The sequence below is a fragment of the Lytechinus pictus genome, chromosome 7 (genome assembly GCF_037042905.1).
Source record: "Lytechinus pictus isolate F3 Inbred chromosome 7, Lp3.0, whole genome shotgun sequence".
In the NCBI taxonomy this organism is placed as follows: domain Eukaryota; kingdom Metazoa; phylum Echinodermata; class Echinoidea; order Temnopleuroida; family Toxopneustidae; genus Lytechinus; species Lytechinus pictus.
In genome coordinates, this window is record NC_087251.1 from 33376774 (window position 1) to 33429962 (window position 53189).

Here is a 53189-nt window from a genome sequence, read left to right on the forward strand (position 1 = left end):
TCCTCTTTGTTTACAAAGGACATTGTGCAAAGTTACTGGAGAGAAAATTATGGCAATGATGGATTTCCATAGTTGCGGTTGATTGGATCAATCTTAACTCTTTGTCACATGGTACCCTGAACACTCAACTCCATTTCGCGGGTTACGATAAAAGGTATATTGCCACTCGGTCTACACCCACTTCGTCTACTTCCCGCTTGTCTCATCCCACATGGTATAATCCTCTCCCACTAGTTGACATTTAGTCTAATTGCTTTTTAGCCCATCTACCATTTCGTCTGAAGATTTCCAGAATAACATGGTAAGCCAACCAGAACCAGGGGTGGGTCCGGGACCGAAAAGAGAAGCCATTAACCAATTTTTTTAAATTTATTTGCTTGTCAATTCATTGGTCCGCAACTATGCACACAATTCGATTACATTAGCTCAAGGGTCTACAGTGCGTCCCAAAAAAAACTATACACTTTTGAAATGGCTGCCAAATAAAAAATATAGCAGTTTGGGGAAAAAGACTTACATATATGGAAAGCCAATAAAGTCAACTTTCAAATGACACCAAAAAGTTGGAAAATTGTTCATGCTTGAGCGAGCACTGCCCACTGAAACAATGGGTATGAAAATTAGGGTGGGCTGGAATTAGCCTTCCAATTTATGTCAGTTTTTAAGAGGCAAATCCTTACGAACTTGCAAAGTTAAGGGCGTTGTGATGAATTAATGATCAACCGTGACCAGTTTTGGTTGCTTATGCAAATTTTCTAAATTATTAAATTGAACTTTAATGCATGAGTCAACACAAATTACACTTTTTGGGCAGCATTTCAACTTTATCATTTGGATCTCTTTTTGGGCAGCATTTCAACTTTATCATGTGGATCTCAGCAGTGTGTTCATGGGAGTCGGGAGAATAGGGGGTGAGATAGGCCTTAAGTGGGAGAAGTAGGTTGATCGAATAAGGGTCAACAGAACATTCAGCCCCCGCCCCCTCCCTCTTTCCTGCCCTCCCCTCCTGTTGAGAGACTGATGGCTATTGTCATGTACGCGTGAAGTCCAGAGCGGAATGTTGATTTAATGATTAATTCTGAATTGGGGCATCAACTTTTTCCTATCAATCATTTCATCAACAATTTATCAGTAAATCAACTCATTCAATGTGCAATGTGATCAATCAAACATTCAGGTTTTTTTCTTCTATAAATTATTTCATTAATCATCATAATCATTAAATTTCTTGGTAATAATTCAATAAAAAATGACCATCAGCCACCGGTCACTTGGCAGCTAAGTTTTGAATAGGCTACAATCCAGGAAGGGAGACAGAGAGGGGGGCTGGGAAATGGAGGTGGAGAGGGGAGGGTACATATGACTTTTAATTTGTAAAAGGACAAAAAGAAGAGGAATGCCCTTTTAACCAAGTCTTAGCATATCTCGCCCTCTTGCTTGTAACAGGTACCATCACATTACTCTGACTCTCACGAACACATTTCTGAGGTCAACAAGATGAATATGCTACACTAAAATTACAATTCCTGTTCACTCATGCATTAAATTTCAATTTAGTAACTCATGAAATTTGCCTAAGAAACCAAAACTTATCTCACTCATTAATTTAGCTTAGCAAGTTCCAAAGGACTAACCACTCAAAAAATTGTAAGGCTAATTCCTGCCCAGCCTAGCCGAGCTTAGTGTCTGAGGAGGAGAGAAGCGGGGGGGGGGGGTTGAGATGGAGGGAGGGGTTGCTAAATGTTCTGTTGACCTTTCTCCCATCAACGTTCTTCACCTACCTAAGTCATATTACCCCCTTTTCTCCTGACTTTCATAAACACATTGTTGAGATCCACATGAAAAAAGACAAAATGCTGCACTAAAAATTGCAATTCACGATCACTCATGCATTAAAGTTCAATGTAATAAATTCAATTTAATAACGCATTAAATTTTCACAAACAACAAACTGATCACAACTGATCTTTAATTCACCAAATAACCCTCAACTTTGCAAGTACCAAACAAAAAACCTGAAAGAAATTGGAAGGCTAATTCCGGCCCACCCTAATTTTCATACCCTTTGTTTCAGTGGGCAGTGCTCGCTCAAGCATGAATAGTTTTCCAACTTTTTGGTGTCACTTGAAAGTTGACTTTATTGGCTTTTCATATCTATAAGTTATTTCCCCCAAAGTGCTATATTTTTTGTTTGGCAGCCATTTCAAAAGTGTATAGTTTTTTTTGGGACGCACTGTATACGAATGTAAACCCTAATTGAAATATGATATTCGAATGGGAGAAATTAAAGGAAATATTTGCTAACAGACACTGCCTCAAATATGAAAAATGAGGTTATAAGTGTAACGAAAAGATCAGAATGATTGAAGGAAACAAAATGACTATTCTTATTAGCAAAGGGAATGAGGGAGTAGACGTGAGAGGTACACCAGCGTCATGAATAATACAACAGAAGACTGAGAAGAGTGAAGAAGGCGGGATCTGAAAAATAATTGTGAACTGAATTCTTAAGAGCCCAGGAAGAGTTAATAGACGGAGCGTGAGCGAAGCATGGAGGCAGAATCCGTCTTAAATCCTTAAAGTTAAAAGTAAATTAAACCATCAATATTCATACTGGCGCGTGGCGGGCTGTCTACCCCGTCTCTGAAAACAACCGTGTCCATATTAGATTGCGAGACTACCATGCTGGTGTGTGTTTGGGAGGATCGTTGTGCAGGGGTATTCGGGACAACCCAAAATAATTATCATTTCTGTAAAGTATCAAAACAATGTTCTTCTTTTTATTATAATTATGTTGTAAATCTGCAAAAAAGAGATTTGGAGAAAGGGAAAGACAGAGAGAGGATGGGGTGGGAAAAAAAAGAAAAGGAGGGTGTAGAGCCAGAGAGGGAGGCGATGGGGGCTGCAGTCATCATTTTTTAATGGTACATATGGAGGGTGGCTTGGGGGCACCCCAGCTCCACGATCTCGAAAAATATAAATAAAAATGAAGGGGAAAATGAATCTGTCTCAAAACTCAATTTTCATTTTAAAATTGTGATCTTAATTTGCTCGCTTCGCTGGCTCGTGACAATTTATGAATTTACATCCGAACGCCATTTTCTGCCCATTAAGTGTTTACACATTACGCCACTGAATATTATTGTGCAAACAGCAATTCACATGATTGGGAGTACTTCATTTATGGGGCGTTGCAAGAAACTTGCGATCAATTGCAAGTCTATTTTCGGTGTCTAAATCAATCATATGTCTTGTAATTAATTGTAAATTTGATTGCAGGTCTGCTTCTTGCAAGAAGGAGTGTAATCTGATTTGCTTCAGCTAAAATTGATGTATCAATTGGAAAATTGCAACAGAATATTTGCGATTGATTGCAAATATTTTCTTGCAACACCCCCTTAGTCTGCTGCTTCCACTGTGGCGAAATCCATTTTAATCCATTTTCGACCCACTTGTCAAAAAAGGCCTATAATATTTGCTCAACCGAAATCAATGATATGTCTTTTGGGCATCTTTTAGCACAGGAAAATTTTGATCGTCTAAAATCATTGCAAACTCTCTATCAATTTAGAAAAAAATAATTTCTAAACTTTTCATTTTATTTTTATATGCACTATACACTTGTAAGGACTATACTCCTATCATAACCTTCCTGATGACGCCCCAAAGTATGAGAGATCCTCATTGTTCTGAACTGTGAAGACTCTTTACAAACCAAGTTAATATCAATCACATCAAAAGAGAACATCTCCATGTACATTCTGATCACGAAATAGATTCAGAGGATACCGATTTGTTTTCCTTGTCGAAAATATATTCCAATTCTAAAATATGTGGTCCGTGTCTGTCTCGAAGATTGTGTGGTGGTGGATTCTTCAATTGAAGCACGTAGAGTAAAATTATTCTGGTCATGTACAGAAATAAAATATCCATCTAATTATGATTTCATTACCTTTTTAGAAACCTTTTTGTCACAAACGATGCGTACCAACATCATTTGATAAAACTCGCTTAGCGGGGTATAAAAAAAACTTCCTCATTTTCTAAGAAATTGGGGATGTAAAATAAAAATAGCTTTTTTTCATTTTACACCTGCAGATCACCTTAATCGATACTGATAGCTATATAGCAAAAGGCCGGGAGCATTATGAAGCCGAGCCTTATTTTGCACAATATTGTTGGGAACCTTGAAATATGACTCTCAAATTCAATCATTGTCACTTTTAATGCACTTATTGAATCAAATCCCCATTGTGTTGCCCCTGTCTTCATGCAGGAGATTGATCACTTAAAAGCAGAGATTTTTGTTTTGATACCTTGCCCTGCAGAATGAAGATCAGAGGCCCGTCTTACAAAGAGTTGCGATTGATCCGATCAATCGCAACTATGGAAAGCCAGCAAAGTCAACTTATGCAATGCATGTTTATTCAATTTTTTTCTAGAATATGAACGTATATCCATACGTTCATTGATTTCTTGACAGTTTGGTGTGTTCTCCTTAGTTTGCATACACACACACACACACCCACACGCGCACACACCCTCTCGCCTGTGTGAATGTATACCACTCACTCTCTAATATTCACAAGACCACGGCAGAACTGTGCCATCATTGGATTTGTCAGCGCAATGATTATCATTGACAACGAACATGATCAGAGCTTATCAAGCTATTGGGGGCAACCGTGCCAAAAATACCGGCAAAGGAAACAAGTTTTCCGGCAACACGTCATTCGATAATTGAAACACCTTCCAAATATGGCGACTAGCGAAACGAGCAAATTGAATGTTATTTGTATACTCGGATGCTTTGCAGCGATACAATCGGTACTGAAACCGTATATCGATCCAAAATCTAATTACAATCTCTGGGCAGCATTTCATTACCGCCCAACTATCTGAAAAACGCTTGCAGATAATGCGATATTGGTCCGAAAAGTAAACGCAGTCGCTTGATTATCCTTATTTGAGTGATGGTTGTTGACTCGAAACCATCATCATTTTGATATTTATGTTTTAATTGAAATGTATGTGAAATGTTCATAGTTATGTTAACATAAATTCACTCTAAATTCATTGAATGTTGATGTCACTACCAATGAAAGGGAAAAGCGAATGAAACTCACTCATTAATAAGTAACCCTAATTATTTTTCACACATTATAGACTTTGCATTCTTGTCAACAACAGAGATTGGATTTCACATCAAAATGATTGAAAACGTGATCTTTCAGACAGCTTTATGAAACATAATGTAACCATTTGTGAAATACTGGCATTTATTTCACACATTATAGACTTTGCATTCTTGTCAAAAACAGAGATTAATAAGTAACCTTAATTATTTTTCACACATTATAGACTTTGCATTATTGTCAACAACAGAGATTGGATTTCACATCAAAATGATTGAAAACGTGATCTTTCAGACAGCTTTATGAAACATAATGTAACCATTTGTGAAATACTGGCATTTTTTTCACACATTATAGACTTTGCATTCTTGTCAAAAACAGAGATTAATAAGTAACCTTAATTATTTTTCACACATTATAGACTTTGCATTCTTGTCAACAACAGAGATTGGATTTCACATCAAAATGATTGAAAACGTGATCTTTCAGACAGCTTTATGAAACATAATGTAACCATTTGTGAAATACTGGCATTTTTTTCACACATTATAGACTTTGCATTCTTGTCAACAACAGAGATTAATAAGTAACCCTAATTATTTTTCACACAATATAGACTTTGCATTCTTGTCAACAACAAAGATTGGATTTCACATCAAAATGATTGAAAACGTGATCTTCCAGACAGCTTTATGAAACATAATGTAACCAGAAGTAATAACAACAGACTAGTTGTAACACTTGGTAACTCATATATAAAGTAATAAACGTATTTGGATACATAACAAACATTTAAAATTATGGTTTAGTTATCAGTATATGGATAGCACTATAGTGCACCTTTATTATTGAAAAGACAAGACCTATTAGTGATGCCAGTATTTCACAAATGATTATTAGGTATATCATAGAGTTAATCGGGTACACCTCTCCATGCGCGCATCTTTTTTTTCTTTCCCTTTCTTTCCCTTTCCCTTTTTCTCTATTTTTTTCATCACCTAAAGGGTATCATAGAAAGGGCGGTTGCCCTCTCCCATGCAGGTCGCCGCCCCTTATCTGGACTATCACAAAACTATCACGCATAAATTATTCAGTAACCTATCACGTCATTCCAAATAAGCGTAAAAAATATATTATGTCTTATGATATCTCTCAATATCTTAGTAAACTCTCTCTTTATGAAATGCTGTTTATTTTTTTTTTCATTTATGCATGATTTCATACTATTCGTACTTTAATGTTTACTATGTTTGAATGTATAATGAATTTATATTGAATCATTGTTGAATTGTTGTTGATTTGTTAGGCGCCTTGGGAATTCCTTGGAATCATGTATTCATGTATGATTTGGTTATTATTATAATTATCATCATTATTGTCATTATCATTATTATTATCATTATTATAATTGTTATTATTATTATTATTGTTATTATTATTATCATCATTATTATTATCATTATTATCATCATCATCCTCATCATTATTATAAATACAGTAACACTGACCGCCCCCCCCCCCTTCATCCTATCAGAGAACCCTATGTCCGCCACTAATTGGTTTATTCATTACTTTAATTGTTGAACGCTCGCTGCATTCTCTAAGGAGAAAAATGAACCGATTCATTCCCTCTCCTCGACTTCTCGAGTTCACGCAAGACGTTTCACGAAGGGTATTGTAGACGGGTTTTCTCCGACAAATTTGTTGTCAGCCAATCAGCTCAATGCATTTCAGTGGCTTATAACAGTTAGTGGAAAATCACTAACAGACAGTTTCATGAAACGATCCCGATTTACCAGGGAGCATCAGCATGAACCTAGAGCAACTGAATAGTAATGTAAATAACGAGTCTCTCTTAAAACCTGCAAGTATTGACGTCACAATGGTTTAAAGATTTACATGCAGTAGTGACGTCATGATACTACCCTGGCAGCTATGAAGAGGAAAGGCTAAGTAATTAACGAATTGCAGATATTACAAACATTTAGAATATTACATGTAGAAGTGACGCCATAAAATGAGCTGCTAATAAAAAGAAGCATTGTACAAAAAGTCATAGTAATTTTATTAGTTTGATGAAAAATAATTTTGTAAGTAAAATTGAAAAAAAAGTGCGTCTAACAATAAAGGCGCGTTTAAATAATAGACCTTTTTTATCCTTCTTCATTATCATCTTCCTCTTCTTCTTCTTCTTCTTCTTCCTCCTCCTCCTTCTCCTCCTCCACCCCCTCTTCCTCCTCTTCTTCCTCCTCCTCCACCTCCTCCTCCCATTCCTCTTCTTCTTCTTGTTCCTCCTCATCATCCCCTTCCTCTTCTTCTTCTTCTTGTTCCTCCTCCTCCTCCTCTTTTTCTTCTTTTTGTTGAAGGCATCATTGTGCAGCGTATCCTATTCTGATAGTATCCGCTCACATATTGTGGTACAGCAGAATGAATGTTTTTATTGAAAGTGTTGAATACTCGAGGGGAGATATCTGTAATTAACTCTGTCCTCTATGAAGAAATATAGCCATGTGCATGCTTTTGCTGACAGACTATTAGATTTTTCAACGATTAAAATGAACCCGGTTTTCTTGATTTTAAATGTTATTGCCGAAAGCGTTGCTAAACCGCCATCTTTTCGCGATCTTATTTCTCTGTAATTACTCTTCGCCTCTCTATTCCTCTTCCTTTATCTTTCTGTCGGTAAACTGATTAAATCGTTGTGCATATATGCCTGAAAGCAATCGAATTATTATTCGCAATTTCAATATTGCTGGAGGCACATATATACCGGCACTATATTTTTATAAAACATTTCGTTTTCTGTAGAATCCACTCATGATACCTAGGCTTAATAAACAAACGGCACGAAGCCTTCCTGTAAATGATCAAAATTTAACTATAAAATGTTTTAGAAAGCCTATATCGGTATCCATTTGATGAAAATTATATTTTCTTACCAGGGGCGGTGCCAGGGTAATTTGTTTTAATGGGTGGGGGAGACAAGATAAACCAAGGGTGACGTCACTTTCCACATTTGAACAATAGGGTATACCATGAAGTTAAACACCCAAACGTCACTATTTTATTCTTCTGTTTCTGTTTTCTTAATTTTTCGTCTTTTTTTGGTCTCATCTTTCTCCTCTTTTTTCCCCACTACGTGAGGGGTCACACAGGCCGTTCTTTCCTTGCCCCCCCCCCCCCTCTCCCCTGGTTCCACCCTCGAGACCTGCTGTAAAATTACCCGAATTACCAAAGTGACATTTAAGTGTTAAGGGGGATATTTGGAAGTAATATTATACAAATATACTGCTCTCATAAGACGTCACAAAAAAAATTAAGAGACTTCAAAACTATTGATGGATTTTCATCAAACCAGGGGCGGCGATCCTGGGGGGCCGGATGGCACTGTGCCCCCTGGCCCCCCTCCCCCAGGATCAATTTGAAGCACTGAAATGGTGCCCTTTTTATGCAAGAAGAATGCCCCTCACGAACGTGTCCTTTGCCACTTTCATCGGATGAGGACCCGATTTAGGTGTTACCAAGGGCCCTTTCTCATACAAGTGCCAATTTTTACCAAAAATGTCCCCTCTCGAACGTTTTCAGTGCCCCTTTCTCCTCAGAAGGACCCGTTTTATGTGTTAGCAAGTGCCATTTCTCGTACCATTGCAAATCTTTACAAAAAATGCCCCTCACGAACGTGTTCTGTGCCCCTTTCACCTGAGAAATACCCGTTTAATGTGAGAGAAAGTGCCCCCTTGCCTTCTTGTAAGTGCCCTTTCTCGAATCAGTGCCCATTTTGACCCAAGAAAAGTATCCCTCACGAACGTCTTCTGCACCCCTTTCGTACCTGAGAAGAACCCGTTTTATGCCGTTAGCAAGTGCCCCTTTGCCTTTTTATAGGTGCCCTTTCTCGTATCAGTGCCCCCTTTTTACCAAGAAAAGTGCCCCTCACGAACATGTTCTGTGCCCCTTTGAAAAATGAAAACAATATTCTAATTTTTATATGTTACTACTTATGAAGGAAAAACTTCTAAAAATAATCCTACGTGGCTTAAGTTTCATGAGTAATGTGAGTGGGGTATATAAGCAGTGGCGTACAGATGGAGGGCTCTTGCCCCACCCCCCCCCCTAACAAAAAATCACAACCAAGAAAAAAAAGAGAAAAGGAAAGAGAGAAGGGTCAAATATGGTATCATTTTCTGAAAATTACGTCGAAATCTATCACAAAATTGGATTTTCCTTATAAAAATGTCACGAGCTTCTTATGAATTTTTCATGATACAAAATATTTAGCCCGCTCAAAATTTTTGGCTCATTTCACCATTGTAGATAAGTCATTTTTTTTCTTTGTTTCAAGATAGTGCCCTTTTCGAAAGAAAAAGTGCCCTTTTTTCCCTGTGCGCCCCCCCCCCCCCCCCACTTTCAACTTCGCTCTGCGGTCCATGCATCAAAACTTCAACAATATCTTAAATAATGATTTTAAATTAAATTAACTTTATAAAAATATGTGCCTTTTCCACGGATAATGGCGAATCGTTGCCACAGTTCTTCCCTAGATGCACCGTGACTTTTATTCTCAAGCGACGTTTCTAGCATCAATATGCATAACGCTCCATCTATTGTTTTTCTCAGGCCCACTTACGGGATCAAGGGTCTACTATCATTTCATATTTCATATCGAGCATCGCATGCCTACCTCGGGCTCCTTCAAGCACGGGGATGAACTTCACAGTTCAACCTTCTCACCCCCATTCTTCATTGCCCCCTGGGCGGTAGATCTATCCGTTGCTGGAATCGGGGCCTGTATGTGCATGGTGCTTAAAAATCCTCCTGCATGCATAACGGATGAATGGAGAGGGCACTTCCGGAACAAGTTGCTATCTACTGAAGATTGGGGGAGTTCCTTCACCCAATGGAGGCTCTTTGTATAAGAGTGGTAACCTAGGTTGGAAGAGGAATATAGTCGAGTATACAAGAATAGTTTGACAGACTCAGACAAGATTGATAGGAAGAAGAAATAAGGATAAAGACCAACAGAAAAGGGGCAGCGGATGGGGTAGGATTGAGGAAGAGTTGAGAGAGAAAGAGAGAGATAGGGGGAGAGAGATAGAGTGGTGTGTGTATGGTGTATGGTGGAGGGAAGAGCGGACGGATGTCTTTTCATGGGATTTGACCAAATTTTTTCCAAAATTAGTCACATTACTTTTTTTACTTTAAAAAATTATTTTAGAATTGTAAGCTGTCTTAATATTCAATTACCCTAACCCTATTCATCTTTTTAAAAAATGCCCCAAAACAAAGAGAGAAAGGTATAGGTTACAGCATGCAACATTGTATATTCTCAATATCAGCATATTTTTGCAGAACTTACGTGATCCAAATAAAAAACACTTGACTTTTCCGTTTTAAACCGCGGATACCCTCGCCCTACTCATCCACCCCCCCCCCCCCTCTTTGATCGAGATCCGACTGGATAAGTGCAACATGGATCAATACCGGTTTCCTGGGGACCGGGTAGGCCTCGGAAGCACCGATGTTCAGTGGCCTAGAAAACACTGTAAAAGTTCATCGATAAATAGGTAGGAGGTTGGCTATTTATGGCCATCGCTTGCATGATTCATGTAGCCTATACTCTCTTTCAGTTATCCACGCTCAGCTGAATCTCCAGTTGGATGAAAGTGGGACAGGAGTGAGGGTGGGGGATAGTATAGGGGGCATATATTTTTTTTTTGGGGGGGGGGCAGTAACAGGGTTGCAGCTACAAAGGGAAGGAGGTCAACTTTTATTGAATTAGAAAATAGTTGCTGGGGAAGAGGAGCATAAAGATGATGAATAGCAGAAACACAGATAAAAGAAAAGTATAAAGAGGTCTTGTATAACGCTATATTAGTAGATTAAATGAAAACACCGATGTTTAATCAAAATATCTGCGTATTTTTAGCTTTTGAAGCATGGAATGGTTTATAAACAAATTAGGATATAATCGTTGATATCAAAAATAGCTTTTTAATATCCAATGAGTTAATGTGTAAAGTAGTTACTCAGACTGCTTTTTTAGATAAAAACTAAAAAATAGTACCGAGAGGGGCGCAAGATTTAACCTTAAATCCTAACGGCAGGAAAATTAAATCTAAAAAAAACACCAGAATTTAAATCGAATGGGTAAAAATGCATTCAATGACTACTACGTGTATATTGTAAATATTGATGATACTTGAATATCCTAGTAGTTCACATTACTGACCCTTTAACAAAACTTTAGACAGCTAAAGGCTTTTATAATAATATTTTAGGAACAGTTATTTTTTTCTCCATGGTAAAAGACGGATGAATTGAAGAAATTGAACAAAACGGTTGAAACATTGAGACCCTCGCCAAAGCCAAAAGGCGAAATCCATGAATAATTCAATGGTAATGGGAAAGTGTGTTTTGTGATACACTCTATAGCATTACGCTTTGGGCAAATAGTCCATATAGTAAGTGATGAATATACCAACATAGCCTTTGAAAAACTGTGAAATAATTTCAGGATGTGAGAAAATAATATAAATGTGAATATTGTTTAATGGGGCTGTGATACATATACGAGCAGAGTAGCCAGAGTAATAAAGACAAAAATATTCGCTCATGAAAGCAATTGTGCTTTGAGAATGTAAAAAGTTGTCTTGAAATTCTCACACATTTTGCTTATTGAACAGGCGTTTTTTTTTCAACTTAGTTTCACACCTGTAATAAGTGCTTTAGAGTTGAAGATCTGAGTTTGAAGAAAGGTGTATGTTTGGTTTAACATTGTGATATTACAGTCTTTCCCCGTATGATTTATTCAAGAAAACATGGAGCGTGCCTTTCTTTGTTTGAAAATATAGAAACGCTTTAAAAAGATTCGCGGGTTCACTTTGTGAGATGCTGAAAGAGTATCGTGCAAATGAAACTGCCGAAATTTACGAAAAATTCAAGAGGTGTAATGAGATATAAACATCATTTTTAAACTGTAAGAATTTTTGATATCACACAACATCATTTAGAGTATAGAACATTGTTAAGCATTGTTAATAAGTTTATTAGTGTCTCGACAATGCACGAAACTAATTAGATCCTTGTTTTAATAAATGCTATGGAGAGAATGATCGAACGGTTATGAAAATATTATACGAATCTTGCATAATGATTTAAGTGAAGTACAACTTTTCTATTTTTTTCTCGAACTGACATTGTAACCAAAATTATAAATTGTTTGGAAATGTGCCGTATCTTCCCCAGTTTCTTGGAGCGAATAGTTTGTCCGAATTATGATAACACACACACAAACACACCCACACTCACGGATGTTCAACACGAAACAATATACCTCGCACCTTTTAGCGAACCCCATCGTTTCATTCTTGGTCACAATACTATATATGCATTATCGACGCGTCAAGGTCCAGCAGAGTGAGAGTTTGAAATGTCAGACGATTGGGTGTGCATGCTAAAAACCTCGTCGTATTATTGCGCATTTAAAAGCAACATTACTCAAAACGGGGGTTCACTTGAAGGTACTTTTTTACAAGATCTGATATTTTAAATATCAGATTATGACAAAAGGAAGTCAGTGTTTTTCGATCAAATACAATTTTCTCACTTTGGCTTGACACTTTAGCTCAATGTCACCCTTTTTTAAACTTGAAATTATTGAACAAATCATTAAGGGATATCATAATAAATGTCATTGATTCGGGAGCGAATCCAATATTTTAACTGATGTAATGATGGCATAGGCCTATTTCTGAAAACAAAATCTCAAGCAAGCAAAAAAAGGGGAGAGAAGCTTATCACGAATTCCGAAGGGGTGGGGCAGGGAGAATAAATCACTTCCTAAACCCTAATTTTGGTGGCATTTCATTTCAGAACTTAGGGGGGGGGAGGTAAGAGAAAGGGGGAAGGAGAGCTCAGCAATAGTAAATGAAGGAGAAGAAGAAAGAAGAAGAAGAAAAAAAAAAGCAATAGAAGAAGAAGGAGAAGAAATTTTCCCCAAAAAATCTGACCGAGAGCTTATAAGATAAAATCATAAAAATTAGCAGGGTCAAATATATTAAATCAGTAGCTTGAAATTCAGAGTAGCAGTAATAGGATTATGATGGCGCTCTTCAATCTTTTCAGATTATACACACCAGTCACTTTCGTAAGATGGACTATGGCTGAGGGGAAAAAATGTGGCAATGGTGAGGTGAATCTATTTGCAATACATAGTCACCCATAAACCAGGCTCTGTAATAACTTATGACTTCGCCAAAAAGCAAATTCCAAATATCAAATTATATAACTGACAAAGTTAATAACGCGCGTGATGTAAGATTTTCGTGAAAAGGCAAGCTAACCAAATAATTCACAAATATAATAGTTAACCATTACCTATAAAGGTACGAGCTATCGAATTACAGGCACTGGCGTACCTAGGATTTTCCAGGATTTTCGTCAGTGGGGGCAAAAAGGTCTTTCAAGCTCGTCAGGGGGGCAGGGATACATGCATGGGTGGTGGCTCGTCAGGGGGGGCAGACTACCCCTCTGCCCCCCCCCCCGTAGGTACGCTAGTGATTACAGGGTTTATTTTTATATTATGCGTCTCTGTTTCTCATATTTTGAACAAAACATAATGTTCAAAAGTTTCAAACACAATGCATACCTCACCGAGTACTGACGAGTGACGTTTGTTTGAGACAGTTTAATATTCATTTACCTTCATTCAGTGTTGAAGGCATGTCATCTAAGATTGTGATTTTTTTATAAGATTTCCTTCACAATGGCGCATTTTATGAAATATGAATTAATAATTTGAAGTGACGATAAAAATAGTCTCCAAACTTAATGACAACAGAACATGATTTATCATGCCCATAGACGATAAGGAGGGCATAGACTTCCGCAGACCCTCCCCCTCCCCTGTAAAAAGGGAAAAGAAAAAAGAAGAAAAAGGGGGAAGGGGAGGGGGAATCTGGAAAAAAGATGAGAAACTGCAGAATGTTAGGTTAAATACTCATCCTGTTCATGATTACAAAAGGTGCGTAGAATGTTCACGCGTTTTAGGTATAAATCGCCCCCAAATCACCTCGCGCTTCGCGGTCCACATCATTAATAGTAACATCAATGTCCTCTTAATAATGTTTCATATTGAACAATGCTTTACATGTTTCCTTTGGGGTCAGTGTATCAACATGCTTCACTCTGGCATTATTATTTTTTTCTTTTCATTGACATACAATTTAATTCAGAAATGTGTTTAAAAGGTCCAGTTTTCAGATTGGCATATAACAAACTTTTAGCTCGCTTTTCACTCGCATCAATATCTAAGCAAGATACCATTTCTTTTCAATAAACATTTTAAAAGGTTATCTCTCTGTGTCAGTTGCAATTATCGTTTATTGGATACATACGTTCTTAAACTTTCAGTATTCTTTATTTTTGTATATCGATGCATCTTGATGCTAGGAAACCCCTCAAATCCATCCCATGTGGTTTTGAAGATTTTTTCAATGCATTGAAACTTTAAAAATTGAAAATTTACTATTGCGCACAATTTTGGCCAATTTTGACAGGACGCGGTGCGGCAAGAGACCCCCAAATCAAACCTCCTCGTATCTTCTTCTTTTTTTTTTTTTTTTTTTTTTTTTTTTTTTTTTTGTGCGCCTCCATAGGGGTAGCCTGTCTCACTTTAGGCTCTTAAATTTGGTTTGATTTTCACTGTTATATTTGCTTGTTGTTAATATTTGTTACTGGTTTATGATTTGTTATTGGTCAAGGATGCGTGTAGTCATCTTACAAGACATACTTTGGTAAGATAGTTGTGTATTTGATGTTTTAATTTTTGTACTTGATCCTGCTGTACCTAAGTTCTCATGTACTGCCATATGCATTCACTGTTCTGTATGCAGTATCTATTGAATGTTATGTTCTGCTCCATTGACCTTGTAGCTAGCCCTCTGTATTAATCTGCAGAATCCAAAGAAGAGAGTTTCCTTCAGAAAATTTCGCAGCATCGACTTGGACATTTTCCGGAATGACATCAGAGGCATGTTAAATTCACCTCCCGAACTGACATGTCCATCTGAGGCTTTGGATCATTACAACACCTGCCTGAGCTCTCTGATTGACAGGCATGCCCCTCTTCAAGTAAAAACTGTCACTGTCAGACCAAAATCACCTTGGTTCACTGATGACATCATAGAAGCCAAGAGACGAAGGCGGCGGGCTGAACGCCGCATGATTAAGTCTGGACTTGGTGCTGACAGGGAACTGTATCGCCGAGAATGTGGGTCTTACTACGAGTGCATTTTCAATGCTCAGTCTACATACTTCAGAAATCTTATTGCAGAGTCGGACACGAAGCAGTTATTCAACATCGTCAGATCACTTTCATCAACAGATCATTCTTCAGTTCTCCCAGATCATTCATCTGCAGAGAACCTCTCCAACCGGTTTGCTGAGTTCTTCAGGGAGAAGGTCTCGAAACTAGTATCATCCTTCAATCCTGCTATCCCAGGTCCAACAACTTCACCTTCTACAGAACACAACTTCTCACAATTCCGTCTCATCAGTGATCTAGATATCCAGAAACTCATCAAGTCATTGCCATCTAAACACTGCAATCTAGATCCGATTCCTGCATGGCTTCTGAAGAACTCTCTCGAGGAACTTATCCCTGTCATCACAAAGTTTATTAATCTCTCTTTGTCATCCGGCATTGTTCCTGAAGCTCTGAAAACATCACTTCTACTTCCTCTCCTCAAAAAGTCGAGTCTTGATCCAAATAATCTCGGCAACTACAGGCCCATCGCGAATCTGCCCTTCATTGGTAAGGTCTTGGAGAGGGTTGTGACTTCGCAGTTAAAGGATCACCTTGAAGGATTTGGCATGCTTCCAGTCAATCAGTCAGCTTATCGGAATCACCATTCTACAGAGACTGCCCTGGTGAAAGTTTTCAATGATCTTCTCCTGGCTGTTGATAGGGGCGAGGAGGCAGTGCTCGTTCTGCTTGATTACACCGCTGCATTCGACACCATCGACCACGAACTGTTACTGTATCGCCTGCAAAATGACTTTGGTATAACTGGGACTGTCCTTGATTGGCTCCGTTCTTACCTCCACAATCGAAGTCAACAAGTTACCATCAACGGCACCCTATCGGCGAGATTCCCCTTGGTCTGCGGCGTTCCGCAGGGTTCAGTGGTTGGCCCGCTCCTCTTCATCTTGTACACAAGTCCTCTGTCAAGATTCATTGACTCTCACCGGGACATTCGACATGCCATGTATGCTGATGATACACAAATTTACATCACTTTGAAACCCACTGGTAAACATGAAGCTGCACAGAAGCTCAATAGTTGCTTAGAGGACATCAAAGCCTGGTCACATGATAACAAACTCTGTCTTAACGAAAGCAAGTCTGAAATGATCCACATCTCCTCCAAATTTAGAAACACAGAGTCCTTCCCAATGCTCTCAACCACAAGTAGCACTAGCGATAGTATTTTGATGTGTAATGAGTTGGTAAGGGATCTTGGGGTGACAATTGACAAGAATCTCACATTTCAACAGCATGTTAAGAATATTTGTAAGTCTGCCTCCTTTGGTATTTTTAAGATTGGAAAAATGAGGAGGCTACTCGACCAACCCACAACTGCTAAACTTACCCATGCTTTTGTATCTTCCCACATTGATTACTGCAATTCAGCTCTTTCTGGTATCCCACTGTCACATTTACGCCCACTTCAAAGAATTCAAAATAGTGCTGCAAGGCTTGTTACTCTTTCAAGAAAATCTGAACATGTTACACCTATTCTGAAATCACTTCATTGGCTTCCAATACGCCAACGCATCATTTTCAAAGTTCTTCTCATGACGTATAAAATAATCAATGGCCTAGCTCCTGAATACCTCTCTAATCTCATTTCTCTCCGCTCTTCTAGCTCACTCAGACCACTTCGTTCTTCAACAACCTTGCAGCTTACTTTAGGACCACGTACAAATACCAGTTATGGAGCCTTTTCCGTTTTCGCTCCAATCCAGTGGAATAAATTACCATCTTACATCCATAATGCCAACTCCCTTGATCAATTTAAGACCTTGCTAAAGACCCACCTTTTTAATGTATAGGTATCAGTTGTGGGTTGGTCTATATTGAGGTGCACATCTTAGTTGCATTTGTTTGTTTAAAATTTTTGCTTTGAATATATCAAGGTTTTTTTTTTTTTTTTTTTTTTTTTTTTTTTTTTTTTTTTTTTTTTCCCAGGTAATTTAGTTGATAGGCAGAAAACTGAGCGCTTAGAAACACCTGTATTAAGCGCCCTACAAATGTTATAATTATTATTATTATTATATTCTTTATTAGTTTTTTTTTTCCTTTTTTTAATATATCAATGAAACTTGATGTCAGAAAAACCCTCAGAACCACGAGGTTTTAAGGGGTTCTCGGGTTTTTTCATGCAAAGTTGAAAAATCAGTATTTTGTTCAATTTTGGCCAATTTTGACAGGACGCGATACTATGGGAGGAGCCCTAGAATCTTGTTTTCAATCTTCTTTATTTGTATTCTTTTCATATATCGAATCAACTTTGTGCTAAATAAAAATTTACAGAACCATGACAGTTTGTTTTGGGTGCTTTTAGGGCATTATTTTCTCTGACAAAGTTGAAAAATACTATTCACGATTTACTATTTTGTGATTGAGATTATAATGTTTTTACTGATAGAGGGCGCTACTTTTTAATTGACGGCGCGCGCTCGATTCAAGATCAATCATGGAGTCCAGTCTGTAGAAATATTTTGACATGTCAGGATAACTTCATTATTCAAAAAATTTACTACATAGGTGTCACACTAGGGCATCAATCAACTTTGGAGTAGGATATGAACACAATATTTAAGTAAGTTCTATTTTAAGAGTCACTAAATAGTGAGTGTTTCTGTGAGCTAAATGATGAATGCCGGATGAATGTTGTCATGTGAATTTGATTGTGAATCACGACGTGTGTGTCATGATATAACCGGTTACACTTCGTAATTCCGAAGGTTCGCAATTCCGAAACAAGTAAATTGCCTATACCTCGATGTTCGTTAATCCGAAAACGTAAAAGGGTTCGTTAATCCGAACATTTGTGGCGTTATTCCGAAGGTTCGTTATTCCAAAGGTTTGTTAGACCGAAAACGAAATAAGGTTCGTTGTTCCGAAGGTTCGTTAATCCGAAAACGAAATAAGGTTCGTTGTTCCGAAGGTTCGTTAATCCGAAACCGAAATAAGGTTCGTTGTTCCAAAGGTTCGTTAGTCTGAAAACGAAATAAGGTTTGTTAACTTAATCATTACGTTTTCGGACTAACGAACCTTCGGAATTACGAACCTCATTTCGTTTTCGGATTAACGAACTTTAGGAATTACGAACCTCACTTTGTTTTCGGACTAACGAACCTTCGGAATTACGAACCTTCGGAAATACTTACCTTCGGAATAACGAACCTTCGGAATAACGAAGCTTCGGAATTACGAATGTATGCGATAAAGCCGATATAACCTTGTTCTCAGTTATATCTCCATGTGTGGCAAATAAGGGTGGCAATGTTTGGCTTATTTTCTCTTTTTCTTTGGGACAAATGCTTGATTTTTTACACTGACAGTTTCCATTAGGGCCTACACCTATTCGTCATACAACTTGGCCCTTAAGTAAATTTGATTCTTTAAATTATTTTTTTCTTAATTAAAAATAGAGATAAAAAAATGCAAATTTTCTTGCCATACTACTTTCCACCAATAGAGGGCGTACACAAAAATATATATGTTTTTGAGCGCTCTAGTGAATACAAAAATTATTCCCAAGTTACTTATGAAAAATAAATTGCAACTGTATGGAAAATAGTGATTTTGGTCACAAAAGTGATATTTTAATGATTTGTTTAAAGGTCAAGTCCACCCCAGGAAAATGCTGACTTGAATAAATAGAGAAAAATCAAAGTAGCATAATGCTGAAAATTTCATCAAAATCGGATGTAAAATAAGAAAGTTATGACATTTTAAAGTTTCGCTTATTTTTCACAAAACAGTGATATGCACAACTAGGTGAGTCAGTCGATGATGTCCATCACTCACTATTTCTTTTGTTTTTTATTGTTTGAATTATACAATATTTCATTTTTTTATAGATTTGATAATAAGGACCAACTTGACTGAACCATATAGTATTAAACAATGCTAATTCCACATGTTCAGGGAGGAATTGATCGTTGTATCACTTGACAATGGGGAGAAAATTAGAATATTTCATATAATAAAATACAAAAGAAATAGTGAGTGGATGACGTCATAGTCTCCTCATTTGCATACCAGCCAGGATGTGCATATAACTGTTTAGTGAAATTAAGCAAAACTTTAAAATGTCATAACTTTCTTATTTTACATCCGATTTTGATGAAATTTTCAGTGTTATGCTTGTTGGATTTTTCTCTTTTTATTCAAATCAACTTTTTGTTGGGGTGGACTTGTCCTTTAAGTGTGTGCTCTGTACAGCATTGGCATGCCATGCCCATAGTCCTACCTGTAGATTCCCCACAGGCAGGATGGTTGCAGTGAACAAGTGGTCACCACAGAGATCCAGTCGAGCAGGCGAAGTGGAGCCGGAGAGGTGCAATTATTGGCTGATTTTGTTCTTAGTTGACCTCTAAAACGCACGAAGTTAAAGTATACACCCGAAGAATCAAAAGTATTTTATAATGACTTTATGTGGTCATCATTGTAAAGGGGAAGTATTACTAATCAGATATATAACTTCACTTTTCAAAATAGTGATCAGAGTTTGCAGAAATCAGCTCTCAAAAATGATTTATTTTCATGCCATATTTCTGCCTTCCACCGGTCCTCTTGCGAGCTCCAGCTGAGTGACGTCACATAATGAGCAGTGAGCAGCTGAGCTGACAGCAGCCCATTGGAGACGATCTTTCCTATCAGCGTTTTTTGCTCTTAGAATTGTTTATTCCTCTTAAGATTGGTCTTGTTATATAGATAAAAGTTTGAATTTACTGAACAGTGAAAAAAAGTGCACATTTAACGTATTTTGGTAACCGATATTTAGCTTAGAATTTTTTTTTTTTTCAAGAAATATATGTGAATAAACAGAGCATATTTTCACGTAGAAATCACACTTGCGTCACATTAATATTATAATCAATATAAAGCATAGACATTCTTCTTTATGACTGAACAAATATTATGAAATTTCATTAAGTAGCAAAGTCAGGAACCACAAAAAAAACACGGCAATATCCATCGCGAAATGACTGAAATTGCAGTTGAATTGCCGAAGCATTATTAGGCAACAGCGGCGAGCGGACTTTATTTCATATATCTTAAAAATGCCTTTCCGATAGGGCAATGGTCTGTGGCCAAATGCGTTGGCCATTGTTTTGTCATGTGCGAGGACCCTGGTTCGAAACTCTGATTTTTTTTTCTGGGTATTTTTTTTTAATTCCTTCCCCGTCCATACCCATCTTTTTTTCTTTTCTTGTGAAATTCTATTCAGACCTGTATTTATCAAATCTTGCTTCTTAATTGCTGCTTTTGATTTTCAAGTTCTTGATTAGATTATTTCTACTCTTATTTGGGATGGGAGGGGTAGAGTTAAAAGTCAAGTCCACATCAACTAAAAATTATTTGAATAGAGTAATTTCCCTTGTTGTTTTTACTCAAAACAGTCATATACACAAAACAATGATATATGCAAATTAGAGTTGTCACTCACATCACATTCGTTTCTATTTTTTGTGGCATTTTGTTTTTTATTCTTTGCAGATTTGATGATAGGAAACTCTTCATCTGATCACAATAGGTTATCTTTAACGGAACTGTTAAAATAGTAATTATATAAATTTGAATCAAAGTTTTTATGAAATTTCCTGCAATATCTTGTTATTTTTCTTTAAATTCAAATGAATTTTTGATTGCGTGGACTTCTCCTTTACTCTTAATGTAGGGAATGCATAGCAAAATTTATCCAGAAACAAAATTGTCTTAGAATATGCAAATCAGTAATTGGACACATGTTCACTTTTCTTTCATCCAGGCCACTTCGTCACATCCACCAGGCTTTCAGTCTTGTAACAAAAATGATGAACCATCACACAACAGCACACAACATTCACAGTGCTTCACAATAAATATTTCACTTCTGTTCATACATGCAATAAATATTGTGGAAAACAAATAAAAGGCGTACCCATATTCAAATACCGTTTAAAAGGACAAATATATTATACCTTTCGAGAAAAATCAGCACGTTAAATATCTGATAACAAAACATAATTATGGGGCACTGCAAGAAACTTATGTTCAATTGCAAATCAAGCGTAAGTCTTAATTCAAATTCAAGCGTAATAAGGTCGAGTTGCAATCGCTATTCAACTACATGTTTAATCAAAGGACTTACCCTTGATTTGGGACGTGTGATTGAGTATAACATTTCTCGCAAAATGCCCTAGTAACATTAAAATTGTTCTTTCGTTTTGAATTGTGTGTTATTATTTTTGACAAGCTGTATTCCTGTCCAAGTCAAATTTCTTAGTTCTCTCCAAAACTGTGCTCAAAATTGTTTCCAAGATTGATAAAGAAAAATTTTCTTTTGTATCATTATCAGTCCACAACTTGCAAACCGTAGGTACTGGAAAGAGTGAAGAAAAAAATGGCTATATCCAAATCATAGTAAAAGGACATGATGGAATCTCCCAGATTGAGGTAGCAAGCAGAGACCAGAAGTCACCAGAGTCAGCAAGTGTGCAGATCTGTGTGTAGAAGAGAGAAAAAAAGAAATAGTTTAAATAATCAAATCAAAGTATGAATTTAATTATCGTGATGATTGATGACGTGCGGTGGCATGTAATTCCCGGTCAACAACAAATGATAGTAGGTTTAGACACCTGAAAAGTTCCACTCAGAACACTGGTGCTCTACCTCAAGTGATGTTTGTGTAGGCCCCACTCCACTTCACTACCGCTACACTACCGTACATGTACGCCACACCTACCCGGGTAGGTGTGTAGCGTAGTGTAGGCTGTAGCAGTAGTGAAGTGGAGACTACACGAACATCACTTGAGGTACGGTGCTCTCTGAGTCTCTGTGTCATTACAAAGGTTGCATTTATCTTCATTGTTGAAGGCATTACGCATACATATATGCAGCAACACTCTAATCAGAAAGAAACACCAGACTCTAATTTTGGCCCACCCAAGGGTTCATTACATGCCGCCGCGCACAGAAAATTCAAGCCATAGAAGTCGTGTGTTGTGGACCCAAGAAGTGAGATCCCAGCACGCGCGACCCACTAGTTAGAAATCCACTGCCAAACGCGGTTCGTGGTGCGAGGTTAGTATACTAATACTAACCTCGCAATACGTGTGAGTGATTTTGGCCAGGAATCAGGGTAATCACTGCTGAAAATTTGTCTGGCTTCATGACATCGGCATCATGGTGATATAATTCTCTGTATAATAAAAACTTAAACATTCCTCTGAAACAGCAGATTTTCAGCCATGGTCCATACCAGTGCTCCTAAATAATTTAATCGCCTGCCTGAGTCCTGACCAGTTTTAGAAATCTGAAGAAAAAATCTGCTGGAATTGTGCAAAAAAACATTATTTCTAAAATAAAGACTTTTTAATTTTAATAGTAGTTATGCCAAAATGCATGATTCTAAACTTATATCAGATCTGTATCTGTCATCTGACCTGAATGCATCGTCAGAACAAGTACAATTTCCAATTCCAAACATGCTTACCTTGACTTTTGACTGGATCAAACAGCGTAACCTGCAACATGCATCGGGAGCAAGTGAATGGGACCGTGCAGCTTGGAGTTTTTCAATAGTTAGTAGAGCAACACAACGAAGACTGTCGAGTGGACAAAATCGATCTTTCCAGTTCACAATTCAATAAAAAACGGGCAAAATAACACAGTTCTGGTTCCCTTATAGTCTGAAGTTGTCGAAAACAGAATTCGGATATCACAATACATGAAGAAAACTGTAAATTCGAAGAAAAATAGAGACCAGGAAGGTGAATCAGTTATCAGTGTACTGCTGGCTTGCACAGAGAGCTGAGTGAGCCGATCATGTGACGTCATTATTCTCGACTGTTTTTGATCTCATGATTGTCTGTCTGGGGGCGGCTGGGGGGCTGAGAAGGGTCTCTAATAATTTCATTTCTTGCATTTCCACGACATCAATAAGACTTTTTAGTGACATATGGGCAATTCCAGCGTAACGGACATGACGTTCAGACAAATTTTTGTAATTCAAAGGTTTATACAGTAGAATTAGCAGTCTTTTGATAATTGCTACTGAGCTTATCAGACACATTTAAGTATCAGTTACATACACATGAAATTTCAAATCGTTTCGTTGAACAGTTGCGGAGAAATTGCACTCTTTGTCAGCGTAACGGACATGACACGAAATGGACGAAGCATTTTTACCTCCTATTGCTTATCAAAATTCCTGTGAATTCTTAGATTGCATGCACCTGACGCTGGTGTTAATTTAACCTTAAGATCATGCTCTATCCATAAAATGGTGTTTAACAAAAGATTTACAGTGCATTCTGTATTCATAGCTCAAAATGTAGCGTAACGGACATGACACATGAAGCGTAACGGACATGACAGTTTCGTCCACTTTTTGTAAGCGAATATAATTATTTTATTACAAGATATGGTACAAGTCTAATTGGTTACTTGTTAAGGCTAGAGGTTAGAGACACACATCATAACTGGTAATCTGTAATATCTCCTATTATTTTGCAATTTGAGAGGGGGGCTTTGCGTACAATATTTATAAAACAAAAAAATATTTGGAAAAATTTCTTTTACACCAGTTAACAACAGTTAATGATTATTTTCCAGTTACTACCATCCGCCACATCTAATTAAAAGAGAAAAAGTTGATAGTAAAGATTATTTTTTATTCATGGCTTACTATTTGACAATATACACTAGCGTAACGGACATGACACCCTTCCGAAGTGAACTTCATCAGCACTTCTTAGTTGCAAAATGAAAGAAATATGAATAATGAATGTAATTATGTAACAGCAAAGTACCTTTACTAACATTCTTAAGAAAAAAATGTAGATATTATTGGCACTTTTGGCAGGTATTATTAATTTAATAGCTATAGCCCACATGATAATTTTATATAGAATACCATGCTTTAATAGTACCATAGGCACACTGAGAAGAGCAAATCAGATTTTTTGTGAGAAGAAAACAAAATGTACCAGACCTGATTAAATCCAAGATGAACATACACCTGTATTATAAAATGTATTTTATGATAAAGAATATGTACTAGTATTAATGTCAATTTTAAGATTAAAAAAATGATATTAAAAAGTATTTTAAATTTTAATAGCAGTACCTGGAAACCAGTCTTTCATTATCGATTATGTACGAGTTATAAGGTAATCGGAATGTTTGTAAATCGCTTCTGAGATTTTTTTCATTCAAAATAAAGATCCTTGGTATAATCATCCTTTCATCAAATCTTGGATGTACTAAATCTTACGATCTTGCTTGCTGACAAATGTGGCTGTATCTAATTTCATTGTATTGTCTGCGCTGCTTGTGTACAAACGAAGATACATCATTCAAATCATGATTATGGCTGACCAAAATACTATGATGACATAATTTATTGATCGCGCCACATTCCTTCCACAGCCTCTTTGCTTTGTGATATTAAGAAGTGCCTCTGTAGATTCATGGATTCATAGAGCTACATCATGTAACACAGATATCTGAATATTTACAACCTTGTTTTAAATGTGAGCCAGTGCCATCACTGAAGAAGTTGAGGGTTGGTGAAAGTCAGATACTTTGAAGCAATGTCATCAAAGATCTCATGAATTCACAAGTTGGAGTTTTATCATGCTCCAAACTGTCAGTGCAAACACCTAAGATAATCAATTATTGTTCAAACACAAATGATGCAGATTGTGATCTGAGTATGTTGCCAGATTTAGCTGCATCTTATCCTAATATTATGTGGCATACTGTTAATTCTCAGAAAAATATACCAGAACAAGAGCTGAACTTTCATCATTTACCAACTTCTAAAAATAGCTTGAATGACATGCAGATTCTAGGAGTTATTACATCCAGCTATCCTCAAGCAATTGAGACTGACCACAGTCTGTGACACTGAGCCTAATATTTTGTTTTTGTGAATGCTGCCTTTTGTCATATATTAGGTGTCATGTCCGTTACGCGAATTGTCATGTCCGTTACGCCATTTTTATGAAAATGAGAAGTGGTCAGGGAAAATGATTGCTACACATGGTAGGGGGTTTAATTCTAACATAGAATCTGAATCTGCAGTACCTTCAGACAAATTTCCTGTAAGCTGTGAAAACTTAAAGTGAAAAACGTAACGGACATGACGCTGATAATGGTAAAGAAATCACATTAATCTGAAGATCGATTTCTCTAAAATTGATGAATGGCATGAAATATAACAATGATTTTCTGTTGATTTAAACATTAATCATCTATACAAAAGTTAAAATAGACCTGTGGGACCTTATTTGCTTTTAGTAGAGACAGGAAAGATGAATTGTTTAAAAATAGCCACATTTTTTAGATTTTGCAATTTATTATTTTATTTTTTTGATGATGGAAAAAACCACAAAATTTTATCAATATTGTGATTTTTCTATTGGAAATTGAAACTTTATAGATTACTTTTTAAGAAAATTTGACTGCTTAAGTGGAATCTGAAACTTCATTTTTTCTCGAAAGTGAACATTTTCCATGGAATTGCCCATATTTGTGTATAAAAAGACAAGACCTTTCCATTCATATATAATTTGTTTATAATCATCACTTTCGTGAATTTTCTTTGGATGTATACTTTAAGGAAAGGGTTTCCTGAAACCGCTGAGAAAGTGTCGCAGCAAAACTGCAGCATAAGTTTTCTAAATGACCATGAATCTGAGTGATGTTTATATTTTTGGAAAGAAGAATGATTACTTCGCCTGTTCATTTATTTGAATTAGGCCCTAAGTAATACTAGGGCCTAATCACGGTTAGAAAGGCTATAATAGAAAAGTCTAACAGTTAGGCCTAACTTTAGATCTACTTTTGTTGTTTGACTTTGTGAAGTGAAAATACGAAAAATCTGTCAAAAACTCTCCATAAAAAAAAAAGAAAATAAATGTAGGTCTTGTAAAAAAATTGCTTAAATTTCACATTTGTAGGTCTTCGGCATGAACGAGACTGAGATATTCAGAAAGCTACATATGTGTACATGTGTTAAAGATAAATTCCAGTTGTGGGGACGATCTGAAAATGACTTTTTACAGAATTTAATATAATGATCACCAAAGTGTCTGTTTGTATGAATAAAATATGTGCCAAAGGATTCTGGAAGAAATTGTGTAATTGCTGAGAAATAAGCAAAATAATCGCAGATTCTGTCACTTCCGTCGGGTCTTTATTCCAGCAATAATAATACACTGTCCCACGTGTGCCCATCTGTGTTGGCGATCTTCAGTGTGATCATTTTTTAGCTTAGATATTATGATTTCACAAAGTTCAGTTTATGTAACTGTACCAGATCTAGCTCCACGATGATATAGTAATACTTAACCTTGGTTCTACAGACTTTCTCACAAAAACAGTATTTTACTGCAACTACTGTCAATTAGCTTTAAGGTACCTCAGGCGAGGGTTCGTATAGCCTAGGCTCCTCTACACTTCACTACCGCTACCCACTCATCTTCTCACCCACACTTCTGTCTACACTATATTCCTATATAATCCTATTCCTATATTGTACAGTTTTCTCACATTTTTTTTTTTACATTAGACCCTTTTTTAATATTCTTTGTATTGATAGGGAGCAGAAGGATTGAGGATTAAGTCAGATATGGAGCGTTCCTGGAAGTACAGAAGTCCTCTACTCAAATGTCATTCATGGACAGTTCAAGCTTTGTCAGAAGTAGGTGTTCATACATGTTGATAAAGTTATTGATAGAGTGTTGATAAATGTTGTTCGGGAGCAGGAGTGTGATAACCCAAACCATAGAACATACTAGAGAAGTCGAGGATCATTTAAGATACAGAATGCTCAATTGTCACTAATGAACACTTGGACAGTTCAAGCTTAGTCAGGGGTAGGTGTTCATCCATGGAGCGTGTTCATGTAGGTTTTGATAGATTGCTGATAAAGTTATTGATAGGTGTTGGTAAAGTGATTGTTAGGTGTTGATTAAGTTGTTGATAGGTGTCAATAGGTGTTGATTAAATGCTGTAAGGGAGCAGAAGTGTGATGAATAACCAACACCATGGAAGATACAAAGAAGTTGAGGATTAATTATGGAAAACTCAGTGTCACTAATGGAAAGTTCAAGTCTTGCCAGAGGTATTCACAGTTGATAGGGAGCAATTTGAACATAATAGGTGCAAGGATTGTAGAAAAGGGACTTCATGATACATTAGTTAGATTCTGCATTTTATAATTCAACTATCCATAAGTCAAATAATCGCCTAACTTTGAAGCTTTATTTCAGACTAAGGGCCCGTAACACAAAGCTTAGCAATCAACGTAAAAAATTTTGCTGCGATTGATTACATTGACTATAGTGTACAATTAATCATGGAAATTAAGGGTACAGTTAATCGCTAATATTTGCCTTACAGGACCCAGAATATCTTAGTTGAATTTCGCCAAGTAAGGTTTAACACATTTATGTGGTCCCAAGAGATTTGACTAAGGCAGAGTCAACTGTATTAAAGGAAACCAAAATGCAAGGAGAAAATCTATCTCATCAGAAAGAATAAAATAAGAGAACCAATCTAAAACTTGTTTTTATCAAAATCGGTTACATGTATAGAACAAGCGAGTTATGGAAGTTTGAAAACTCTTCTTGTACTTTCTATGGGGATCCTCAAATTGGCAAACGTGCTTCAAAATGGCTGATTTTGTGGACAACTTTCCATTTGTTTTGTGCACAAATTTTCAGATTTTCCCCATTATCTTTCAAATTGCATCTTGCCTCCTTCTGAGCACAACATATGTCATGGAAAAATATAATTTACACCACATATGTCAAGATCAGGAGGAGATAATGTGAAATATGTAAAATAAAGGGGAAAATCTTAAAATGTGTGTACAAAACAAATGGAGAGTTGTCCACAAAATCATCCATTTCGAAGCACTTTTGCCAATTTGAAGATCCCCATAGAATGTACAACAAGACTTTTTAAACGTTCATAACCAATTTTGACGAAACTTGTTTTAGATTGTTCCTCTCATTTTAATCTTTCCAATAAGATTGCTTATGGGTGTTGGTTTTCTTTAAATCCACACTATTACCTGTTAGCTATTGACCACCTACCTACCACTCTAGTTTCTAAAGCTCCTTGATTGCAACATTTATTCAGTGTTGTCTCTTTGCTAGTCAGAACCTTCCAGTACTTCAAAATTTTGACCAACACTGAATGGAACAGGGTAGGAAATAATGCTTTATTTGTAGGGGCTATTTTTGTCCTATTTGGGGGCTATTTCTTTCATTCCAATGACCATTTTTTTATTTTTGCACAATGAGTCATTATGCTGTAAAACTATATCTCATCCTGGTTATGTACAGTATGTAGAATATTGATCATCTCCATGTCCTTGAATTGTAGCAGTTCTTTGGGCAACTTCCGAAAAGATGTTCACCCCAAAGCATTCAATTTTTTATTGTTGAAAAAAAAATGCTAATCAAACTTGTTTAGCAAATTATTCCCTGCGCCTTACAAAGTTGTGTAATAATTTTTTTATAGGAAATAAGCCCACCCTCCCTTCTCCTGAAAACACCTAACTTAAATGTTTTGTCATTTTGTCTCTCAATCAGAAATCTTAGGAAAGCCTGTGACAACTCTGGATTGGTGCAGGAGCGCAATGACTGTGCAGAGGCCCATAGTCAGGAAGAACTGGAGGAGTGAAAGGAAAGACACGAGTATCACATGATGAAGATTGCAAAGGCCAAGGAACGCAGGGCTATAGGGGTCTACACCTCTGTGGAAGAGCTCGCAGAGTAAAACCAATCTTCTAACACAGTATGATGTGGTAGGTTCTTGTGAAAGATTGTGTCATCATGAAATACAGACACAATAGCTGTAATGATTACGGAAATGGGTCAATACTCTGAAGTCAAGTTTAATTAAGACTCTAGTCTAAAGTTTTCTGGGTAGCCAGTTATTACACAATCTTTAAAATTATAGGTGAAATTTATTACCAAATTTGACTTTTGAATCATTCATTACTGCCTGGGAATGAGAATCTAAATAGATTTCTTCACCAACAGATAAAGGGGAAATAACACCGTAAACATAAAAAACGCCCAGTAAAATTATTTGGTTTTTTTTAGATTTATGGCTTCCTATAAGTTTAGCGCCGAAACCTATGTTAAACCAGACTTCAGAATGCGGAACATAGAATTTAGTGATTAATCAAGTCTGTTAATCCTGTGTTGTTTCGGCCATAATATGGTGCAATGAAGCAAGCTTCCAGAGGTACCATGCATGTAGAGATTTGGTATTGTATGGTGCCGGTTCAAGCATTATCTGCTGGCAGTGAGGATATGAGAAAGAGACTCGATCAATCTCTATCCCTCGAATTATATATATATATCACTAAAATTCCCCTCATTGCTTTGATGTCAATTATGTTTTCATGTATAGACTCATTAAGTAAAAGCCCCTGATGATAATTATCCTGACTTTGTTCCCAATTTTTTTTAAATCTAATTATTTTCATATTTGAAGTTTAAAATTCATCTTAAAATTTCTGGACATTTATCATAATTGCTTTGATTTCAATTATGTTTTCATAAATAGATTAATTAGGTAAAAGTCCTGAATAATGACTTTCCTGACTTTGTTCTCAGATTTTTTTTCATTTTATTATTTTCACATTTGAATTTTAAACTTTATCTTAAAAAATCTGGGCAGTTATCATTAGAATGAGAGCTTAAGGATATGAACTTCATAAATCCGCTATCTGTCTTGAAGAAGTTGCAAAGATTTGTGGTGCTGAAAAGTTTCCTAGTGTTATTTGACTACTTGAACACTTGGTTGTGTGTGTACACATTTTTACAAAAGTTGAAGTATACAAGTTTTACGAAAGTTGAAATATAAAAAAAAAGGTTTAAACAATTACTAGTAGGATTTGATTTTTTGGTGAATCTGGTTGTCTGATCTCTGATGAAGAGATGTTGTGGATTTTTTCTTTTGTTTAGCCATTTCAATATTTTTTTCTTGTGCAGATTACAGATGGGATTCCAGGGATCACTACTGATTGTTCAAAGGACCTGAGAAGAATTTCATGAGATTTTATCTGACAAGTCCTGTTTTATCTGACAGTTACCATAGGAACTGTACTTCTCAGCCAATCAAAATCAAGGAAAGTTGTCAGATCTGACAACTTGTAAAAAAAAATGTTGATGAAACACTCTCCAGTGGAGAGTTTCATTTACAATTGTAATCCGATAAACTTGTCAGATCTGGCAACTTTCCTTGATTTCGATTGACTGAGAAGCAATATTACTGTGGTAACTGTTGGATAAAACAGGATTTATCCGATAAATTATCAGACAAGTTCTGCCATGAAGCGCTTTGCTGAGGGCAATACTTCTGGTCGAAGAAAGTATGCCTGGTGAAGAGACGACATTCCAGTGGGAGTTTGAAGTACAGTCAGGGTGAGAATATATTACAAATAATGTCTTTATGTATTTCTTAAGGTATGTGATGTTAGCAATTGACAAGAAATTTTCATGATGTCCGTATAATTTCGATTTCATGAGAATAAATGATGATGACGCTAGCTTCAGCGATGATCATCTAGTCTGTCTTGAACTTTCATAGGTATGCATGCAGTACATTCTAATTTGCTGACACTGTATTTGCTCAACCAATTAAGCTATCCAATCATGACTTTGCCTTCTCCTTATTGTCAGGCCAGTCTAATGGAGATCATAATGTATTTACGATGTGAGGCAGTAGGAGGAATATTCAGACCATTGCATAACAGTTCATGGCAAACAATAATCATATTTTGGATAGACAACTTCTTACAGATAGAGTCCTTCTCTTTCTGATGCTTAGTGAGATCGTAACTTTATCTATGGATTGGATGATCAAGACTTTGTAAGCCATCTATTAACATACTATTAACAAATTTGTTTCACAGAAATATCTTAGAAGGGCTGGTCATCTTTATGACAAGCATCGTTTTGACTTCTGTTTGCCACAACCTGACAATGAAGACTGGCCTCAAGTATGACCTGGTGGTCTGCTATCTGAAGTCAGTGGTACGTCTTACAGGACCAAGATTGAATTCCATATCCATATGCAGTGACTGTTTATCTCAATGAGTTGTCTTTGACTTTGGTAAGTTAGATGATGGAATTAGAAATGGTGGGCTGGTGATGTTGAGATGTTGATGATGGTTAATGAAAATGAAGGTAATGATCCTGGTGTTTGTGGGGATTTCATGATGATAAGGATGATGATTATTATGAAGGATAATGATATTGATGATGGTGGTGATAATTTAAATTGATGCAATTGCCATCAATGTGATGACTTTGGTAAGGGATGAAGATGTTGATTAAAAAGTTTTGGAATAAATATCCTTCATGATGATAACCTTTTATCCATAAACTTTTATTTTTGTTTCTTGTACATTTAAGGTGCCAGTATTAGTGGTGGAGATTTTCATCAATATTGGATCATCCGATGGGGTTGAGAAGATTGCGAAACAGCAGTAAACGGAGAGGAGCAGAAGTTCAAACTCTGGAATAGCAGTTGCAGTCAGATCATCCAGTTCACCAAACCAGACATCAGTGACTGGGAGAAACTCTGGGATAGCAGTTGCAGTTCGATCACCCAGTTCACCAATGCAGACATCAGTGACTGGGAGAAGCTCTGGGATAGCAGTTGCAGTCAGATCATCCAGTTCACCAAAGCAGACATCTATGAATGGGGAAAGAAAGTAAGTCCAACTAACACAGAAGGGTTTTGTAACCAGAGATGCCAGTCTTTAAAGGCCCTGTCACATTGTACCGTGCAAGCCTTGCGTGTGACTTGCGGTTAACTATTTATGCTACCCGCAGGTTACCCGCATTGACAGTATCTCGCATGCATGTTGCCCACAGAAGCGAACACAAGTCTGATTTGCCCGCAGAAAAGTTTGAACATGCTCAAAACTTGTTCCGGGCGAGTTGCGGATGATTACCCGCAGGTTCCATGCAAAACACCAGTAGGAGACCTACAAGTCGCACGCAGTTAATCCGCTTGAAGTACACAGGTTGCCCACGGATCCCTGGCTATGCTTGTTATCTGCGGGCATTCTGCATGCAAAATGCAGGTGAATTACTGGCAAGCAACGGTCTTTTTACTGCCAACATATGTGTTGCTGGTTAGTTCTGTTGGCACAAGCAAATCGCGTGCATCTTGCGGGCGAATTGCTGTATTTGTTGAGCACCTCTGTTATTCACCATGGTGGTATCACCAGGCAACCTACACGCAAGTTACTCACAGATTTGACGCAGGTTGGCAGTAGATAACATGTTGCCCGCAACTTACACGAAAGCTTGCACGCGCCACTCTCGCACCTCGCCCGCAGGGCACACGCAATGCAATGCACGCAAGTGGACAGTAAATTGCACATGTCCCGCATGCAGAACTTTTGACAATTCTTGTTTGCCCACCAAAATTTTGTTGCGAGCTGGAAAATATCTGCCCGCAACTTACCCGCAAGGTTTACACGGACCGATGTGACAGGGCATTAAAGCTTTTGTGCGATTACATGCCCTGACAACCTCCTATTCAGTGCCTTTTCAGGTGACATCTATTACAGGCCATAAAGGTGCTTTATTAAAAGGGATTGAGTAACCCCACATGCTGTCTCTGCATGCAATAATTTTTCAAGACGAAACCCTAGGAATTTTATTTTTATAGGAATCAATACATGCTTTGCAATAAGTAAAAAAGGTATTTTATCCCCCTCCATATAGTCTGGTAGGGAGATAGGGTTCCCATGCACCCCATTGATATATTATTTTAACCTACATTTTTGTAATCCTTAAGATGTCTAGTGAATGAATTTTGATGTTCTCAAAACGAAATATTGTCCCATGGGGTTCAAATCCAAGATGGCATCCAAAATGGCCGCCATATTCATGGAATTTGGATTTTCGTACATAGATTCCGACACAAACATTCATTTGCCACAAAATTAGTGTCATATGAAAGATAAATAAATTTTCTACAAGTTGATACTATTCATCGGTGACGAAAAGATAATTCGGCTGAGATTTTCATAAGAAAAGAGCAATTTTGAGATTTTTTCCCCAAAAATCGAAAATTTGCGAAATACATGATTTACCATAAATCTAATGAAAAGAATGGGATTGCCTTGAAAATGTCTAGAAAACTTTCCTAATATACAACTATTAAGTGGACCAAATTCCAAATTGATATCATTTTTCTTTCCAAACTTGAAAATTAAATTTTCAGAAATTTAGCTTTTTTACTGCATACCGCAGACTTTGATATACTAATGTATATTGTCACATTTTCAACCCAGAAAATGAAAATAGGCCTTAATAAAAAGTGAAATTATCTATTATTTTGTTGGTAGAATTTACTACAATCCCTTTATTCTTCAATTTAATGTCGGTTGATATAGTTTTTGAAAGAATTAAGACTTTTGGCCAAAATTTGTATGTTTTTGGTAAAAAAAATTGCACATGCAATATTATTGATCAGATTTATTATGAATAGCAGTAATAAATGCACAATCTCAACATTCGATATGAAAGAGGATGTATCAACAAGAATATTGGCAGGCTTCATGCCACCATAATTTAATTTGCTTAGATAGAAGGAAAATATGCTGAATGTATTAACCGATTTTGCGCTAAAGTGAGGCCAAAAAGCAACCTCAGTGTGGCAGTCACACCCATGAAAACGATTGCAAAGTGATTATGGTATGTCATTAAAATAATACAATAGCTTTGATCAGCCTCTCGCATCGATTGTGTTGGTATGACTAACACACCGTAATGTACATGGTACATAACGTGTGCATGGTAATAGAAATGTATATGATTCAGTAGCATGTAAAGACAAAAAGGCGTTCCTGTTACATCATAAAGAAATTTATTTAATAAAGTTTCTTGTAAGCAGTTATAAGATACACTAGCATTGCAGGTAATAGAGATGAAGTTCTGACACATCAAAACACAACTGAAAGACATGTCAAAGTTACGTACCCCCACCTTATCTGTATTTTGAATCCATGGCTTGTATTCTAAAATCAGGTTTATTTTCAAACATGGTCTAACTCTTTTCTTAATTTATGAAGAGCAAAAATTTAAAAATTCTTGTTTATATTTCATATCTGTTATGTTTACTACTCTGTTCCTTTTTCTTTCATAATGAAGAAAAAAACTCAATTATCATTCTCAGACAATTATGAACAATTTGGGGGTCAATATTAATGGAATTGGCTCTCCACAGTGAAAGGTCATCGGGCGAAATTCTAGCGTCAATCAAAGAGTGATCATAGTCGAAAACTATATCATAGTTCAGATGACCGAAGATCTGACATGGTATCTGATGATCGTTAACCAAAACAAAAGAAATCAAAACCAAAAGGTCGAAAGAACTAACCGATCAGCGAAATGGACACAGCACACGATACTATTACAGATCATGATAATTATCAGTCTAAAGGCAGTCCATCCAACTTTGCATAATTTGACTCAATACACACAAATGGGCCAACCACAGTTTTAAATTCAGAAGGTACAGTAGCATTTGCTAACATTGACATAATATGCCCACAGAGTCGGTCAACATAAGCTCTACCTAAGAGTTGACTCAAGTGCAAGTGCTAACACTATCACAGTATGTGCCGCCAAGGCAATGTGAAGTTCAAAGTGGCAATCATTAGTGAAACAAACACCAGTAAAACGAAGCTTATGGTGAGATTCCAATTAAATGTTAAGGTACACTAGACATAAAATGTTACAGTCCAAAATGGTCAACACAGACATTCTATGTAGCAGATGTCAAGGTTTCAGCTATCCTAGGGTTGTTAGGTTGCACTGACCTTGGAATTATCACAATTCACTCAATGCACAATTATGACACACCTACACCTAACAATAAACCTAAACAAACACCTATCACAAGTGATAAGGATCTCAAACAAGTATTTCCAGAGCAATTCGATGCTATTGGTAGTTTCAAAGGAAAAGCGATGCTTCATGTCAAGGACATCGCTAAACCTACCATAGATGCACCACGCAAGTGCAGCACACCTTAAGGACAAGATCAAGGCTGAACTGGACAAGATGGAGCAGCAAGGAGTCACCAGGAAAATTGAGTACCACACCGATTGGTGCATGACCACTGTTGTGAAGAAAGACGGTTCTATCAGAATTTGTCTTGACCCAAGGAGGTTAAACAACGCCTTGAAGAGATGCCCACACAAGGTATCAACCTTAGAGGAGGTCCAACCTACCTTTGAAGGACCCCAGTACTTCTCCAAGTTAGACACAAAGGCTGGTTACTGGTCAGTTCACCTGACTGAGGAATGCCAAGACCTCACCACATTTCGAACACCATCTGGAAGGTCCTGTTTCCAAAGATTACAATTTGGTTTATGCAATAGCCAAGACATCTTCCAGCAGCACATGGATAGGATTGTCCAGAAGGTGCCAGGCAGATGACATAGCTATTGTAGGGAGACATTTTGACATGATATGTTGCAAGTTGTAAAATGCAATTTACAGGAGGCTTTTCCCTGGTACTGATTCGTCACCACATTTTCTACTTTTGCGTTTTGGCATGGTTTGGCATGGTTAATTCAATTCAAGAGTTCTTTATTCGCTTTAAAAAGCACATATAAAAAAAAATATATAAAAAAAATATGTATACAATATATTCTACAAATAGGCACATTCACAATATATGTAAAGACAAAAAAAAAAAAAAAAAAAAAAAAAAAAAAAAAAAAAAAAAAAAAACATCAACAACAACAACAAAATACATGTATAACAGGGTAAGATCAGAGTGTGCATAAATACGAGATAATTTCCTCGCACTCCTCTCGGTTAAGGAAACCCTTACATAAATAATCATCCCTCGAGTTGATCAATTCCTTTACTTGTTCAACTATGCGTATTGTCTCATCATTCACTTGGCATTGCACAGCCCACTGCTTTTGAATTTCATTGTTATCCATGAAGTACTTATCATTCAAGAATCTTATTCAAGATGTAAATCTACAATCTTGCACCCAAAAGTGAAAATAGTTAATAGATTAATAACACAACCATACACATCTCATTGTACCAAAAAGACCTTCCCTTTATCGTTTTGGCACTTTAATGTAACAGAATTGTTTAATTCAAATCGTAAAGAATAAAGATAACCCACTCAATTAATTTCTCATACTCAGAATACCCTCAAAACATTTGTAATTTGTTTTCCTATGATGTCGAATTAAAAAGTTCTGTTAAGAGTTTTTCGTCAGAATCCAAGATGGCCGTCAAGGTGGCGACCAAGGGACACTTTTTAATTTTTCAGAACATCAAAATAAATTCATTCAGTATATGACTCCAGGATTAAAAAATGTGTAGGTTAGAAAAACTTATCAAGAAGGTGAAAAAGGGTGGTAAAGATAATGACAATATAGTACACTTTTACAAGTCTGTAAAATGCAGTAAAAAAGCAAAATTTCTTAATAATTGTATATTAGGAAAGTTTTCTAGAAAGTTTCAAGGCAATTCCTTTATTTTCCTTAGATATATGGTAAATCAGGTATTTTGAAAATTGTCATTTTTTGGGGGAAATAATTTCAAGAATGCACTTATTAAAATCTCAGCCAAATTACCTTTTCATCACCTATGAATAATATCAACTTGTAGAATATTTATTTATCTTTCATATGACACTAATTTTGTGTTCGAAGATAAACCTGATTTCGGAATACAGGCCATACATGTAGGTTCAAAATACAGATAAATTGGGGGTAGCTTCGACATGTTCCTTTGAGTTGTGTATTGATGTGTCAGAACTTTATCTCTATTACCTGCAGTGCTAGTGTATCTTATAACTGTTTCCAAGAGACTTCATTAAATAAATTCATCTATGATGTAACAGAAAAACCTTTTTGGTCTTTACATCCTTCTGAATCAGATACATTTCTATTACCATGCACATTACATACTGTACATTACGGTGTGTTAGTCATACCAATACAATCGATGCGAGAGGCCGATCAAAGCTATTGTATTATTTGAATGACATACCATTAATCACTGCAATCGTTTTCATGGGTGTGACTGCCACACTGAGGTTGCTTTTTAGCCTCACTTTAGCGCAAAATCGGTTAATACATTCAGCATATTTTCCTTCTATCTGAAGCAAATGAAATTATGGTGGCATGAAGCCTGCCAATATTCTTATTGATTCCTCCTCTTTCATATCGAATGTTGAGATTGTGCATTTATTACTGCTATTCATAATAAATCTGATCAATAATATTGCATGTGCAATTTTTTTACCAAAAACATACAAATTTTGGCCAAAAGTCTTAATTCTTTCAAAAACTATATCAACCGACTTTAAATTGAATAATAAAGGGATTGTAGTAAATTCTACCAACAAAATAAAAAGATAATTTTGCATTAATTAAGGCCTATTTCCATTTTCTGGGTTGAAAATGTGACAATATACATTAGCATATATCCGAGTCTGCGATATGCAGTAAAAAAACTAAATATCTGAAAATTGAATTTTCAAGTTTGAGACACTTTAAGTTAAAAAAAAAAAAAATATCAATTTGAAATTTCATCCACTTAATAGTTGTATATTCAGAAAGTTTTCTAGAAATTTTCAAGGCAATCCCATCATTTTCATCAGATTTATAGTAAATCATGTATTTCGCAAATTTTAAATTTTTTGGAAAAAAATCTCAAAATTGCACTTTTCTTATTAAAATCTCAGCCGAATTATCTTTTCGTCACCGATGAATAGTATCAACTTGTAGAAAATTTATTAATCTTTCATATGACACTGATTTTGTGGCAAATGAATGTTTGTGTCGGAATCTATGTACGAAAATCCAAATTCCATGAATATGGCGGCCATTTTGGACGCCATCTTGGATTTGAACCCCATGGGACAATATTTTGTTTTGGGTACATCAAAATTCATTCACTAGACATCTTAAGGATTACAAAAATGTAGGTTAAAAAAATATATCTATAGGGTGCATGGGAACCCTATCTCTCTCCCCTACTAATAGTTTACAGTGTTAACTTAAGCTTTCATATGGAATGTTTATGACTAGTCATTTTTGCAGCAATTAAGCAACTGATTAGAATAACAATTGCAGGTGATTCCTGTCATGACCTAGAGGCTTGCAGTTCTGATTACAGCATTAACTGCAAGAGAAAACATTTTTTTAGAGCCTGAATGGATATAAGCCATTTTGTAATTGGCTCTCAAGCAACTTTTCCCAATTATTGTTCTCTCTTTTTTATTTGATTGGATAGGTACTCAATTAATTGTTATTTATTATTAAAGAAGATGTCACATTGTCATGTAAGCTTGCCTAGTATACTAATCTGCCGTACTTTGGCAAAAGGAAGCAAGTTACATTAATTATCAATGGGCAATGTGTGTTCATCATTTACATATGCGTCAATGCAATTTAACAGCATTGCAATTTAACAGCATATTTTCTTCAATATCTTTCCATAGAACTATCATTTCTTCCTTAAATTTTGCCTGAACATGCAACATACAAAGGGTGTGACAGAAACAACAATAACTCAAATTTGACTGATGTGTCACTTGCTTCTTTTTGCCAAAGTTGGGCAGTAATCTACAATATTCAACTCTAATAAAAGAAAAAAAAACAGGCCACTCAACTTGTACATTATATTAATTGTCAATTAGGAAAGCTTCTATTACATTTTCTGTTTTGAACTGAATCGATATCATTTGACCCATTGCCAAATACCAATCATGATTGGGCACTTTGTTAGTATTCTTTAAATGGGATGATATTTTAAAATTAAAATAAATGATCATGCTCATCTCTGTGATTTAAAAATGGAAAATGACTTTCATCTGTTCATGTGAAAATTGTGATAACAGAATGGCTTATTCAATGTTCATGGCTTAATAGCATGAAAATAATATCCTTAAAGAAATGCAGAAGAAAGGCTGTTTAATCATGTCTTTAATTTGAAAGAAAGTCATCCTAATTAAAGAACAATGAAAACTCATAATGAACCACATATAATGAGACCTTTTTATAGCATAACATTACACAAATTTCATTGAGGTATTATGATGCAAACTTTTCACACCTCGACAGATGAGACAGTAAAAATGGATAGTGATTTGTACGAGTCATAGCCCAGGATTCAGAAGTTAAATGATGTTCTGTAATTCTATCCTCTGACTACAGGTACAGTGGTTCTTTCTAGATGTCCATGTTCAACCAAGCTGAAATGGGTTACCCCAACAGTACTCTTCTCTTCTAATGGAGAACTCTTGGTTCCATCAAGATTGAGGTATCATTGTATGACGACTCCACGACATCACAGATCGTTAGGGAGAGTGTTTCTCAGATCCTTTTCAAATCAATCATGAGTCCAATGTGGTCTATGAAGCAAACATCATCAAGGTGAGATTTTATTATTTTATTTGCTTTTCACTAATATACCCTTATAGATAATTCCCTTCCTTTTCACACTCGTGCTGCCAATGTTGGCTAATCCTTCAATTCAAGGATGAAATGCTCCCAAAAATAATTGCAACCTCCTATGGGACCTCTTGTTCTTTCAGATGTAACCGTTTTTGTCTCGCCTGCATAGCAGAGCTATAGGCGCCGCTTTTCCGACGGCGGCGGCGGCGGCGTCAACATCAAATCTTAACCTAAGGTTAAGTTTTTGAAATGACATCATAACTTAGAAAGTATATGGACCTAGTTCATGAAACTTGGACATAAGGTTGATCAAGTATTACTGAACATCCTGCCTGAGTTTCAGGTCACATGACCAAGGTCAAAGGTCATTTAGGGTCAATGAACTTAGACCATGTTGGGAAAATTATTTTCAAAATCTTAACCGAAGGTTAAGTTTTTGAAATGACATCATAACTTAGAAAATTTATGGATCTAGTCCATGAAACTTGGACATAAGGTTAATCAAGTATTAGTGAACATTCTGCCTGAGTTTCAGGTCACATGACCAAGGTCAAAGGTCATTTAGGGTCAATGAACTTTGGCCAAGTTGGGGGTATTTGTTGAATTACCATCATAACTTTGAAAATTTATGGATTTAGTTCATGAAACTTGGACATTAGGTTAATCAAGTACCACTGAATATCCTGTGCGAGTTTCAGGTCACATGACCATGGTCAATGGTCATTTAAGGTCAATGAACTTTGGCCGTGTTGGGGGTATATGTTAAATTACCATCCTAGCTCTGAAAGTTTATGGATCTAGTTCATAAAACTTGGGATATAAGAGTAATCAAGCATCACTGAACATCCCCTGCGAGTTTCAGGTCACAAAACCAAGTCAAAGGTCAGTTAAGGTCAATAAACTTAGGCCATGTTGGGGTAATTGTTGAAGTGCCATCATAACTTTGAAAGTTTATGGATAGAGTGAATGAAATGTGGACATGGGTGTAGTTGACAGTCTTAAGTCTCCGTTCAAGTGTCATTCATGGTCAATGAATGTGGTATTATGTCATTATATGAATGATGTTTTTGTGAATGATTATTTTATAGTAGTTTTCAAAGTTAGCACTGCTGCTATATTAAATTGCGTAATGCAGGCGAGACTGCCAGAGGCGTTCCACTTGTTTTTTGTTTTTTTTTGGTCTTGCCTGCCTAGCAGATGCGAGACATAGGCGCAGTTTTCTATACGGCGATGGCAACAGCCGCGGCATCCTCAATATTGAAATGTTAACCAAGGTTAAGTTTCGAAATAATGTAATTATAACTTGGAAAGAATGAGGACCTATTTTATGTATCTTTGACATAACAGTGATCAAGTGTCATTGGTCATTTGATATGAGTTTGTACGAGTATATTATTAGGTAACTGGGTCAAAGGTAATTTTAGATCAGTTATCTGATAGAAATCTATATTTTGTTTATTCAGGGCACGACAAACCCACTTGCCCGCTTGCCCGGGGCAAGTGAAAATGACGTGCGGGCAAGCATTTCTCAAAGTCAATTGCCCGATCCGGCAAGTGGTTGTTTTGGAAATAAAATATCAGTAGACCCTCTAAATTTCAATATCTTTTGGATAATCACAACTATCTCTCAGATTATGTCAAAACAGTGGAAACTGATGTAAAATCAGCGCCAATTACCAATAATTTATCGCCAGGTACCTCGTTCGAAAAACCGTGCCATCGCATCTTACGTTCTATGAGTTGTGGGTGCATAGCAGAGCGAGACAATGAAGTATTGGGCTGGATAGGTTAATGGCTAATCTACAAACTTTTTCACAAAACCTGACTTAGCAAAAACCATGAGCCAGGCATTCATCTTTGTCTCAAAGGTATGCAAGACATTCAGGGTTTATATAGTCCAAGAAGCCATTGTCTGACCTAGCAACAATCATGAATCATACATTCTTTGAGATTTATTGTCTCACATCATAAGAAGAATTCCTGAAGGTGATGCGCATATTCACTATTCTGGATTGCTTTGAGGTCTTTCATTAGACAGACCGTTATGAATGGAAGAATACTAACCATTGAAATGTACAGAACCAGAATGTAGTTAACATACATTTAATAGCCATTTAGGCTTAATATTTGAATACCTATTGTGAACTAGTCTTAATGAATTCAAGTCTACTTTAGGGAGAGATTTATTTAATGAACTCTTTATGTGTATTCATATATGCATAATAAAAGATTCTCACTTCCTCTCTGCATATTGGATGATAGCACTGATGTGAATTGTCAAACATGTTTATGCATGAGATTTAGGAAGTTAAACCAAGACGTGGTGCTTTCTTCACTAACCATCCAAAAAGTGGCATATTTTTTGCTGGGGTATATAATGAGGGCCTTGCATGCACATAGTCTGGAGGCAGTGAGCAAGCAAGGTCAGTGTACAGTGACACACAATAGAACATGTGACTGGTCATGTGATGATGAGGATATGACCACATCAACATAATAATGAACATGCACAAGACTTTACAACCCACCACAATCCCCATTTAACCTTTATGCTGTGTGCTGGCCTTGTTTATTATCTATTTATGTCACCCTTTTTTCGGCTGACATGAATAGGTGATGCTAGTGGGCTGCGTTTTCAACTGAAAAGTAATTTATGCTAATTAAATTTGAATCATAGATTTGAGTGTACAGAATAGGTTGAGATATGTAGGCAATATTTGCACTCTTTTTTTAATTTGAGTTTCCTTTCATTAAATCTGAGATTTTGTCTACCTGCAAAATCAAGATTAAGTTTTTTTAACGCCCTTTCACACAAATTCAAATTCTACTCCGGAGGTAAATTCCAGTTAAGTTTCACTCTAATTACAGTAAGAATTTTTACAACTGAAAGTCTGGACCTCCAAAACATTTGTTTTTTTTGGGGGGGCGAAGCTTACGTGACCTTTCAAGCACTGCCGTAGATAATACAATTGTCATGCACTCATCGTATTCCGATGCAGATTGACAAGTCACAAAGGACTCGAGAATTCAAATCACACTTTTTGAGTAAGTGTGTGAATAGTCTGATGGTTCTAAAGACGAATTGCAATCATCATTACAATGATGATTCCAGATTCTCAAGTGAAAAGGCCCTTAATATTGTGTAATGCAGGCGAGACTGGCAGAGGCATTTATGCCATTGGTTTTGTGAATGGGACGTATGATGAAAATCTGAAGAATCTATAATCTATGTCAAACATTCCAAGCAAAATAGAATTAAAAAAGACAATAATGCAGATATACAGTAACACTTTTCAGCATACTGAAGATATGCGTAATTTATGTGGTGTGGTGAACAGTCTTTTTTATTTCTCCACTCACTAAAGTCTATAATTTTCCTGCATTATGTATGGATTTGACACATTTTAGCCAATTAAGAATTCCTTCTCTGGCATCATACAGTTTTTGTACATAGAAAATAAACCACGACCCTATAATGCAAAATTTAGTTCTTGATCGCAGGGCTGATTTTTACACTTGTAATAAATGTAGCCTTTAATCAAGATGGAGGATGTTGCTCTTTGTTGCCTTGCCTCTATGGGTCTGATGCTGTTGTGCGAAAACATCATCAATATGTATGATGCAGAAGACGATATACATTGGCTGCTTTGGCAGTGGTTGGTTGCAGCGACCACTTATACACTCCTGTCTTGCAAAATAATTATGTCATCCATGAATGTGGCAGTTTTACCTAACAAAAAACCTGCACCGAATCTCGGTCAATGAAAGGCTGGAATGAATAGGTGGTGGCTGCTTCTAAGCCACTGCATATTTCTTATGTTGAGCAAAACAGCAAAAATAAGCTGCGATCTCCATTTAGATACACTAGCTACGCTTGTAAAAGTTTTGTGTTTACTCATAAAGCTTTGTGTTACCAGATGCATTTCCAAAAGGCTTCTTTACTATTACGATTAATCAATAAATAAATATTGCTTTTATAAGTGTTTTATATATCACACAGCATATTATCATTTATCATTTCATTAACTACTCTGTATTTTTGTTTCATTTTTCTGCAGCCATTACAACAAGGGCAAGAATGCTAGAAGAGGAACGAACAGATTCCAAACTCCTGGTTATCTTGACAAATGTGAAGGACAGAGGCTAAAGGAAATGATGAAGGCAATGAAAGCACTGGTCAAATCACAAAGTAAGTCAAGAGTATACATCGTATAATAAGCTATACCTGTTATCTACCCAGCAAGCTTGATTACCCGGCATTAACCATGATTCTTTGGGCAACCAATTTTCTGATTCAGCAATAGTCTTTGCACAGCAAACTTTGGGTGTAGGAATTTATCCTTGTATAGGTGTTTTGGGAGGTAACTCACCCTATTTGCACATGAATAACACCAGGCAGAATCTCAAATTAAGCACTTATACTTGTATGCTCTCAAATATATATTGGTTGTACACAAGCACAACTACCGGGGTATATCAAATGTACATCGGGGGGGGGGGGGGAGGTTGATGGGGATGGCACTCTCACTACAAGATGGACACCATGCTGAAACACACACACACACAAAGTTATTTTTTATGGTCGGGCAATGTCAATGGTCAATGTACTGTGATTCCTTGGTACAGTGAAATAGGTAGATGGTTATTTTACCTGACTGTATGGAAAGTATGAATGCTTTGCTACCAGAGGACCAACGGCTTTAGGTCCTCTGCGGGGGGAAATGGTACATTCTTTTAAACTGCTTGGATGCGTGTGTGAAGGCAAGAAATTTTCAAGAAAGATTGAAGTCATAGTGAATAAGAAATTAAGTAATGCAGCTCGCCATTTCTAAAGTGGTACAAAATAATAATTATAGGTGTATTTAGTGCATATCGTCTTTGATGGTGCTTTGTGAGGATGGTAGTTTCATGAGAAAAGTGACTTGCAAACTCGCCCCTCTTAATTGACAATTCCTGTCTCTTTTAAAGATATCCAGGAAGAGCAGTGGCTGTCAAGAAAAACAACAGTAGAATAACATTAAAACATATATGATTTATTATAGGGGCAGCGCTAGGGGGCAGGGGATGCCCACTCCCTTTGATTTATCAAGTAGTGGCAAAATGGTATAATGAAGAAAAAGAAAGAGAGAAGAGTATAAAAATGAATGATCTGCAAAATATGAAAATTATATTAATTTGTTAAAGCAAATTTGTTAATGGTTTATGGACATAATAACATCTTAGAAAAATTAAGAACACCTGAAGGACAGGAATTAGATGATAGTAGAGATTGTGATAGTAGAAGAAAGAATCCAACATAAGGAAGAAAAAATATATACTAGAAACAGAAGGAAGAACTGTATAAGAGTAGGGAGTTCGGTGACTTTTTGAAATCTTGAAGAATCCCAACAAATTTGATATCATTGGAAAGCTTGTGAAATAAGAAAAATAATGGTGCTTCATTCAACTCATTGTCTGATATATTGACGGAGATATTCCAACTTACAGGTGAAAATATGCAGATTTCGTTCTGTCAAAAAAAAAATATTAAAGGCTTGTTTGAGTGGGGGAGACAGTTGCTTTTTGAAATCTTGAAGGAATCCCAACAAATTTGGTACCATTGGAAAGCTTGTGAAATAAGAAAAAGAATGGTGCATAAATCATGATGTCAAATATTGACAGAGATATTTCTGTTTAAACGGGAGAATGTGCAGATTTTTTTTACAGCAAAAAGTAGATTTTCATAACTTACACAAAATGCAATGAATGGGACTGTGTAATGCTTTTTTTTTAAGTGCAATGCGCTGCTATGCGGGGCAAGGCATGCCCTTGAATTATACATCATTTTATTCATAAAACTTTAAAGTTTCTCATGGTATAGGTTTCTATAGGGTTTTTCCTCCTCCTTTAATGGCTTCATATTTGTTTTACACATGGGTGCACAGACAGATACAAATTCTGAAAGTGGCATTTTCACCGAACTCCCTAATAAGAGACATGTTTGAACAAAAAAAATATTTCAGTAAAACTGATGAAATGAAAAAGAAAAAAAAAAGCTGATATGTGTAAGCATGATATTTCATGCTTACACATATCAGCTTTTTTTTTTAGCTACCTAGAGTATTATAGAGTATTAAGATTTGGTTTGGAAAAAAAAGAGGGCAGAATGAAAAAAAGAGGGAAGGGGAAGGCAAGAAATATTTTGCTCTCTGAAAAATCACTGGCATAAAGATGGGGGGCATAGACCCTCCCCCCCCCCAAAAAAAAAATAATAATAATAAATAAATTTAAAAAAAAAAATAAGAAAATCAATACCAAAATGAGAAAATGAAAGAAAAAACACTGGATTATATTATTTTCTGAAAATTATGTCAAAATCTATCACAAAATTAGATATTAAAAATGTCAAAGTTTTGCTCCCTTGCTTAGCTCACTCACAGGTTTTTTTAAAAGAAATTTTGCTCTAAACATCATGCCTGACCCCTCAAGTTCTTTTAGCTCATTACGCCACTGGGAAAAATAAATGTGCATGTAGAATATTACAATGAAAAAGAGATGAAAAACCAGGGGTAAGAAAATGGGAAAGGGGGATTACCCATTATGTGATTAAGAGCTACCAACTTGTACTGATTTCAGCAGTTGGTACTTAAAAATGAGAAAAATAATGATGGTTTCATGCAAAATACTGACTTCTCTAATGTTTCAGTTTTATGTGTTTTGTGGTATTTCTCTGAAAATACTGAATTCCTCACCAAAATACGGATTTTCAACTTTTAAAATACTGAAATGTTCTTGTTCAGGTTGGTAGCTCTTATGATTGCATTACTCCAAGAACCCGTTAAAGCTTTCCTGTCCAACAACAAACAAGTGGGCGAAATAAAAAAGTTTGCTAAGGACGCCATGAGACTTCTTAATACTTAATTAGTTCTGTCGGTAGTAGCCAGTGAGTAAGCAATCAAATTAAACCCTTTGCGTGCTGATGTTGCAATCTTGCACATTCGTACAATTACATTCAACAATCGTAATATTAATTAGTTTTCTCCCCTACTTTCAAATTGGAGAATGAAAGGTAATAGTTTTTGGTTAACATCTATATAACTATCAATGGTGCAGTATACAGTTGTCATTATTATCCCCCAAAATTAATTCAGCGTGCAAAGAGTTAATCAAGCATAAGGTATCTCAGCAGCAACAGTTTAACAAAACACTGATTGGTTATGAATGCAGTAGAACAGACCCCCTTCTTGACAGCCATGCTGCATTGAGCTTCACAATATTTACGGCGCTCAGAGTTGGACTTTGACGGGTTATTAAATGGCATTCAAGGCAGTGACACAATCATCCTCCTGAACAACTTACAGATTAGGCAATGTAATTTCAAGTGATGGATGATTTCAGTTGGTGGAAACAATTGGGAGAAATTGGTCGCTAAAAAGATGGAAAAATTTATGTATACGTTGAAACAAACTTTATGCCTTAATATTCAGATATTTATGCAAATTTGAAAACCAGATACCGCAGTTATCAAGTGACTTGTGAGACGCTTTTGATGATATTGGTGCAAATCCTCAAAAATTAAAGATAACTCAAAAGTGTCTTGGTGTAGTCTTCTTGTAGTACATCTGCACCAGTGCAACCTTCTATTTATTTCCTGTAAACATATGTCACATTACAATGAATGTTTTTGTCTCGCCTGCATAGCAGAGCGAGACTATAGGCGCCGCTTTTCCGACGGCGGCGGCGGCGTCAACATCAAATCTTAACCTAAGGTTAAGTTTTTGAAATGACATCATAACTTAGAAAGTATATGGATCTAGTTCATGAAACTTGGACATAAGGTTAATCAAGTATTACTGAATATCCTGCCCGAGTTTCAGGTCACATGACTAAGGTCAAAGGTCATTTAGGGTCAATGAACTTAGACCATGTTGGGAGAATTATTTTCAAAATCTTAACCGAAGGTTAAGTTTTTTAAATGACATCATAACTAGAAAGTATATGGACCTAGTTCATGAAACTTGGACATAAGGTTAATCAAGTATTATTGAACATCCTGACTGAGTTTCAGGTCACATGACCAAGGTCAAAGGTCATTTAGGGTCAATGAACTTTGGTCAAATTGGGGGTATTTGTTGAATTACCTTCATAACTTTGAAAATTTATGGATCTTGTTCATGAAACTTGGACGTTAGGTTAATCAAGTACCACTGAACATCCTGTACGAGTTTCAGGTCACATGACCATGGTCAAAGGTCATTTAAGGTCAATGAACTTTGGCCGTGTTGGGAGTATTTGTTGAATTACCATCCTAACTCTGAAGGTTATGGATCTATTTCATAAAACTTGGGATATAAGAGTAATCAAGTATCACTGAACATCCCCTGTGAGTTTCAGGTCTCAAAGGTCAGTTAAGGTCAATAAACTTAGGCCATGTTGGGGTAATTGTTGAATTGCCATCATAACTTTGAAAGTTTATGGATAGAGTGAATGAAAGGTTGACATGGGTGTAGTTGAAAGGTCTTAAGTCACCGTTCAAATGTCATCTATGGTCAATGAACGTGGTATTATGTCATTATATGAATGGTGTTTTTGTGAATGATTATTGTATAGTAGTTTTCAAAGTTAGCACTGCTGCTATATTAAATCGCTTAATGCAGGCGAGACTGCCAGCAGCGTTCCACTTGTTTTTAAAGGCAATGCTAGAATAATGATTTCGTCTTTCACTTTACACTTACAGTCATGTCACTCGGTGTACAATATGGATATGCCCTATCTGATGTTAACCGCCTGCCAAGCACAAATGAGAGAGATAATCTACCATGGAAAAGGACAGGACACCAATCTTGAAACCTTCATCTACTTGAAATGTCTGGTATGAGCAGTTACAGGTATTTACATGACGTAGGATCAAACATTACCAACTGCCTACGATGATGACTGCCTGGACTGGAGAAAGCTTGGAGCACAAAAGGATTCTGATCATGGCCATCCAGCGAAGATGCCCTTGCTTATCTGTTGTATCCTGATATATAAATCTTGTATTTATTTCTTTTTTTACCAGAGCTGATGACAGTTTTTATCTCGCCTGCATAGCACAAACGAGACAAATGTGCCTTTGAATGAGAATTTAGATTTTGTTCATTTTTTCAAAATTATTTATTCAAATTAAATTAAGCTTTATGGTTATTGGTTATAAAGAATGGTATGAAATTAAACACAACTTTCTTAGTCATGGTCAAAGGCCATTTTTAGGGTTGAAATAAACTTTGGATTTTATTATCAGATTAATTTATGTTCTCTCATTGAAAAAAATTCAACTTACATGAAAGGCTTTTCATAGGCAGCACTATTGCTATATTGAATAACATGAGGCAGGCGAGACTGCCGGGGGCGTTCCATTTGATAAACCAAAACAAATGTAAACAAGTGCAAATTTTTTTTTCTTTTATTTTTTCCACATGTCTATTTGATACAAAAAAATTACGTCCTGTCAATCAAATTGAACGAAACAAATGTCAGTTAAAACTGTAATATGCAAAACATTTTCATTACCAAATATGTGACTTTACGTACATTCGCTACACATGAACCCCTTTTTTTAAATGTGTTTTATGTTGACTTTTTTGTAGCTGCAAGGGGCAGGTCCAAGCTATTCTCTTTGCCTACAGTCCATAGTATCTTACGTAACCAATGTGTCATTAGTGAATGCATACTATGTAGGGGGTGGTTATTTGGAGTAAAACAAATAATTTGTGCTTAAGGTTAGGAATGATTTGCATATGGTGTAGGCTTTGGGTGTTGTAAAAAAAGCCTTGTGGATATTTGTTGAATTAACTTTGTTTGCAACGTTCTCTTGAAGAAGTTAGTATTTGGGTTAATTTTGTGTTGACAATTCTGCAAAAGTGGATCCAAAGGTTTTCCAGAGTTTTTGCCTATTGTGTTTTATCTCTGGTTTTTTACCCTGGATCTACTTGTCGTAGAATTGTTTGACACAAAGACCCAACCCCCCGGGAAAAAATAAGATACTGTGAATAGTACCTTAATACATATTTATTTCCCATTAATATTATTAATATGTTCTGTACAATTTTGACAGTTACTTCACCAAAATTTTTTATAATGTAAACATTTTCAATTTCAATTGCTAAAGAGGAGACAAAGGGTATTTCAAGTGCACGGGGAATTTGATGTTATCAATCTTTAACTTTTTTTTTTTTTATTTAGGCCTATCGGCAACAAGCAAAGTTGTTTACTAACCAATTTGGTCAATTATTTTTAATTTTTATTTGACAATTTCTTTTTAGTATCTTCTGCAAATAAAATATCATATTTCAGAAGTAAATTCCTCACAAAAAAATACATCTTTCAGGTTTGACGGATGATATATTCTTGTCACTGAACTATAGAAATGGAAGTTGGAATTTTACAATGAGGTGTCGTCTGCTTTGATTATGTAATCACGGAATGTGCAGCCACCCTGAATAGGATAAAGTCGGAAGTTAATTTAAAATGACTTGTTTTCTACATGAACTCTCCATTTCATTTGAATATTGTGGTTTAAAATTACCCAGGTGATTTGGAATTTGTGTGAAGTATAAGCTTCGCAAATCTTCAATTTCGAGAAGCGACAAAACCAATTCTTCTAAGTTGTTTAACAACAAATGACAGATTGTTTATGCTGGCAGGGTCTAACATTATTATCCGCAACAAATTCAATGCGACAAATGCGTTATGCAATGAGATTGAGAATGCACCATATGTGGACTCTCACACATCTACACCATTCAAACCCAATCCAGCCTTCATTTCATTTTTACATGGATGTTTTTTTACTCGGACTGCACATTCCACGGTTACATTAAGATAGCAAATTACATACCACTGCAAAGGGGAATAATGACACTTATAATAATCTCAGATTTACATTATAATGATTAGGAGGCAATAAGAATACCTCTCTGTAACTTAAGTTGTATAATTTTTGAGAGGGTTCATTTGATTTGTGATCAAAGACCTAATATTCAAACCATTCCATATGCAGCACCCCTGACACTGTAGTCTCAAAGCTTGTAAAGTAGTATACCGTAGTAGGTTAAATCAAGTGTTGCTTTATTCAGTGATAAAACACTTTATTAGGTGTTATTACAAAAATAGCCAGGGAAATTTCTTACCTATTTCTTTGTATTTTGGCGATTCCAAGCAAAAGTGGACATTCTCAAAAATCTTATATTGGCTCTTTTTAAATAAAGATAAAAATTTTGGATTAAAACTAATATGGAAGTTCTAAATGCAAAGGACGTTCAGCCTAAAAAAATCTGACTTTTATTACACATCTCCTTATTGGGGAATCCAAAACGTAGAAAAATTATAAATATGTGGGACTTTTTACTTCTTTTCAATTTGACATCAAGCTATTGTGTTTTTCGTCAAATTTTCATTTGGATAATCTGAAGTCCATCATTTTACATCAAATGAAAAAGAAATATGCAAACATAAGTCATAAAACATCAAATTTATGGTGCTGGTCTGAAGGACAAAGTGTAATGCAAGTGATTCTCAGTATACAAACTTGACAGAATGTGTCACCTTTGTAAAACTGACAGCATTAAGTATAGATTCATAAAAGTCTAATGCAACTGACCATGGATTCGCCCATTTCTAATTTTCTGTAGGATTGGTAATCAATATAAACAGCCTAGAATACCTTATTTCAATCTTTGGAAGCAAACGTAACATAATAATACATTTATGAAATTTTAGCTATTAACACTATTTAAAATGTATTTGTACATTTCAATAATATTTTTGTGCAATTCATACGTTTCATAACACTTATATGCAACTTGCACCATTATTTTGACGTCCTTTTATATTTGCAGTTATTCTGACAGATTTATGTCTGCATGCAGTTATAGCGACACTGTTTCAAAGTTACTGAAAAATCCATTCAACAAAATAGTTTTCCTGGTATCTCACGTGTAATACATGTATTATGAAACATGCGAATTTGGGGTCTGGGATGCACTTACGAAATGATGACTTTGACACCCTGTGTGTGTGGATGTTGCCAGTTCGGTATCAGAAGTTGCTAGAGACTAAAAAAAAGAAGGGCATAAAAAATATCCTGCCTGCTTTCAAGGGTCAAATCAATGTAAAGCCTGTCTGTGTTTATTTTTAATTGACATCAGAATTATGAATTCAACCTTCATAATTCCTGACAAAGGTTTATAGGTGAAATAATGCTTTTTATAACGTATACATTATCTTGGAAGTGTTTATTGGATGATTTTTATATGAGTGAGGAACTGATTAGATTATTTTGGTCACAAGGTCAAAGGTCATGGAGGTCATTATTTGAAATTGTAGAAGTAAGGTCTTTGATACAGGCCTATTCTTGCTCTGACAATGGCAGAGGCATAGATTTGGTTATGTGCAGTTGATAATCGATCTAATTTCAATCTTGTTTTTATTGATAGGCATAGGGTTGAAAAAATTGTCTTTATTTTATCAGATTATTTTAGATGTTTTGAAAGTTTATGACACTGGCAATTTAATTCTGGGAAGTGTTTCACAAATCGATAAATCAAATTTAAAGTCATGCTTAATTGTTATAGCGCATATGATACTTCATGCGCAGTCTCATTAATTCATATGCAGTACAGTGCTTCCTACACGGAAGTGGATATTTGAGAAATGTTGAAGTCTTAAGATCTTTGTGAAACACTCTGTCTCTTACGTCACATGTAATGTCAGATAGATTGGACCTGCCCTACACTGTACAATTGTATTATGTACTTGCTTTGTATTCATGATTCTCTTGTTCTTTCTTGAAAACAATGTAAGACCAGCAGCCGAGAAGACTCATTCAAGTTGGAGGACCATAGCAGTTGACCTATTTGATCGATGGAGTAACCCTGACACCTCACAAATGTGGCTTCCTGTCTAGTTTGAGCTGGGGTCTTCCTGCCAGAATCACACAATTGGTGACATTACTACAAAGAGGTCTATTTTTCAGTGTGCAGAGAAGGACACTGGACACTGTTGTGCATGGTATACAGCATCCATAATGTGAGTGCTTTATTTCTGATCTTAATTATATTTTGTGTAGCCTAGAGTATGCAAGACAATGCCATGGGTTTTCCAGAAATTATTATCATAAAATTTATTGTGCAGCGGTTTCAATCTTTGGCATCAAATCCTTTCATAAAAATCTATCAATACAATATTCCTCAAGGTAATTTTTATAAAAATGTTGGGACTTATGCAAAATCCCCATTTCTCGTTCTCTTTTTTTTTATTGACTTTAACC

At 36.1% G+C, this 53189-nt stretch overlaps 1 long non-coding RNA gene across 1 annotated transcript; it reads left to right on the forward strand.

The window, feature by feature from the left end:
- The first annotated feature begins 17857 nt into the window (after positions 1–17857).
- LOC135154762 (uncharacterized) lies at positions 17858–52399 on the forward strand. The gene is made up of 9 exons (XR_010294187.1): positions 17858–18016; positions 27017–27118; positions 29019–29233; positions 30432–30863; positions 31355–31554; positions 31857–32158; positions 39662–39880; positions 43960–44090; positions 48618–52399. It is a non-coding gene; the product is annotated as an uncharacterized LOC135154762 (long non-coding RNA).
- The last annotated feature ends 790 nt before the right edge of the window (positions 52400–53189 follow it).